Source organism: Rutidosis leptorrhynchoides, chromosome 2, assembly GCF_046630445.1.
Source record: "Rutidosis leptorrhynchoides isolate AG116_Rl617_1_P2 chromosome 2, CSIRO_AGI_Rlap_v1, whole genome shotgun sequence".
In the NCBI taxonomy this organism is placed as follows: Eukaryota; Viridiplantae; Streptophyta; class Magnoliopsida; order Asterales; family Asteraceae; genus Rutidosis; species Rutidosis leptorrhynchoides.
The window spans coordinates 588980658-589052746 of NC_092334.1; the positions used below are offsets into that span (position 1 = coordinate 588980658).

At 33.6% G+C, this 72089-nt stretch overlaps 1 protein-coding gene across 1 annotated transcript; it reads left to right on the forward strand.

The window, feature by feature from the left end:
- Window positions 1–27120: 27120 nt before the first annotated feature.
- On the forward strand, window positions 27121–28335 carry LOC139889898 (uncharacterized mitochondrial protein AtMg00810-like). Its single transcript, XM_071872810.1, has 3 exons — window positions 27121–27130; window positions 27854–28105; window positions 28226–28335. The coding sequence occupies exons 1-3, from the start codon at window positions 27121–27123 to the stop codon at window positions 28333–28335; spliced, it is 372 nt and encodes a 123-aa protein (XP_071728911.1).
- Window positions 28336–72089: the final 43754 nt, after the last annotated feature.

Sequence of the window (72089 nt, forward strand, 5' to 3'; positions counted from 1 at the left end):
AAACATGCGAGTAACTGTCAACAAAAATGTTGAGTGAATTATAGGTTTAATATTGCAAACAATATTTAATTTAAACAATAAAAATTTATGTTTGAAAACATAAAAACTCCTTTTTGAACCACCAAATTATATGCTAGAAAACATATAATAAAACATTATTCCATTTTCCGTGAGCCACCTGGTAACCACTTAACCATTTATATACCCTTGCCAAACACAATAAATAATATACACCGAACAAGTGTATCTACAACAAAATACGAAGTACTAAACATTCCGATAACAAATTGCTAGCGCGACTAGCTCGAAATGGGGTTGTCAAACCCGATAGATCTATCCATAGGATTCGCGTTCACCAGTAGAAACCAGTGATTACAGTTACCAGACTAGGGAATATTTTTGTTCAACTCACAATGAATAATTTAAACCAACTTCCACTTGTGTCCAAAATATAAATAAATTGCATGTATTCTCATCCCAAAAGATTTAAAATAGAAAAATGGGACTATAACTCACCTTAATAGCAACTGAAGAAATCTCACAAACAAGCGAACAGCAAATAAAGTAAAGTGATCAAGAAAGATCACAACGCCGACCTATAAATAAAGCAGGCCGATATAAATAACTAACTTAGGTCAAGTCTTAGTATGATAGCTATTGTACATGTTGCAAGTAGACATAGAATAACACTCGACAAGCATCGGTTTGACTGGAACAGCATACGGACACACACTTTCTATTTTTAGAAAGTTTCTATTTTTAGCAGGTTTCCATTTTTGGAAAGTTTTCTATTTTAGGAAAGTTTCTATTTTTGGAAAGTTTCTATTTTTGGAAAGTTTCTATTTTTGGAAAGTTTCCAAATTTAGAAAGTTCTATTTTTAGAAAGTTTTGAAGTTAGGAAAGTTTCCTTATTTAGAAAGTCAACAGAAGTCAACTGAAAGTCAAAGTCAACCGAAAGTCAACTGAAAGTCAACTCAAAAGTCAACCTTGGTCAAACATAGTCAACATTAATTTGAAAAGTGTAAGTTATAATAATAACATAGGTTATAATGTTTATTAAAGTCAAAAGTGTATAATTATGTCTTAACATAAGTTTAATTAAATAAAAATGAATTATTAAAGTTTAGATAAGTTTAAATGATATAATTAATATAACATAAGTATTTAATTAATTAATTAAATATTAGTCATAATATAAGTATTATTAATTAATAATAAATTTTAAATCATATCATAAGTATTATTAATTAATAATGAATTATTAATCATATCATAAATTTCTAATTATACTTATTAAATCATAAGTATTTAATAATTAAATAATAACTAAGTCTTATAATAATTAAATAATTATTTAATCCTTATTATAAGTCCTATAATACTAATAATCTCATAATATAAGTTTAATACTTATCATAAGTATTTTTCATTAATAATAAAAGTATTATTAATCATAAGTTTAATTAAAATGTTAATTAAATCATAAGTCATAATTAAATGATATAATAAATATATATCATAAGTCTTAAATAATAATAATTACTTCTTATATCATAAGTAATTAATCAATAATGAAAAATCATTATTTTTCTCATAAGTTTTAATATTTAACCATAAGTTTTAATCAAAAGTTCATCGGGTCGTATCTTGAGCCCCGGGTGTCGGTTTTCGGCGAGCCTTACATATATCTCCGCCTAAGCAAACCACCCGACACTTTGGTACACTCAAGAACACACCATGAACAGCCCACAAGTCGTGATATACAGTCAATACACTACTTGGAACTTCAATTCAATCAAAAACGTGTTTTAGACTTAACGGGTGATTCGTGGCTCGGATTGAGATGACCCGAACATGAAAGTTCGCCCCACCATCAGTCGTAACACACTAACACACCCTAAAGTCACCAAATATAGTCACAAAGTCGGACCAAACCTGGTTCATACCAAAATCACATTTCAATCTTAACAAAATACCACTTTGATCGTAACTAGGGCTCCGGGAATCGAAACGACATGAATCCGGAGTCTAAAATTAATGTCTTGATGAGAGGAACTCATTTATATACTTTATTTTATGATCAACATCAGTTACAATATCAGAAACACACGAAAAAGCTGCTGTTCCAATTTTATCAAACCGAAAAATATGCAATCGAGTAATTCTACGAATACAATCAACATTACAACAACTAATAATCATCATTCTAATAAAATATAATCAAAATACAGAAAAATAAAGAAAAATTAAAAATCTAGGGTTAGGGTTTATACCCTAATCAATAATCAAGTGATATAGACGCGTAGAGAACGATGAGAGGAATCCGTTTATGTTGAAAGCCCTAATTCTTAACCTTGATTTGATGATGAAATGGTGGTGATGATGATGAAAGGGGACGTTCATGGGAGGAGAGGGAGGAAGGAGGTGAAAAAAAAATAAGATGATTAGGTTAGAAATGAGAGTAAGTAGTGAAGTTTAGAGTAATGGTCACTAGTTTGCAAGTTTGACAAAATACTCCCCTCCTTAAGGGATTTTCGGCCAAAAACTGAATGGGGTGGGCCCCATAGTGGCCCAATTTGATAAATGACAAAATCCTAGTGGCCCGAACGCCCGAACGAAACCCGAAACGCGAAAACGCCGCTACGCGATTGATTTTTCGAAGAGATAATAAGTACGCGACGAATAAAATATATAAACACTATATATAATCATATGACATCAAAATATCATATTTAAAATAATTAGGACTTAAAAATTCCAAAAGTTCGATCGTTGGTTTGAAAACCGAAAAGATTCGCCGGATAGAAATCCGCGACTCGTAGGAACGTATAATTTAAAATATGAATACAAATATTCATATAACACATAATAATTAATATATTATTACAAAAATAATAATATAGGTCATAGAAATGACGTGGCACGAATAACAATTAACGGTCGTTAAATAGTTAACGGTAAAAGATAACGGAAAAAGTAGGGTCGTTACAGTATATTTGATCATGCATAAAATAGTCCAAAGGGTTCGGTCTATGCAAGATCAACAAACAAAGGGGATTTAAGAGTTCTTTTGTGTTTAACTCTCCAGTCCGGAGTACCGTGAGTAATCCTGATACGAGATGATGATCTCAGAAAGGGTGGTTAAGCATGACCCACCATCATTCGGGTTAGCCAGAATTGATGGCTCGGGGACGGTGTTAGGGTTTATGTTCTAAGAACGTTACCTGAAACCGTAAAGTGTGCGAAGTGATTATTCCGGTTACGTAGGTTAGATCAGATAGTTAATATCCTTAATGATGATTGTATGGTAAGAGGGTAGCACTTTTTGGAATAGTTTAGATGGTAAGCTTGATCGTTTTAGCTCGAGTTGTGTCTATTTATACGTGTGCGTTTTTGCCCTTAGTGCCACGTAAGTAGACAAAAGGATGTACTAGTGTCACTATGTTTTATTCTTGTCCTTTTATTCTATTAAGCTGCGAAAAAGGTACTGCCATTATCTCAGTGTTGTCCCCCAATGGCCTGCTGCCATTATCCAACCATTACACAGTGTCCGGATCGTGCCAACCTGCTACATTGTCCTTTGTGTTTCAGCACCAACATCGAATATCTCTTTGCTTTGCGTGTACAGTTTGGTGGCGCTATTTTTATCTTGCGCAACCAGTGTGTAATAAGCATCATTAAGATTTTACGCAACTGATGTGCAGTAATGCACATCATTAATATCTTGTGCAACTAATGTGCAGCAATGCGCATCATTAGTATTATAGTAAATAAACCCTTTTAAAATGTGTTATCTAAATTAATAGACCAATATTGAACTATTATAACTTTTTAATCATCTAACATCATCTTCATCTTCATCTATACTTATAAGAAGGAAATAATTTAAAAGAATTTTCAAGTCAATCCAATTTTGGCATAACCAAAAAGGTACCTGCAACAATTTACCCTATTTTGCCACTTAGTATGATTTATCATGCATTTAGAAATGACACTAACGTCACACAATCAATGTGTATATTACACTAAACCAAATTCAAGAGGCTCGCATTACAACTTATGCTTCTTACTACTTTTGTTACATAAGGATCCTTTTGACGATGGTAACATTCAAGACTATTTTCAACGATTTCCTGTCAGTGATGGAAGCTGCAATAACATTAATGAATCCATGATATCCTTTGCATTTTCAGCAAAGCCTATTCCTTCTTGGATTCCACTGTAATTCTAGGTTTCCGGTTGCTATTCGTGTACGTTTTGATTATTTCCATGCATTTGTATACCATGTTTAACTTTAAAGGTTATGTTTTTGGGCCTGTAAAAGTCAAGAGTGCGTCCACACTTGTAACTGAGCTTAGCCATCAATTTGTTGGCTGAACTTTATTTATTTTATTGATTATGTTTCCTGAAGAGAAAAAAAAAAGAAAAAAAACTTTATATTCTTTTTGCCTAAAATATCGCTAACAGTTGCTATTAAAATAAGATGTCTTCATCAATAAATGAAGGATCCAAAAAACTGATACAACAAACCGATGACCATAAGGATCGAAAACAGTAAACAAGCTAAACATACTTAAATCAAGCTAATTCTATCCGAGCCCAAAACTCTAAAGACCATACCAACAACTATGACAAAGAAACTAACCCGACAATGCAAATAGATACAATGATACAAGGAAAAAAAGAAACAAGTTCAATAAACTTGTAACGGCATACAAAAAAAAATGGTAGTGACTATGATTCGCCCTTACCATTCCGTTTATCCGGACGTGATGTCATCCCTCGATCTTGTCAATATTGACACCTTTGCTACTACACGACAGAACTTGATAAGTAATAATGTTCAATGAGCTACTTTTAATACGAACACCCTCGCAAGGTGGAATCTCCCCCCGGTCCATAAAATCTTGAAAAAACCCTTTTTCTTGAGGATCCCACATCAAGAACTTCCATATCAATATCTTAGGAACTACTAGCTTTATTAGCATCCAAAAAATTTGCTTCTTCTTCGTCTCTTAGTGACAACCCGTCAGCTTGATTTCTTCCCTTTTTGTTTTCTTTTTCTAACTTTTGGTAACTTGGAATCAACAACTTTCTCTACATTAACCGACTCAACCTCTTCACTTTCATCTCTTAAAACAAACTATCCGGAAGTAGTACTTAAAGCTTGTTTGTTATTTGGGCTGCAAGACTTAGTGGGCCTTCTATCCTTTGGGTTACAATTATTAACATATGGCAAAGTAGTAACAGGGAGATTAATCGCAATTGGTGCATCAACATTAGGGGAATTCACTTTCACGCTCACAATCTCTATCTCTCTCTCTCTCTCTCTCTATATATATATATATATATATATATATATATATATATATATATATATATATATATATATAGATTAAAAAAGTAATATTAGCAAAGCATATTTAATAAAAGCTGACATGTCAAAAATATAACCCTTGTAACCCTTGAATTTAAAAGTAGGAATGACTAATAACCATTGGATCAAGTTAAACAACAAAATTAGCTAATACTCCGTATATCTCAAAACACAAACCTATTTACACAAGTACCCTTCACTAGTTTACAAAATAATAATTGTTTCCGTGTTTTGATTTCGATTTCCTTCTGTAACATCTTTGTAATCCTAATCCAATTTGATTCCACAACCCTAAATCGATTTTCTGATAATCCATTCCAATGTATCGATCCAACTAAATGTAAGTCTTGATAAATAATGAACACATATCCATTATCTTCTTTACAGGTCCCAAAGATTATCTAACTTCAATACCAGAATATACGCATTCATACTTTTCCGAATCTGATTTCAATACCGAAGCTTTCATGATTAAACTGATTATGAAAATTATGGTACGTCAGAATTCATCTTCGATATCAAATTAGCATTTTTTTTTACTAAGTTAAATGTTCCTATCTTGGTTAAAAGGGAGTAATATAAATTCATGATTATAGTGGTCAGTTATTATATTTTCAAACATCTCCCTCTATGAATAGATTAGTGGTCAATAAATGTTCATTAACTATTTACCTATGTTTATCCTATATCTATTACTGTAACATTTATTAAACACCTAACTCACCTGCAGATGATCGATTGAACCGGAATCGGGAACAACGCCTCCGACAATTATAAAAGAAGGTTGTCAACATCTCTGGTGATGGTATGTTAGATATAATTTTCGTAATAGTTTGAGTATAGTTTAAGATTTATATCTAATAAATAGATAGATTGATCTTTGGTTTGTGGAAAATATTTTGAATTTCGAATTTAAAAGTTTAATGTAAGATTTTTACTACTTAATTTACAGATTTTTAAGCATTATCTGATATGGTCGTCGATGTGCATAATTATATAAATCAATGTCATTAATTATATATGAATGGTGCATGACCGATGCATTTGACCCAAATAACCAAGAGCTTCAAAAAATCAAGGTACATACAATAAATGAATATATTTGAGTTAATTATATTTGATGTTTAAATAGTTTTTGGCCACCTTCATTAATCCAACCATGTATAAAACCCATGTATATAAAAGACTATATTAGAATTACTTTACTACTAAACTGAAAAAAGGAGTAATGTCTTACAACTCTAAAAGAAGCAGGTTTCTAGGTGAGTATAACATAACTATTTTAATTAAATCCTTATTCTAAAGAAAGTGACATATTATTGTGAAGATAATATTGGAGAAGGATGGATCTGGAAAGAACTTTACAACTTCCATTACACATGATACTGGATCCAGGTCGTTTATCACTTGGTAGTTTCCGTCTGACAACTGTTGGTATATTTATTTCCCTTTTATTTGTTGATGTTGTGTCATTTTTTGGATGCTATATCGTTGTTGATTTGCTAGAACTTCTTCCAGGTTTACAATGAACAGTTGAATAAAGATGTGCAAATGGAGAATATGATGCAGAGGAGGCACTATTTTGCTCAAAACTTCGTATGATTACTTTGATGATCTTCCATGTGTCAATGTCAGTAGGCCTAAAAGACAACCATACATACCCCTAGAAATAACATTGGCAACCAAGTAGAAACATATATATGATCTATCTGTTAGAATGATGTAACAATAAAAAGGTCAAATTTGTAACATTCCGCGTTTTTCCGTTAAATTTAATTTTAACACCGTCTTTTTTTTTAAAACATAATCTTTCGTATTTAAATTCGTAGTTTCCGTTGACTAACGTTCATAATAATTCCGTCATTTAATTATAACATCTCTCGTTAACTTGCGTTTTAAAAATATTCGATCGGTTAAATCCCGCACCCGCTTTGAAACTCGAGGGATCGGAGTTGCCAAATGGGCAAACTAGTTGACTAGGTCAACTAGTCAACCCATTTCACCACCATTCAATCACCTCCATCTCTCTCTCTTTCTTTCTTTTTTTCTCTCAAGAACACAAACATAATTCATCATCTAAATTCGGATCGGGAAGCAAACTTCAAAACAAATTACATATTCGTGATCCTCTCATCATCCTCTTCGATTTGGTACCAATTTCATCCATTTTGGGTAACATTTCTAAAACACTAAATTTCTCTAAATTCGTTTTATATACTTGAAATTGTGTTAGTTAGTGTCTATGGCTCGTGTATAACATGAATATATGATTTGTTTGCTTGATTTGTTGATTTTGGTGTGACTAGCTTGAAAATGAAAATCGTATGCTTAATCTTTGATTTTGGATGATTAAATGTTGTTAGATTGTTAAAGTTCATGTTTTAAAAGTGTTACTAGCATCATTAGCTTCATGTTGATGTATAGATTGATCAAAGAAACTTCATAAACGCGATTATTGATTTTGTGAACTTTTGGTTAGGGTTTGATAGCCTTAAAGCGAACTTTTGATGCTTTGAATGCTTGTTAATGTTATTGATAAGTGCTTGGTTGTATTACATGCTTCATTACCTTCAAAACGGCATATCATATGTGTGAATTGGATTCCCGAAACTTAAAATGCAATTGATGAACTTGAAACTTTGAAAATGGACTTTTAAATGATCACTTGACGAGAAATCGGTTATGGAAAATGTTGTTTTTGTTTGATGAAACATGTTTAGTTGTGTTCCTTGTCAAAAGAGCTTTCCAACGGTATAAGATACGCTTTCTAATTGTTTACGGTTTGAGTTTTGCGTTTGTTTGAAATTTTACCAAGCCTTGAACAAGTGAAACAGGCCAGGGACCAGGCCACGGCCATTGTCGCGGCGCGACAGGCCTGGCCGCGGCGCGACATAAGCCGCGTCCAGATTCTGTTTCCCTTGACCTTTTTACTAAAAATGTTTGACATGTTCTAGACCTCCAATTTACATGCAACTTGTTTTAACATGCTTATATATGAATAACTAGCATAGAAAAATAGTTCGGGACCCGACCCGAACGTGTTGACTTTTTTGTTGACTTTGACCAAGTTTGACTTTTAGTCAAACTTAACCAAACTTTCATACAATCATTCTAACATGCTTTTATACTTGTTTCTTGTATGAAACTTGACAACGTGATTCACATGCTATACTTAATCGAGTCGTAACGAGCCATAGGACTAATTGAACACATTTCACCCGACCTTGTGTCGTAACCGGTTAATTGATACAACTTACTTGTTTAGGTCAAGGCTAAGCAACTTTCATGCACACGTTTACTTTGTGAAGTACATTTATACTCGTGCACTCGAGGTGAGATCATAGTCCCACCTTTTCAACAACTTTTTATACTTTTAAATTGTGGGCTGAGAAACATATACTTTGTTACATTTTGTACTACTTACTTTTATACTTTGAACACAAGTACAAGGAAAACAAACATTCCACAGCGAGTTAGAACAAAAATCCTCAATTCGATTATCATTAGTTACACTTGCAGGGTGTAAGCGAGAACTTATATTGTGTGGCCATACGGGTTTGACAAACCCTCATTACGGACGGTTCGCTACCGTCTACGGATGAAATATATTTTCGAGAAACAGTGTATGTTCTAACACTATTGTGATGGGGTTCTATGGAAGGAAACGTTAAGTCTTGATAATTGGGTGCTCGCGAACAATACTTTTGGAATGCAAACGATTATGATAATCAACGTTATGGGAATACTAAATCTTGTGGTTCAAAAACAACGTTTATTACAAACACCTATGATTTCACCAACGTTTTTTCATTGACAGTTTTCTATATGTTTCTCAGGTTCATACTTGGCTATTTGATACATGCTTCCGCATACACTCATACTTGCTTGGGGTCAAGCATACATGCTTACACTCTGATTATTTGCTTGGAGTCAAGATACATACATACATACGCTAGTGATAGCACCTTTGGATTCAAACTTTTGTTTACATACTTACGCTATTTATAGCAACTGTGTTTTTAAACTAATTATGTCGCAAGTTATTTCATTTATACTTTATGACTTTTGTAAACTTAGACTTGTTGTCGAACGGTTTTGTAAACTAAACTTGCAAGTCTTGTACCTTACAAATGAATGCGACATAATTTTGGTCAAACGAGTCTCATATAGGGACTACGACCACGCAACGGGACCTAAGTTAACGACGCCGTCAATAACGGTTTTGGTCGGGTCGTTACAAGTGGTATCAGAGCGTTGGTTGTAGGGAACTAGGACGTGCATTAGTGTGTCTAACAGAGTCGTTAGGACGCATTAGTGAGTCTAGACTACAACCGGATAGTTAGCATTTGCATTCTGACATACATTTGCTATAGATAGCACTTACTTGACTACTTGTGCATTATACTTGAATCATTCTTAGGCAAACTTTTTAATGGTACCCAACCTTCATCATACGAACTCGTATTCCGCCACTTTTTGGTAACACACGTAAATTCATGATTCATACACGTATGGATGACGACGACTTCATTAGTCACACTTGTTCGGGAACTCTGTCTCCCGAATTGTTATTTGCCACCGTTTCAACTTACTATCGGTTTCCCACTGGTGTTTCTTACTATCTACTTTTTGGTGTTACTACCATCACTACTCTAGGTGAGTATCGTCATCAACATTTAGGTTGCGTGCTACTCGTTATCATGACTCGTTACTCTTTTCATACCTAAATACATTATTGTTTGAATCGAACCGATTTGACGTTAACAATCATTTATACACTTCCCGCGGGGAAACGCTTCTTTAGAGTTGTAGAAACTCTTTCGATTTAATACGAGTCACGTTTGAGACGTCGTTACATTTTGTTCACTCTAGATTTTCGCGATTACACGAACTTGAATTTATAGAGTGATGTGGGAATGGAGGTATGAGTTAGCGTAATATAACGACACTCGATCAACGTGGTTATATTACGGTAAGACATACCAAAGTTCTAGTGACGCGTGATGGTGGTTAGACTCGATCAACCTAAACACCACCATGTGCCATGTACATGACTTCATCTATTCATGTTTGGACATCTGAAAACTCCGAGAATACTGATAACAACCATACCCGGGACACATCTTCGATTATTGTCGAACCATATTTATGCTTCCAAATGAATGGCAAATTCTTTCAATATCAGACGTATGTTACACGTGTATACTATTTTGTTTTCGCACAGTTTTATCGACGAACTACAACATGCTTGATATGCTCACATCGAGGCGGAAACTTCTCTCGCCTTACACTCGTAATCCTGGTTCAGGAAATTTTTCATTTTAAATTCTCAATGGAGGGAGACTCTCCACGTTATACTAGTATTCACCTCGAGGGTGAATAGTTCCGACGAACGTTTTTGGAAACTGATAAATCTTTCGCGACGCGAATTTTCTTGAGAAACTTGTCCTAACAAACTTGTCCAAATATACCTTACGGAATGTACTCCGTTTCGGACCGAGATCCTCGTTTCACTTCTAGATTTTGGAGTACCTTACAAAAAGCCTCGGGACCGCGTTTAGACATGAGTACCGCGTACCTTCCACAACCCGACGGACCGAACAAACATGCGATTTAAACCTTGGAAACCATAATACAAGTTTGTATTACCAACTTCAAATTTACTTGAGAAAAGTATTTTCCTTTAACCAAATCCTCGTACTACAATGATTTTCATTCGAGTTTTAACGTCACTCCTTTTGAAACCACATGTGACCGGAAACGTCATTCTCTTTTGTCGAACAAAGTAAACGATGATCAATTCACCGGGGCCGAGTTTATTCATGAGCAACCGAGAAAATTTATTCATATTCAGGTAAAACCCTACGCGACTCGTAATCACCAAGAGCTACGCCGATGTTAGACGTAAACATTTCGAATTCCATGGGAAATCGCGTCACGTTAAAAGTCGCACCTTGGAAAGGTTTAATCCGTTTCGGGAAACGTAGGAAGCTAAATCCGCGATATTTTGATCCTTTAAATTCTTGGGGCGTTTTGGACCCGTCGCTAGCCGTTTAGACTTTTCCGACTCATTTTGGGTCTCTGTTTATCCTACATTCGATGTATCAACTCAAAGACGTGTTTTGCGAAACGAGAACTTGCTATCTCCTTTGATGAACTCACTATCGACGATAAACTTCATTCCTAGGAGGGCCGGTCGAAACCATGAATCGTGAACCCAAACTCTAAGACGACGTGAAATCCCGACTGTCAAAGTTCGTTGAAATGCCCAAGGGAGTACCTTCACTTATTCGTAGAACCAACAACGCAAGATCTCGAGGAAGAAACGACAACTACTACTTCCAACTAAATTTCGGGACGAAATTTCTTTTGAGTTGTGGATAATGTAACATTCCGCGTTTTTCCGTTAAATTTAATTTTAACACCGTCTTTTTTTTTAAAACATAATCTTTCGTATTTAAATTCGTAGTTTCCGTTGACTAACGTTCATAATAATTCCGTCATTTAATTATAACATCTCTCGTTAACTTGCGTTTTAAAAATATTCGATCGGTTAAATCCCGCACCCGCTTTGAAACTCGAGGGACCGGAGTTGCCAAATGGGCAAACTAGTTGACTAGGTCAACTAGTCAACCCATTTCACCACCATTCAATCACCTCCATCTCTCTCTCTTTCTTTCTTTTTTTCTCTCAAGAACACAAACATAATTCATCATCTAAATTCGGATCGGGAAGCAAACTTCAAAACAAATTACATATTCGTGATCCTCTCATCATCCTCTTCGATTTGGTACCAATTTCATCCATTTTGGGTAACATTTCTAAAACACTAAATTTCTCTAAATTCGTTTTATATACTTGAAATTGTGTTAGTTAGTGTCTATGGCTCGTGTATAACATGAATATATGATTTGTTTGCTTGATTTGTTGATTTTGGTGTGACTAGCTTGAAAATGAAAATCGTATGCTTAATCTTTGATTTTGGATGATTAAATGTTGTTAGATTGTTAAAGTTCATGTTTTAAAAGTGTTACTAGCATCATTAGCTTCATGTTGATGTATAGATTGATCAAAGAAACTTCATAAACGCGATTATTGATTTTGTGAACTTTTGGTTAGGGTTTGATAGCCTTAAAGCGAACTTTTGATGCTTTGAATGCTTGTTAATGTTATTGATAAGTGCTTGGTTGTATTACATGCTTCATTACCTTCAAAACGGCATATCATATGTGTGAATTGGATTCCCGAAACTTAAAATGCAATTGATGAACTTGAAACTTTGAAAATGGACTTTTAAATGATCACTTGACGAGAAATCGGTTATGGAAAATGTTGTTTTTGTTTGATGAAACATGTTTAGTTGTGTTCCTTGTCAAAAGAGCTTTCCAACGGTATAAGATACGCTTTCTAATTGTTTACGGTTTGAGTTTTGCGTTTGTTTGAAATTTTACCAAGCCTTGAACAAGTGAAACAGGCCAGGGACCAGGCCACGGCCATTGTCGCGGCGCGACAGGCCTGGCCGCGGCGCGACATAAGCCGCGTCCAGATTCTGTTTCCCTTGACCTTTTTACTAAAAATGTTTGACATGTTCTAGACCTCCAATTTACATGCAACTTGTTTTAACATGCTTATATATGAATAACTAGCATAGAAAAATAGTTCGGGACCCGACCCGAACGTGTTGACTTTTTCGTTGACTTTGACCAAGTTTGACTTTTAGTCAAACTTAACCAAACTTTCATACAATCATTCTAACATGCTTTTATACTTGTTTCTTGTATGAAACTTGACAACGTGATTCACATGCTATACTTAATCGAGTCGTAACGAGCCATGGGACTAATTGAACACATTTCACCCGACCTTGTGTCGTAACCGGTTAATTGATACAACTTACTTGTTTAGGTCAAGGCTAAGCAACTTTCATGCACACGTTTACTTTGTGAAGTACATTTATACTCGTGCACTCGAGGTGAGATCATAGTCCCACCTTTTCAACAACTTTTTATACTTTTAAATTGTGGGCTGAGAAACATATACTTTGTTACATTTTGTACTACTTACTTTTATACTTTGAACACAAGTACAAGGAAAACAAACATTCCACAGCGAGTTAGAACAAAAATCCTCAATTCGATTATCATTAGTTACACTTGCAGGGTGTATGCGAGAACTTATATTGTGTGGCCATACGGGTTTGACAAACCCTCATTACGGACGGTTCGCTACCGTCTACGGATGAAATATTTTTTCGAGAAACAGTGTATGTTCTAACACTATTGTGATGGGGTTCTATGGAAGGAAACGTTAAGTCTTGATAATTGGGTGCTCGCGAACAATACTTTTGGAATGCAAACGATTATGATAATCAACGTTATGGGAATACTAAATCTTGTGGTTCAAAAACAACGTTTATTACAAACACCTATGATTTCACCAACGTTTTTTCGTTGACAGTTTTCTATATGTTTCTCAGGTTCATACTTGGCTATTTGATACATGCTTCCGCGTACACTCATACTTGCTTGGGGTCAAGCATACATGCTTACACTCTGATTATTTGCTTGGAGTCAAGATACATACATACATACGCTAGTGATAGCACCTTTGGATTCAAACTTTTGTTTACATACTTACGCTATTTATAGCAACTGTGTTTTTAAACTAATTATGTCGCAAGTTATTTCATTTATACTTTATGACTTTTGTAAACTTAGACTTGTTGTCGAACGGTTTTGTAAACTAAACTTGCAAGTCTTGTACCTTTCAAATGAATGCGACATAATTTTGGTCAAACGAGTCTCATATAGGGACTACGACCACGCAACGGGACCTAAGTTAACGACGCCGTCAATAACGGTTTTGGTCGGGTCGTTACAAAATTACCAAATTTGGTAATTTGACTTTTAGGATCAGAAAGTTAATTCATCACTTCCTTTTTGAGACAAGTTACAAGATCACTACTAACAGCCAAAGTAACAAGTCCAAGCTGTCCATCTAAAGGCTGGATTACTTCAAATGAAAAAGAGGGTTCAAAAGGTGTATTGGATCCATCCCAATTATAGAAATAGTTGTTATTAGGATTAGTGTATAAAACACAAGTTGTATGTTCATATGATTTCAGTTCAATTGTATCAAACACTTTGCATTCAACACAAGATCAAAATAATTACATTAAAACATGGTATCAGAGCTGAAGGTGTAGATCCAAGGATCATTACACTTCTTTTTGCTTAAATCACTTACCATTTTTCTGTTTTGAATGACCACCATGCCTAATGAAGGCGTCATCCACTTACCACCATCAGTTCAGTCAACCCACACAAGCCAAATCAATGACTTAACAAGTCAATTGGCAAATCTGTTAAAAATAATATGAATTACCAACAACCCAAAATCTCAGATACCTTAAAAATTAGTTTGAATCTGAATAGTACAAACTATTCTTTATGGTCAAGAATGATGAAGGTTTCCATTGGAAGTAAATACAAGGCCCTTATTGCTCATATAACCACAAACCCACCTGATATCAGCCATGAAACATATGAACAATGGGAACAAGAAGATCTTATTGTTTCTCATGGTTGATTCAAAACATTGAACCCAACCTTGCAAGCAATTTGACCTCTTTTCCCACTGCCAAACTCTTGTGGGATGGCCTAATCACCACCTAAAGCAGGGGTGGTGACGAATTACAAGTATACGATATCTATTTTAAAGCAACAGAAATGAAACAACATAATCTGCATCTTGAAGAACTATGGATCCGTATGCAAGGGATTTGGGGGGACCTTGAAATCAAAGATCCAAACCCCATTGAAAATCCAGCATACATCACAAGATACATGTAAGACCCAAATATTTATTGTACATAATGTATTTATGGTGTACGATGCATGTATGAAGTGTACGTGATGCTTGCCCGAACGCCGAAGGAAACTGGACGTTGTCTGAAGTGACAAGGTGTGTACGTATCTTTTCAACCCCAAATAAAGTTTGTGTTAGTGTTTCAAAGCCTTGCCATTGGAAAGAAAATCTTATTACATTTCCAACGATATTTGATTCATCGAAAACAGAGCTACGGTCAAAAAGTTATGGCCAAAACAAGTTTCTGAAAACTAACCTGCAGGTTGGAGCGGCGCTCCACCATTTGGCGCGGCGCTGTGATTGCTGCTGATGCAATTTTCAGCCTTTTTAAAAGGTTTAAATGAGGGGTACTTTGGTCTTTTCATTTAGGGTCGGTTTAGGGTCATCAAGACTGATCTAGAACTCCATTGGAGCTCATTTATCACCCACACAAACACTCTCATCCACATCTAGAGAGAGAGAAAGAGTTCTAGAGTGAGAGAGCTTGATTTGGAGAAGAAGGAGTCGAATTCTCGCCAAAGCTCGGGTTTTAAAGTTGTTCATCTCGCTCCTAGCTATGTTTTGGTAGTATTGGTAAGTTCTAACTCCGAATTTCATTTGTTAGATTTGATATTCAAGTTAGGGTTTGAGATTGTTAGTTGTAAAACTCATTTGGTTGATGAAAAGGGTTTATGAAAACTTGTTATTTTGATAGTTGGCGGGTTTTGGGTTGGTTAATGATTTAACCATGTTTAAGACTTGTAAATGGTGTATAATCACTAGTGTTAGTGATTATTGGTGTTTTAGAAACCATTAGGGTTCTTATGGTTGACAAATTTTGACTAGAGTCAAAATTAGGGTTTGTTGATGATTATGACTCAATTACCGATTTAATAAGGTTTATAAACTTAAAATGGATTAAGTTGAAGCATAGAACCGAGTTAAATATGTTTTGGTGTCAAAACTTGCTAATGGCGTGATATTGACTTCTTATGGGTCAAATTAGGGTTTAAGTGTCACTTTAGGCAAGATAAGTGTTTAACACCTATGATTGGGTTTGATTGGCATATTAGGACCATTCTCACTTGTGTTAGTGATTATTGGTTAGTTTGGGCGCGGTTTGTGCTCGGAAGTGCATTTGGGTCGAAATTGCACTAGTTGTCAATTTGGGTTGATTTGTATATCCACCCTTATTGTGTTACTTGTTATGTGATAAATGGATTAGGTACATTCCATCGGCGATTGTGGATTTCGGTATCATTCTTCAAGACGATAAGGTGAGTGTTAATATCCTATATGCATATGTATGTGTAGGATGGGTGCAGGTCGGGTGAAGGGGTTCTCGCTTATAGAGCTCGCTTCTCGTATAGGTGGAATTGTTGGACTTGTGTATAGGTCCAATTGGCACGGTTGTGCATTTTGGTTGACCACTTTGGCGAGGCGCACACTTTTTGTGTACGTTATCACATGGGCGTGTGATGTGGACTTATATAACCCCAATGACGAAGGGTTAATATAGTGAGTGGAATAATTATATGCGTAGGTATATAATGTATTTATTTGTTGTAGCGTGAGATGTGAAGTGTCGATGTGCTCAGACACCACATTTCACGTAGTGTCGATGTGCTAAGACACCACTCAAAGTAATGTGACGGGTGAAGTGTCGATGTGTTAAGACGCCACCCGGGGTGAAGTGTCGATGTGTTAAGACACCACCCGGAGTGAAGTATCGATGTGCTAAGATGCCACTCCAAGAGAATAACGGGTGAAGTGCCGATGTGTTAAGGCGCCACTCGAGGTGAAGTATCGACGTGTTAAGATGCCACCTCAAGTAAAATGAAGGGTGAAGTATCGAAGTGTTAAGACACCACTAGGGGTGAAGTGTCGACGTGTTAAGACGCCACCCGGGGTGAAGTATCGAAGTGTTAAGATGCCACCCGTGGGGTTAGTGTACGAAGTGTTAAGTGCACTAATGGTTGTTATGAACATCGATGACTTGTTTCGCGAAGTCATTCCCTTGCGAAGATTTGGTTAACCATGGTTATTGTGTTGTAAGCGTAAGCAAATTATGTTATTCGAGATATATATATATATATATATATATATATATATATATATATATATATATTGTATACATATAATGTTGTATTGTCATGATGTAGCTAACCCTCCGGGTATAGCTTATTGGCATTGTTCACATCGTTGTTGGTGAACTTATATTTTGTTGATGTATCTTTAGCTCGTTGCTTAGTGATCTTACGGTATGCTTAGACTAGCTTGCCTTTATGCTTGGATGCTCCGGTATACGGTATTTGGTTTTATGTGGCGTGTCCATTTTATGCATATATATGTATGTATTATATTCTAACTCACTAAGCGTTAGCTTACCCTCTCGTTGTTGACTTTTTTATAGATTGCATGGATGCGGAGGCTCGGGTAAGCGGGCACTAGTGGACTTGTGTAGTTGCTTTAGAAGGCTTTCTTTTGGATTGATTAGGATTGGGTAGCGTATCCCCAATCGCCATGCTCGGCCTTTATTTTGTATTACAAATCATGTGGTTGAAAACTTGTATTTTCGTATGAAAGTCGTAAAACGGCCAATGTGGGCCCGGTCTTCGTAAAACTAATTTTATTAATGGAACGTGTTAGTTCTACATATATTAATGTATGGTTAAAAGCGTTTTGTCTAAATACGTCAGGAAGTGGTCAAACATTTTCGCATTTCATGACTTTTTGGACAGGCCAGTTTGGCGCGCCGCGCGGCCATATGGCACGCCGCGCCATATGCAGTTCCAGCAAAAAAAAAATTAATTGATATTTCCGCGTGATCGTTTGTATTACGGGTTGGGTTGTTACAAGTGGTATCAGAGCATGGTCTAAGGGATTTAGGTGACTTGAGATAGGTGCCTAGACTTAGACTTTTGTGTGTGCTTAATTTGTTGCGGGACTTGTAGGATTACGGGTCGGAATGGGTTTAGTTAGTGCCTTGTTTATAGGTTGACTAATGTTTATATTAGTAATGCGGATATTATTAATACGCTATTGTGTTGTGATAATGATTCTTGTGTTGTGTTTTGTTTACGTTTACGGTTGCATATATCATCGAGCGAGGCGGTCGTTGTACTAACGAGTCGATACGGCGTGTATGCGTAATAAGGACTTGCAAACCTTATTACGGGTGCAAATCGTGTCTAACAAGTGATGTACGACGAGTGTTTAGCAAGATGGGGTGGTGTTGTGTGTGTGCTTTATACGTTCGTGATATAATCGCTTTATATTCCTCGGAATGGCGACGGGAAATGGGATCGAGACCAACGACGCGGACTTTAACGCTAGAGTTACGGCCTCCGTTGCGGAGCAAATGAGTGCGTTTCGAGAAGAAATGGATAGGAAGTATTTCGAACTTCAAAGTAGTGGTGAAATGGAGTGTTGTCTTAAGAGCTTCATAAGGACTAAACCCCCAATGTATGACGGGAAACCGGATCCTTTGGTGAGCACAACTTGGATCTCGGATGTCGAAGGGTGTTTTCGTACTATTGAATGCCCTCCCGAGAAGAGGACAAGACTCGCTACTAGTTTGTTGCGAGGTAGGGTGAAGGATTGGTTGGATGGTAAGATTGATCTTGTCGGTGGCGAAACGTTTATGACCTTGTCGTGGGACGAATTTAAGAAGGAATTCTTCGAGGAGTTCCGAATTTTAGCCAATTTTTTGGAAATGCGTAATGAGTTGCGAAATTTGCAACAAGGTTCTATGGACTTGAATACTCTCAAGACGACCTTTATGACGAAGGCTCTTTTTTGCCCGGAGTATTTGGGGAATGCTCATTTGTTGATGCAAGATTTCTATCGAACCTTAAATAATGACTTGAGGAGTAAGATTAGCAGAGTTCAGGCGAAATCGTTTGTGGAGTTATTCACCGCGGCTAGAGGTTTCGAGTCGTATTCGCGATCGAAGGTTGGTGAACCTTCAAGTGAGAGTAGGGTTGTTTCTTTTGGTGCTCCAAGTAAGAGGACTAAGGGTCCGAGTGTGAGCACGGGTGGTACACGGGCGGGTATATCGGATTCTAGTGCGTCTAGGTGTTACAATTGTGGCATGATGGGTCACAAGTCTTGGAAATGTCCGGTGCCAAAGGGTGATGGCACAGTATGTGTCAATTTCCAAGAAGAAGGACATCGTAAGTCCGAATGTCCCGAGTTAGCGGGGACGGGGGCGGCAAGGAGACGTTAAGGTACGCTTCATTTTAATAAATATGTCCTTTGATTATTTATTATGTGCCGTTTGAGTTGGAGTATGTTAAATGCATCGTGTTGTGCATGTTATCGTCATGGGTGACGTTCCTAATGGAAGTACCCTATGGTGATGTTTTGATTAATGGGCGAAGGGCGTAAGACTTAGTGCAACCAAGCATTCCTTAGTATTTGGAAATATTTCTACCAAGCCATGGAAATGGATTTTGGTGTTCGATTGTTAAGCGCGTGTTCGCTATAGTGTGGAAGTTGATGAACCATGAGCTTCGTCGGGTGGATTGAAACTCTTGAAATCGAGTGTTGATCTCAATGTATGTTGGTAAAGGAGTCTATGTGACGCGACATTAGGTGCCTTTTTATACCTACTAGCGTGGTGTTCGACTCCGATTTTGTTGCGGTTACATTGTACTTAGGGTACCGAAGTGAAACCCTTAGGTACATGAGTGATCGGGTGAAATTCGACAAGCTATAGCAATTAGATGATTGCGAGAGTAGAGTGGTGTAATTTGCGGTACACTTTTAGTTCGAAGTGTTTAAGGATTGGTTGAAATCCTTCGTATGCTCAAGGTGGGAGCAAGATATGGTGATGGGTCGTGTGAAACCGATTATTGGTAAAGTCTACCTTTGGTAGCATTGTACGAGTGGTGGATACGGAACGTAGTTCCAAGTGGGGGAGTTACACTCCCGCACGAGGAGATCCTTAGGGTGAGAATTTGGATAATGCTTATGGTAGATCCGACACTTGTGTTGGGACCTAGTTTGGTCGATTTTTGGTAGAGTACAATTTTGGTTAAATTCTACTTATGATTTTGGATTTGGAAATTATCACCGAGGTGGTAATGTGGTAAATCTCGTTGAGAGATAATGGACGTGTTTGGCGAGCAAGTTGAAATCCCTCGGTTAAGTGATGTGTGTGTCGGATTCTCTTTTAGAGAATTTTTATTTTGTGCCTATGTTCGATATAGGTGATTCTTGCTCGATTGTGTGAATGGTTAGTGGTATCCGTTAGGATTCACTATGGCGTAGCAGAGCGCGATGTTACGCTACTCGTTGTTCGTGGCCAAAAAGGGCGTTGATTGGTGAAGCATGACCTTCGGGGTCCGCTGACTTCATCATGGTATTGTTGATTGGTGAAGCATGACCTTCAGGGTCCGCTGACTTCATCATGGTATTGTTGATTGGTGAAGCATGACCTTCGGGGTCCGCTGACTTCATCATGGTATTGTTGATTGGTGAAGCATGACCTTCGGGGTCCGCTGACTTCATCATGGTATTGTTGATTGGTGAAGCATGACCTTCGGGGTCCGCTGACTTCATCATGGGAGTAGTGATATATCGGTGAAGCATGACCGTTGACGGGGTCCGCTGACTTCATCCGGTGTTGAGTGATCTATCGGTTGTTTTATACACCGATGGTGGGGTCGTGAGGACCATGTTGTGTGATTAGTGATGTGATAGCCGTGTTTCGCTCACATGTTGTTACGGGTGTGACAATAGTCGATTTTGTACACCTTAGGATTAGCGTTGCCATAGTCGTTTTGGGTGCTTTTGGTTTTAGCCGTTGCTTATGATGTTAGGATAGTGGCGTATTGGTTATATTGCGCACTACAAAGGATGTTTAGAGGTAAGTGTAATCCATAAGGATTCATGTGGTTCGATCATCAACGTTCAGATTGTTGACTTTAGGTTGAGACTTGGTCGCTTTTAGCGTTATCCTTGGTAAAGGTACGCTAAGGAATTGATATCTCGGTACGAGATTGGTTGAGTTTTTCCCGATATGGGAATTGAGCAGGTTTTAGTGCTCGGATTGTGGTTTTGATAAATCGCGGGTGAAAATTTTAGATGTTAAAGGTGATTCATTGGGAAGAATTGTCCAGGAAAGTTCGGATTGGGACTTATAATTGAGGACCGTTGAGCAGGTCCGGATTGGTTAAGTGGAGAAGATCACGAGGACGTGATCGAGTTTAAGTTGGGGAGAGTTGTAAGACCCAAATATTTATTGTACATAATGTATTTATGGTGTACGATGTGTGTATGAAGTGTACGTGTTGCTTGCCCGAACGCCGAAGGAAACTGGACGTTGTCTGAAGTGACAAGGTGTGTACGTATCTTTTCAACCCCAAATAAAGTTTGTGTTGGTGTTTCAAAGCCTTACCATTGGAAAGAAAATCTTATTACATTTCCAACGATATTTGATTCATCGAAAACAGAGCTACGGTCAAAAAGTTATGGTCAAAACAAGTTTCTGAAAACTGACCTGCAGGTTGGAGCGGCGCTCCACCATTTGGCGCGGCGCTCCGATTGCTGCTGATGCAATTTTCAGCCTTTTAGAAGGTTTAAATGAGGGGTACTTTGGTCTTTTCATTTAGGGTCGGTTTAGGGTCATCAACACTGATCTAGAACTCCATTGGAGCTCATTTCTCACCCACCCAAACACTCTCATCCACATCTAGAGAGAGAGAAAGAGTTCTAGAGTGAGAGAGCTTGATTTGGAGAAGGAGTCGAATTCTCGCCAAAGCTCGGGTTTTAAAGTTGTTCATCTCGCTCCTAGCTATTTTTTGGTAGTATTGGTAAGTTCTAACTCCGAATTTCATTTGTTAGATTTGATATTCAAGTTAGGGTTTGAGATTGTTAGTTGTAAAACCCATTTGGTTGATGAAGAGGATTTATGGAAACTTGCTATTTTGATATTTGGCGGGTTTTGGGTTGGTTAATGATTTAACCATGTTTAAGACTTGTAAATGGTGTATAATCACTAGTGTTAGTGATTATTGGTGTTTTGGAAACCATTAGGGTTCTTATGGTTGACTAATTTTGACTAGAGTCAAAATTAGGGTTTGTTGATGATTATGACTCAATTACCGATTTAATAAGGTTTATAAACTTAAAATGGATTAAGTTGAAGCATAGAACCGAGTTAAATATGTTTTGGTGTCAAAACTTGCTAATGGCGTGATATTGACTTCTTATGGGTCAAATTATGGTTTAAGTGTCATTTTGGGCAAGATAAGTGTTTAACACCTATGATTGGGTTTGATTGGCATATTAGGACCATTCTCACTTGTGTTAGTGATTATTGGTTAGTTTGGGCGCGGTTTGTGCTCGGAAGTGCATTTGGGTCGAAATTGCACTAGTTGTCAATTTGGGTTGATTTGTATATCCACCCTAATTGTGTTACTTGTTATGTGATAAATGGATTAGGTACATTCCATCGGCGATTGTGGATTTTGGTATCATTCTTCAAGACGATAAGGTGAGTGTTAATATCCTATATGCATATGTATGTGTAGGATGGGTGCGGGTCGGGTGAAGGGGTTCTCGCTTATAGAGCTCGCTTCTCGTATAGGTGGAATTGTTGGACTTGTGTATAGGTCAAATTGGCACGGTTGTGCGTTTTAGTTTACCACTTTTTGTGTACGTTATCACATAGGCGTGTGATGTGGACTTATATAACCCCAATGACGAAGGGTTAATATAGTGAGTGGAATAATTATATGCGTAGGTATATAATGTATTTATTTGTTGTAGTGTGAGATGTGAAGTGTCGATGTGCTAAGACACCACATTTCACGTGACGAGTGAAGTGTCGATGTGCTAAGACACCACTCAAAGTAATGTGACGGGTGAAGTGTCGATGTGTTAAGATGCCACCCGGGGTGAAGTGTCGATGTGTTAAGACACCACCCGGAGTGAAGTATCGATGTGCTAAGATGCCACTCCAAGAGAATAACGGGTGAAGTGCCGATGTGTTAAGGCGCCACTCGAGGTGAAGTATCGACGTGTTAAGATGCCACCTCAAGTAAAATGAAGAGTGAAGTGTCGAAGTGTTAAGACACCACTAGGGGTGAAGTGTCGACGTGTTAAGACGCCACCCGGGGTGAAGTATCGAAGTGTTAAGATGCCACCCGTGGGGTTAGTGTACGAAGTGTTAAGTGCACTAATGGTTGTTATGAACATCGATGACTTGTTTCGCGAAGTCATTCCCTTGCGAAGATTTGGTTAACCATGGTTATTGTGTTGTAAGCGTAAGCAAATATATATATATATATATATATATATATATATATATATATATATATATATATATATATATATATATATATATATATATATATATATATATATTGTATACATATAATGTTGTATTGTCATGTTGTAGCTAACCCTCCGGGTGTAGCTTATTGGCATTGTTCACATCGTTGTTGGTGAACTTATATTTTGTTGATGTATCTTTAGCTCGTTGCTTAGTGATCTTATGGTATGCTTAGACTAGCTTGCCTTTATGCTTGGATGCTCCGGTATGTGGTATTTGGTTTTGTGTGGCGTGTCCATTTTATGCATATATATGTATGTAGTATATTCTCACTCACTAAGCGTTAGCTTACCCTCTCGTTGTTGACTTTTTTATAGATTGCATGGATGCGGAGGCTCGGGTAAGCGGGGACTAGTGGACTTGTGTAGTTGCTTTAGAAGGCTTGCTTTTGGATTGATTAGGATTAGGTAGCGTATCCCCAATCGCCATGCTCGGCCTTTATTTTGTATTACAAATCATGTGGTTGAAAACTTGTATTTTCGTACGAAAGTCGTAAAACGGCCGATGTGGGCCCGCTCTTCGTAAAACTAATTTTATTAATGGAACGTGTTAGTTCTACATATATTAATGTATGGTTAAAAGCGTTTTGTCTAAATACGTCGGGAAGTGGTCAAACATTTTCGCATTTCATGACTTTTTGGACAGGCCAGTTTGGCGCGCCGCGCGGCCATATGGCGCGTCGCGCCATATGCTGTTCCAGCAACAAAAAAAAAATTGATATTTCCACGTGATCGTTTGTATTACGGGTTGGGTTGTTACAATACAACAAGATAAGAGCAGAACAAAAGTTATTTCAGTTCTTAAAAGCTCTCGACAAAAAACATGATACAATAAAAAGAGAGTTACTCCGGCTAAATCCATTACCAATGGCGGAAGAAGCGTACGCTGCTGTTAGAAAGGAGGCAGCTCATCGTCAAATTTTGGGGTTATCGTTGAGTGAAACTTCGACCAACCATGAAATTGCAACAGGGTTAGTTGCAAGTGAAGGCAAAGGAACCTCACATCATCTAACCCAGATGAATCGAAACAATCACCCACCAAGAATTGATAAATCAAAACTAAAGTGTGCTGAGTGTGGTAAATCAAGGCATACAAAAGAGCAGTGTTTCAGATTAAAAGGGTACCCAGATTAGTGGATAAAACTAGGCAAGGCAGCAACTGCAGTGGCTGCCGGAGAACCTACTACTACCACCACCGATTTAGGTTTCGGTGGCATCGTCACCAAAAAAGGTACTCCTTCTCTCTCTGACTCTTTTTCTAAATTAAATAAATCAAAGGATGATGGAAGGTATGCCTTCGATCCTACCACCACCATCAACACCGATATCAGGAATGGTGTTACAGAGAAAAATAGAAAGACAATATCTCTTTCTACCTCCTTTTATCAAATGAATCGTACTTGTGTATCAGATGGGGATAATAAAATAAGTCAGTTAAACCCTAACAGTAAAGCACGTGACCATGGGTGGGCTGAATTGTTTAAAAACGGGCTTGATATGGGTGCTGGGATGGGTATTGGGCCAAGCAAGCCTTGGATTAAAATTAAACAGCCGACTCCCACCAAATATGGACTAGACTTTTTTATAAGGCCTACTAAACCTACTGAGCACACGAAACATACTAATGAGCTTAAGGCATCGGACCAGGTCAAACGTAATGGATTAAAAATAAAACAATTACTATGCCTATTAAGCCCAAAACTAATATTCTGTGTCAAAATACGTACTCAGTTTAGCTAAAATACAAGATAGTGATGATTTTTCTAAAGCAAACGTTGCTTCAAATATATCAAAATCCACATCTTGGATATTTGATTGTGGAGCAATGGACACCATGACTTTTGATGAAAATCATATTATTTTAAAAATGGAACCTAGGAACAATAAAGTACAAACAGCGAACGGGGAAATTGTTCAAGTTAAAAGTGGTGGTACGATCGAAATATCACCAAATATTAAATTACCTAATTGTCTATATATGCTAGATTTATCTCATAAACTGTTATCGGTAAGTCATGTTACAAAAGAATTAAATTTTAAAGTCCTCATGTATCTGACTTTCTGCATCTTGCAAGACATCCAGACGAGACTGTTGATTGGACGTGGCACTTAAAAGGGAGGGCTATACTATGTTGACGAGGTTTCTCAAAAAGGTACCGTGTCACTTGCTCACGGAACACCTACGAGGGAAGTCTGGTTATGGCATAGGAGATTGTGTCACCCGTCAGCCGGATATTTACATGCTTTATTTCCCAGTTTATTTCTGTCTAATTTTAAGTTGAATTGTGAAACTTGTATTTTGGCCAAGAGCCACCGTAGTACATTCAAACCTAGTAATACTAGATAAGATGTACCCTTTGCCTTAATTCCTTCTGATGTGTGGGGTCCAGCACCTGTTAATGGGGAGGAAAATTACCGATATTTTGTTCTATTTATTGATGACCATACTCGAATGACTTGGATTTATTTTTTAACCCACAAATCAGAAGTATTTGAGAAATTCTTTCAATTTTATAAAATGGTAAAAACTCTTAATAAAAACATACAAATTCTAAGATCTGATAATGGAGGGGAGTTTGTTAATTCATCAATGAATCTTTTTTTTTTTTAAATAACGGGATTATTCATCAAACCTCATGTGTTGATACCCCCGAACAAAATGGAGTATCTGAACGGAAAAATTGACTACTTTTAGAAATGAAAAGAGCTTTGTTAATAGAATCTAAGGTTTCGAAAAGTTTTTGGCCCGAAGCTCTTGCTTCCGCTACCTACCTGATTAACCGTCTACCTACTACAGTTTTGAGCACAAAAACTCCGAAAGATACACTTTCTCAATTTCATAACCTTCCGACTTCATTTAGTATTGAATCTCGGATATTTGGGTGTTCTGTCTTTGTCCACATTCCAAAAAATGAACGCACCAAACTCGATCCATGTGCGGAAAAATGTGTTATGGTTGGTTATGGAATACACCATAAAGGATACCAGTGTTATAGCTCTAAACGACGTCATGTTTTTACTACGATGAATTGTGACTTTATCGAAACCGAAATCTTTTACAATACCCAACTCACGAGTGATGGAGAAAAAGAGGATAATGACACTCTAAGTTGGATACAATGGACACCAAATCCCGACAATATCCAAATTCACATACCAAATTCCGATAACACCCAAACAACAACACAAAATCCCAGTCCCGAATCACAAAATCCCGGTCCCGAATCACCAAAATCTGATCCCGAATCACCAAACATTGAACCTAATGAAATCTCCTTAAATAATGAAGAAGGGGAACAAAACATTTCAACTTATGATACACCACTTGATAATAATTCAAATTTCATTGAAACCACCGAAAGGTATGTGTTGCCAAAAAGGATCAATAGAGGTGTTCCACCAAAAAGATACTCCCCGAAAAAGGAAGATCAAAGATCAAGGTATCCTATTGCTAATATAGCACAAGGAAGTCTATCGAGTGAAGCATAAAAATTCAATTCTGCGTTATATTCTGAAGAAATTCCAACAACCGTTGATCAAGCTATGAAATCTAAAAAATGGAGAAAGGTTATGGAAGAGGAAATAGGAGCACTTAAGAAAAATGAAACCTGGGAAAAATATGTTATACCTCAAGGAAAAAAAAACCTGTAGGATGCCGATGGGTATTTACAATAAAACGCAAATCAAATGGCACCATCGAGCAATATAAAGCTCATCTAGTTGCCAAAGGATATACTCAAACCTATGGGATAGATTATTCCAAGACGTTTTCCCTTCTTGCAAAAATTGATACTATCAGAGCTCTATTCTCAATTACTGCAAATGAAGAATGGCCACTACACCAATTTGATGTGAACAATGTTTTTCTTCATGGAAAATTAAAAGAAGAAGTTTATATGGAAGCTCCACCAGGATTTGCGAGAAACTTCAATGATAGGGAAGTTTGTCGGCTTAAAAAATCTTTATATGGGCTAAAACAGTCCCTACGGGCTTGATTTGGGAGATTTACATTATTTATGAAAAAATATGATTTCAAACAAAGTAACTCGGATCATACTCTTTTTCTAAAACAAAAGGGAAATTGAAACACATACTTAATCATTTATGTTGATGATATGATAATAACGGGAAATGATAAAGAGGAAATTTATAACTTAAAATTAAGCTTATTTAAAGAATTTGAAATGAAAGACTTAGGCAAACTTAAATACTTCTTGGGGATTGAAGTATTAGGATCCCAACAGGGAATATTTAGTTGTTAAAAACAATATATTCTTGATCTTCTTGCAGAAACAGGGATGATTGATTGCAAACCAGCCGAGACTCCAATGATTCCAAATCAAAAACTTTTTATGGAAGATGATGTTGAGCTAGTAGATAAAGGGCAATACCAAAGAATAGTGGGAAAACTCATTTATCTTGCTCACACTCGACCAAACATAGCACATGCGGAAGGAGTTGTAAGCCAATTTATGCATCAATCACAGGTTCATCATTTGGAAGCTGCAATGGGGATTATCCGATATCTAAAGAAGACATCAGGTCATGGAGTCGTATTTAGAAGAAATGGGCACCTAGAAACATAAATATATAAAGATGCAAGTTGGACTGGGGAAAAAGGAGATAGAAAGTCAACTTATTGTTTCTTTTCAATTGTCGTAGGAAACTTAGTGGCATGGAGAAGAACGAAACAAAAAGTTGTTTCTTTATCGAGTGCTGAATCGGAATTTAGAGAAATAGCAAAGGGAGTAGTCGAAGCACTATGGATTTGAAAACTCTTAACAGAAATTGAATTCCCTCCAAAGGAAGCCATTCAAATCTTATACAACAACGAAGCCGCCATTGCCATCTCAGAAAATCCGGTTCAACACGACAGGACGAAGCATGTTGAAATCGACAGACACTTTATTAGAGAAAAATTAGATGCTAAAATTATCTCTCTTCCATCGATTAGATTAGAAGACCAACTAGCTGATATTCTCACCAAGTCAGTCAATGGAAGATTATTCAGTGAAGTTCTTGGCAAGTTGAATATTGGAAACCCCACTATTCAACTTGAGGTGGAGTGTTAGAATGATGTAACAACAAAGAGGTCAAATTACCAAATTTGGTAATTTAACTTTTAGGATCAGAAAGTTAATTCATCACTTCCTTTTTAAGACAAGTCACAAGATCGCTACTAACAGCCAAAGTAACGGGTCCAAGCTGTCCATCTACAGGCTGCATTACTTCAAATGAAAAAGGGGGTTCCAAAAGGTGTATTGGATCCATCCTAATTATAGAAATAGCTGTTATTAGGATTAGTGTATAAAACACAAGTTGTATGTTCATATGATTTCAATTCAATTTTATCAAACACTTTGCATTCAATACAAGATCAAAATCATTACATTAAAACACTATCCTCTGTAATTATTGACTTCTTCATCTAGATCCCTTGTAACTTTGTTCCTTGGTCTCCTTAGAACGCTATATGAAGTCCCTCACTAATCTGCAGCGAGGATTTATTGTCGAAGTATTGAGGCAGACACCTCAATAGTGAATGCGGGTTTTAAATGAATATGATTTTTTGTTTATATATTTATATTTTTTTGCTTTGTTTTTGAGAACAATAATAAGTCATACAATACAAATTTACTTAAAACATAATATAAAACTTTATTTTATGTATTTTAAAAGGCATTGAAGCTGAACAACCATAATAGTGAGCCTATGTTGAAATCCTGTGTGATTATAATATGTGGAATTTAATAAAAACATAATATAAAATTTAATATCCCTCTTTTATGTGACTATTAAAATTATTTTGATACGATGGAAATGAAGACTTTTGGACCTCACAAAGATCGATAAACTGGTGGTTGTTATCTTCATCGATGATTTATTAAGTTATGTTTTATCCGGCGAAATCGCCAGTTATAACCTAGTAGGAGTAATAACAGAGGGAGTAACTACTTTAGAGGAAGTAACCACATGGACAAAATCACCAACAAGGGGAGTACCTGTCACGACCCTACTTTTTCCGTTATCTTTTACTGTTTATTATTTAACGCCCGTTAATTGTTATTCGTGACACGTCATTTCTATGACTTATAATATTATTTTAGTAATAATATTCCTTATTATGTGTTATACGAATATTTGTATTCGTATTTAATATTGTACGTTTCTACGTGTCGTGGATTTCTATCCGGCGAATCTTTTCGGTTTTCAGACCAACGGTCAGACTTTTGAGATTTTTAAATCCACTTTATTTTAAATATGATATTTTTATATCATATGATTATATAAGGTATTTCTATATTTTATTTTTCGCGTGTGCGCAATTCCTCCGAAGATTTAATCGCGTAACGGTGTTTTCGCGTTTCGGGCTTCGTTCAGGCATTCGGGCCACAAAATTTTCTTCTAATCATCAAAATGGGCTAAGGAGCCCACTCCTTGGGTATGTTTTGGCTGAAATCCCATGGGGAGGGGGTTAGGTTGTCAACTTTCCAAACTTGTGAATTTAATCCCATTTTACACTACTAAACCTAAACCTAATCCACATTCCATTTTATTTTCTCCCTACCCTCTTTCTCTCCTCCTTTGTACCATCCACCACCATCAACATAATCATCATCATCTTCAACAAATTACACTTGAAGATTTAGGGCTTACATTGTTTCCGGATTCACCGTATCGTGCTCTACGCAACCATACTCTTTGATTCTCGATTAGGGTATAAATCCTAACCCTAACTTTTTGGTTTTTATTCAATTTTACTGATTTTGATGTTATTATGATAGTATAGTACTTGTGTATTGTTGTATTGATGATTGTATGCGTAGAATTGCTCGTTTGTGTATGTTTTCGGTTTGATTAAATTGGGTGTGATGACCCAGAAAATTTCGCATTAATAGATTAATTACAGGATAGAATGTGTCCGACACGATAAGCGAACCTATTATGTTGAGTCTTAAAACTTTTTGAACTAGTTTACACGTTCAAGGAACCTTTGATCATTCTCGACGATGCACGAACAATTATATGTAAATCGATATATATATATATATATATATATATATATATATATATATATATATATATATATATATATATATATATATATATATATTAAATTGAAAACGTTAACAAAGTATTAAGTGTATGATACTGTACATTAAACTTAATTGTTTCAATATATGTTTACTATATTAAAAGATAATGTTAAACGATTGATATTTAAATAAAGTTAACTAGAACGTTTATGAAGTTAAAAAGTAAACGTTAGTACATAAATGATTTATGTTTAAGCTTTAAGTGTAAACGTTATGTGATATAACAACTTCTGGTAATTAAATGATTTTAATTATATATATATATATATATATATATATATATATATATATATATATATATATATATATATATATATATATATATATCATAAGTTGTACAAATTAATATATTTCTAAATGAAAATATATGTATATTTTACAATGTTATTAAATATAATATTAACTTAGATATAAAACATCTTGATTTAAAAATACTATTAATTATATTGTAGTAAATAATAAGAAGACGATTCAAAGAAGCAAATGACCAAAATATTAAAATGTATAAGTTACATTTCAAATAAGATAATTTATTGGAAAATAAGTCTAATTATTGATAAAGGTACTTATCGCGAACCGTAAAATACAAGATATTAAAGCATACGGAAAGATGTTCGAGAAACCGGAACCGAGACATAAACCGGGCTTAAGTGTACGAGATAACGGAGCAAAAATTGTAAGTCAACTATGCACAAGAATATAATATATATATCTATATATATATATATATATATATATATATATATATATATATATATATATATATACATATATATATATATACATATATATATACATATATATATATATACATATATATATATATATAATTATATAAATTATAGATATATTATATATAATTAATTAATTATGTCGACAAGCTAGTGAACAAAAATGTGTGAGCTGGAAACGCGCACCTTCACGATCGCGGAGCTGTAAGGCACAAAAACTCCACGATCGCAGAGATGTAAAAATCAAAAAATGCCTATAAAAGGCACGAGCCTTCTGCCGAATTCAACACATCTTTTTCTGAATCCATTCTCAATCTGTCTCAATATATTTATATTTATAATTTTAATTTTAATTTTAATTTAAGTTTAATAATAATAAAGTATATACGAGGGTGTTTTAGTTCGGGTTTCAAACCGTTTTAAACTAAGGAAATATTGGGTATTATTCGGGGTATTTTTCGTGAATCCAAGACCAACCATACAGTCATCCACTATCTTTACGTCTACGCAATTTGCCTACAATATTGAATCTCAATATTGAACTGTGAGTTTATAGATCCCTTTTTAAATTATTTAAATATTTTTGGGCTTAGAATATATGCAATTTATTTTAAACGCAATGGATACAAGTACATACTTAATTATACACTGAGTTAAATCGAAAATCCCTTAGCTTTGGTAACTAGTAGCTGCCAGTACATAGGATGTGGACTGGTGGGCGCGAATAATGGTATATGGATCCATAGGGCTTGACATCCCCGTCCGAGCTAGAGCGCTAGCCTTTTAACGGACGTATATTATTTGATTTTACGACACGTTGGTTTGCGTGTATTAAAACGAATAGGGTAATTATTATTATAACGTTAAGTTTAGTTACCAGGGTGCTCTGTTATGTAGAATCTATTGATAAACTTGTGATGAAATCTTGTAGTCCATCTTTATATACTTATGACTCGAGCAATTAAAACTATAACTCACCAACATTCGAGTTGACCTTTTTAGCATGTTTTATTCTCAGGTCCTTAGACTGCTTCTGCTGTGATGTGCTTGTTGCCTGCATGGAGTTTCTCATGCTTTGTATAAAGTTTATTGCATTCTAAACAAAACTACGTTGTGTAATAAATAATTGGACTGTGATGTCAACCTGTAAAATAAAGACTTATGTATATTGGGAATTTGCTTATACCTAAGCACTCGCCACATGCTTATGACTTTCTATGTTTAAAAAGTCACTTATTTTAATGAATGAAATATTTTATCAAAACGTATCATATAGAGGTTAAAACCTCACTGTGGAATCAATGATTAACGTGCCGCGTCAATAGCGATTTTGACGGGTCGTTACAGTTGGTATCCGAGCTTGAGGTCATAGGGAACCAGAATTTGCATTAGTGTGTTTAACTGGTAGTTGTTAGGATGCATTAGTGAGTCTGGACTATAATCATATCAGTTTTTTACCGATTTTTGCTTATCATTTTGTCAAAAACACTATATGGGATATATTTATATGCTAATATAATTGTTGTTTCAATTATGTGATAGATGACTTCTTCTAATCCTATCATTTTGTATGACTCGGAATTGGACACTGAATCTATTCTCTCCACAACTAAAAAGGGCGTTCCAATACCTATTAAAGAAGAAATTGTGGTAGCCGGGGAATTTCAACTCCCGGTAAACCCAGAAGAGGTCCCAGCTACACCCAGCCCTAGTTTCCAGGAGCCACAGTATTGTTTCGATGGTACCGTGATCCCTGGAATAAACGAGGGCGACCATTTCTTAACGAACGTGGACATTGGGTCAGATACACTGCAGACGGGCGGGTTGTGCCTATTACGCTTGGCAGATATCGGATCATGACCACCGGATGGACATATTCTTCCACACATGATGTGTGACGACCCGAAAATTTTCGACCAAATTTAAACTTAATCTTAATATAATTTCAACACGATAAGCAAAGTCTGTTATGTTGAGTCTCAAAAATTTTGAAATTTAATTCATGTAATCAATTACCCTTTTGACCGTTCCTGACGATTCACGAACAATTAATTGTAAATAGATATATATATATATATATATATATATATATATATATATATATATATATATATATATATATATATATATATATATATATATATATAATAATTCAAAATATAATTTGAAGTATTATATGTTGTTGTTATTAAAAATTAATAAAATAAAAATAGGATATTATAATAATTATTATTTAAAACATATCTATATATATAAATAAAGTATGAGAATATATATTTTGTGATTTCGAATCTATTTAGTAAACAACAGTAACACTCAATCGCCATTCGATGAATATTATACAAATTAAATTCAAACTTATATTATTTTAAAATAAACGGTGATCCGAAAATGAGTTATATAAATTATAAGCTTATTTAAAATATATTTAGAAACTATTTGTTGGATTTTAAAACTTTTTATATTTTACTTAGGGTTGGGAGTGAATAATTAATGTAATTTTTATTTAATAGTTAGTGACTGTATTCTATACCATAATGACCAAAATAAATAAAGACATTTATTTTAAAATTTTAGGATTTTTCTGAAGACTTTTATCCGCCACTAATCATCAACGGAGTACGATTTAATATCTCATGTAAACTGTCGGTAGAAATTGACAAAAGGAGATGAATGATATTTTCTTCCTTACACGTTTTTAATACGAATTATTATTATATTATTATAATATAATAATTAGTACAGATTTCATGTTATTATATATGCACTTGCACAATTGAATTAGAACACTCCAACACTACCACTACTTCCTGTCTCATTTTATTTGATAGTACTCATCACACCACTTTATGTATATATATTTACATTTAATCCAACCACAAGAAAACACTTCATTTATTATTTTCTTCTTTGGTCTTCAATGACCACCACTAAAACCAACTCCTACCTTATGTTCCTATTTCTATCTTTATTTATTAACCCACAACAATTGTGATTAATTATATTGCAACTTCAAAATGGAACCATCATCCTTGCTTCTACTTATGATTGTTCGATGTACGCAAGACTTCACTATCCTTCATCGTTGCCACTCCCACCATTGAACCATCACCCTCTCTTATTTCTATGGCCATAAACCAACACCAATCACCACCACCTTTATCCCCATATTTGTTCTACTACTACTCCACCACCATCACCGATCACCAAAACTCACAAACCTCATTGTCGAGATCACTAGCTGCTAGTTCTATTTATTGTTCGAACCCCAATCAAACTGCACCATTGGTTTCTGTTTGGCAGCCCAACCATCGCAAACCACCACGTTACCATGGCTGCTGCTCATTCTCGTATTATGCTTCGGTCATCCCAAACCCGAACAATACCTCTTTTGTTTATTCAAACAACACATACAAGTTTATGTTTCCTATTCTAAATTTTTGCTCAATATTTTCAACTGGAACAACCATCATCAAATGACTTCCCTGATCACCTTTTAGGATGCTATGGTTTACGTTTCTATTTTAGGTTCGGTTCAAAAAACAACCCACCACCAATAAATCACCTTAGATAAACCATCACTAACAACTATCCATTCGATTGTTACTCTTCATCACCCCTTTTATTGCTTCGATTTCCTTCTGTATTTCTTCCGATCATCACCAACACACCCATGAACTAATAAGAACTAAAACCGCTACTATAAAGGTTTCTGTTTTCGTTTTCTGTTGAACCCACCTTCGCAAACCACCCCAAATTCACCATTTATCTACCTTGGTTGCTACTGTTTATGCGAAAAAGATGGGACCAGATGATGATAAGGTGATGTCACTGTGATGTTAGTAGTAATGATAAAAGTCACGATGTTAAATGATAATGATAATCGAATGATGACCGATGATGATGGTATGATGATGATGAAGTTGATGATAAAGGATGAGGATGACATGATCATGATGATGATCGTGATGAATAAAATGATGATGTTTATGATGTGATGATGATGATGATGAGATGACGATGTATGAAAGGGATGATGATTCACGATTATGTTTATGTTGACGGTCAAAATAAAAGATGATGATAATGGACTGTATTTGTTTTGGGCTGCTATTAAACACCAACCACACTTCAATTTGTTATCGGGCTGTTTACATGTTTTAATTGTTGTTGGGCCGAAACAAGCCCAATTCAATTGAAGAAGAAAGGGAAAACCGAAAATACAGGTTTTGTACAATTAAAACGTGAAATAAGTCAAGAAACACAGAATGGAGGAATGGTTGTGTTTGTTGTCGGGTGAGTGAGAGGTCGCGGATTCGAGCCCGGTCTGAGGCAATTTTTTATAGACAAAGCTTTAAGGGTATACACAATTACTTTTATTTCTATTATTATCATTATTATTATTATTAATTATTATGATTATTATTATGATTATTATTATGATTATGCTTATTAATGTTATCATTATTTTTAATTTATAATAGTATTAGTATCATTTTTAAACATTAGTATTATTAATCTATTTATAATTAATATTATTAAACTTTTCATTTAAAAACTGTTATTTTCATTATTATAAGATTTATTAATAAAAATATCATTAATATTATTATTATGAGAATCAGTAATATTATTATCATTATTATTAATTCTAGTATTATCATTATTATTATTTTAATCACTACTAATATTATTGTAGTATTTTATAATTACTATTCTTAACAAACAAATAATATATATATATATATATATATATATATATATATATATATATATATATATATATATATATATATATATATATATATATATATATATACATATATATATATACATATATATATATATATATATATATATATATATAATATTAAATACATATGACATAACAAAATTTATATTTTTAAAATTAATATATATCAATAATGAAATATAAAAGTTACTAATATAAAAATTATATCACTAATAATAATATATATATTTGTTCGTGAATCCAAGGCCAATTATAAGATTATACGTTTTAATATATACACAAATGATATAGGTTCGTGAATCCAAGGCCAACCCTGCATTGTTCAGTTCCGTCGTATGCATATTTTACTACAAAATATCGTATCGTGAGTTTCATTTGCTCTCTTTTTAAATGCTTTTGCAATATATATTTTTGGGACTAAGAATACATGCGCTGCTTTTATAAATGTTTTACGAAATAGACACAAGTAATCGAAACTACATTCTATGGTTAGATTATCGAATCGAATATGCCCCTTTTTAGTCTGGTAATCTAAGAATTAGGGAACAGACAACCTAATTGACGTGAATCCTAAAGATAGATCTATCGGGCCCAACGAGCCCCATCCAAAGTACCGGATGCTTTAGTACTTCGAATTTATCATGTCCGAAGGTTGTCCCAGAATGATGAGGATATTCTATATGCATCTTGTTAAGGTCGATTACCAGGTGTTCAATCCATATGAATGAGTTTTATCTGTATGCAGTTTACGAAATGCCTGATATGAGATGATGTTTATGAGAAATGGAAATATGAAATCTTGTGGTCTATTAAAATTATGGAAATGATTGATTATGATAAACTAATGAACTTACCAACCTTTTGGTTGACACTTTAAAGCATGTTTATTCTCAGGTATGAAAGAAATCTTCCGCTGTGCATTTGCTCATTTTAGAGATATTACTTGGAGTCATTCATGACATATTTCAAAAGACGTTGCATTCGAGTCGTTGAGTTCATCAAGATTAATATTAAGTCATTCATAGTTTGGATATATTATGAAATGGTATGCATGCCTGTCAACTTTCGTTGTAATGAAAGTTTGGTCTTTTAAAAACGAATGCAGTGTTTGTAAAACTTATCATATAGAGGTCAAGTACCTCACAATGTAACCAAATGTAATGTATTCGTCCAGATAGATTAGGACGGGTCGTTAAAGTTGGTATCAGAGAGGTGGTCTTAGTGAACAAGGTTTTCATTAGTGTGTCTAACTGATAGTCGTTAAGATGCATTAGTGAGTCTGGACTTAGACCTTAGTTGCATGTCAAAAAAAATTTCTTATCATATCGTGTCGAAAATTACCTGCTTATCATCCTTAGGAAATTACCTGCTTATCATTATTAGTCTAGACATATTTTACTGCATTAATTGCATGAATAGTGTATAGACAAAAATTCATATCTTAGCGTATCTGCTAATTCATATCTTAGCGTATCTGTTACTGTAAACTTTGCCTGACATATTCTGCAAATTCCTCCGTAATCTACGAAATCTTTTGTTCTATATATATAGATATTCTATATAATTAGAATACCATCCGATAGCAGGAAATCATTTCATATCGAAAAAAAATTCTTTATTCAATAGTACGAAATGGAACTCGCCACTAGTTCAAGTCCCCCCGGATTCCGATATGGAGTTTCACTCAAGCTCCGAAAGCAGTGTGACTGAAATGGATCAACCAATTACCCATCATCTATTCTGGATGAATTGAGGATGGGTTCGTAGTCTACTAAATCATTGGAGACAAGAAGAATGTGATCCCTTTCATCCACCACATTTCCCTCTTGGTGAAGAACCTGAAGCACTTACCGGTGAACCTGTTAGAAACACCATTTTCTCTCTCATTTCCAGAGTATCTCGTCACGGTTATATACTATCTCAGATTTTAGATCTTATTCATCTGCTTGTTCCGACCGACAATCATCCCGGAATAATACAAGAAGTCAATGAACTTCATGCTCGAGTAATCAATTTGGAGAACATGGTGCAAAACTTACCAGCTTCAACATCACCAGCACCAACAGTACCACCAACATCAACACCGGTACCAACAACCCAAGTTTCAACATCACACGCCTCAACATCTCATTATGTATCTCGAGCATAATTATCGTTCTACGAATCATTCTACATCATTTATCTTCCTTCTACATGACGATTATATAATTTCTAATGTTTTAGAGATTATGTATTTAGGTTCTAACGATAAATTAAATGAGATTAATATCATATTAACTCATTAAATCCATGATTGCATCTGAAGAAAATATATATGTATATATGTTTTCAAAAAGATTGTAATTAAAAATTCTTTTGTACAAACTGTTAATTGTGAAAATATTTTAACGGGTAGGTAATACCCGAGGAATATTTAGATTTTACATTAATAAGTTACACTGTACATTCTTCAAATCCAATTCAACAAGTCATTTACTATCCTACTTACATCTACTGATATACGTATCCGTTCATCGCAGAATAACCATTTTCATTCAATTTTATATTTGAATGTTGACTTATCAGAATCCAACAAGTGGCATAATGAAGAAAACATTGGACAAAATAAAATTTGTTAGAAACAAACAAATTAACTATGAGAAATTCTGATAAGAATCCACGCTAACAAAATCCTAGCTAACTGTTCCTAGCTAACTGTTAATTCCATATTACATTTTATTTATCGCAATTTTAATTCTCGCAATTTTATTTTTCGTCATTTAATTTATGTTATTTATTTTACACACTTTAAATATCGGGACACGTATACAATGTTTTGACATATCATATTGACGTCATCTATATATATTATTTGGAATAACCGTAAGTCACTCTATATCGTGGTAATGTTCGAGTTAGCATATAAAGGGTCGAGGTTGATTCTAAATAATATATATACTTTAAGTTGTGATCGAGTCTGAGACATGTATATAATATGTCACGACACGTATTAATTAATTCGAATATTATATATTAAACTATATATGAATTGTTGAACTACTAATTGTGGACTACTAACTGTGGACTAATAACATTGGACAATTAAAATGAATTAAAATATTAATTATAACATATGAAACTAAACATTTCTTCAAGTTTGCCACATGATTTCATCTTAAACCTCATTTGTATCTTGACGATTACAATCTGCGTTCAAACCTTTCATAATTCTTGAAAATACCTCAATTGAGAGGATGAACCAACCGCACTTCATCTACGGAAGGAAAGATTTATGCATATGGTTATGCACCTGAAAAACTCTCGGAACCTGAGTAAACGTTACACGTAGCTGTGCAAATTCCTTTAGTGTTATTATTACCGAAAATAACTTTGCAACTCCTGTTCGAGATAGCCAGTTTTGTCACAGCTTCATCAAGTTAACTTCGACTTTTCATTCGAAACAACCTTATTATAACCTTAATATATATGCGTGCTCTTTTATTGTTACCGGGGAACCTTTTATATTCCACCATATTACCAGCAGACGTATCAGCAATCTCGTTGATCTTTGGCTTAAATCTCTCCGACAAATCGCTATATTTATCTATTAAGGTCTTATCATGAACTCATCGGCATCTTGAAACGATTGTTTCCATACCCAAATACCGAGAAGCATTAATCATTAATTCTCGAATTTCGCAGCGTTCCTACGTCAATAGTTATACATCTATATATAACGTATATCTTCTGGACTGATGAATTTCAATTCGGAATCTCTGAATTCTTGAAAAGCACTCTAGCTTACGAATCAGATCTCCGAGTTCTGAAAAAGCTGATGAAGCAGCGAAAACTGATGACTGCCTTAACAGTCAAAAGTTTGATGATAAAGAATGGAGTGTTGAAAAAGCTCAGAAATTTTGATACTGAAAAACGAATTGAGCAAACCATGAAGGAGACTCAGAACAAATCACAAGGACTAAACTTGTACATAAAGAATTTAGATGATTCTGTTTCTGATGAAATCTTTAGCAAATACCTTAATCTGTAATTGTTCTAAATCATTGTAAATGAAATTCTTCATCACATTTTGATTGTAGAATTAAAAGATAATATCGTATCTTTCATTATAAATATCCTCAATATTTCTGAAGATATCTTCATAAATATTCTCGTCCGATATTAATTATCTCTCCGCGCTATCTGTGTTATATCATAAAAGGAAACTGTTTAGTTTCTATATTCTGTAAACCTTTGAATTTAAAATATGAATGTCTTTGAAGTAGTGTTGGGAATTGAAGCATGAGTTAGTATAATATAATGACACTTGATCAACGTGATTATATTACAGTAAGTCATGCTGAGTTTCTAATGAAACATGATGATTCACAGACTATAACATCATTATGTACCATGTTACACGACTCTTACATTCTATCTAATCTCCAAACATATTCAGAACATACTTTCCCGATAGTTCTATCTTTTCTTTTAAATTCTGGTAATTTAACCAATCAAGATCGTGCCATTACAATCTTTTTCTTAGAACGTTAGTCATGTTCATTCGAAACATCATATCTACGAATTATGGACCATTATTCGTTTGACTTAAAGTCGGGAAGAGAGAATAAAAGTATGGAACTCCAAAATATATAGGAAATGAAGAGAATGGATTTATAGTGAAATATCAGACAGAGCAATCTAGACAGATCACCGCATTTAACCAAAAGGGATTCTAATTAACTTAATTATCGAAGAACCAAATCTTATTACGAAGATTTCCTTTAAATCCCTAGAATTTCGGAAATCAACCAAGACTACGTCACCGGTTAAGATGAACTTGCATTTACTCATCTCACTCTCTTGTGATAGCTTCACTCGTACTCTTCACAAAAACAAATTGTTTTATCTATATTACTCAATGATGATAAAACTCTAATTTTCAGCTCGTATGTGTGATGAAAACATACTTATTGTCTGCCAGGACCATCCTAATCAAATTTTGGGACGAAATTTCTTTAACGGGTAGGTACTGTGACGACCCGGAAATTTCCGACCAAATTTAAACTTAAGCTTAATATGATTTCGACACGATAAGCAAAGTCTGTTATGTTGCGTCTCAAAAATTTTGAAATTTATTTCATGTAATCAATTACCCTTTTGACCGTTCCCGACGATTCACGAACAATTAATTGTAAATAGATATGTGTGTGTATATATATATAAATAATAATTCGAAATATAATTTGAAGTATTATATGTTGTTTTTATTAAAAATTAATAAAATAAAAATAGAATATTATAATAATTATTATTTACAACATATCTATATATATAAATAAAGTATGAGAATATATATTTTGTGATTTCGAATCTATTTAGTAAACGACAGTAACACTCAATCGCCATTCGATGAATATTACACAAGTTAAATTCAAACTTATATTATTTTAAAATAAATGGTGATCCGAAAATGAGTTATATAAATTATAGGCTTATTTAAAATATATTTAGAAACTATTTGTTGGATTTTAAAACTTTTTATATTTTACTTAGGGTTGAGAGTGAATAATTAATGTAATTTTTATTTAATAGTTAGTGACTGAATTCTATACCATAATTACCAAAATAAATAAAGACATTTAATTTAAAATTTTAGGATTTTTCTGAAGACTTTTATCCGCCATTAATCATCAACGGAGTACGATTTAATATCCCATGTAAACTGTCGGTAGAAATTGACAAAAGGAGATGAATGATATTTTCTTCCTTACACGTTGTTAATACGAATTATTATTATATTATTATAATATAATAATTAGTACAGATTTCATGTTATTATATATGCACTTGCACAATTAAATTAGAACACTCGAACACTACCACTACTTCCTGTCTCATTTTATTTGATAGTACTCATCACACCACTTTATGTATATATATATTTACGTTTAATCCAACCACAAGAAAACACTTCATTTATTATTTTCTTCTTTGGTCTTCAATGACCACCACTAAAACCATCTTCTACCTTATGTTCCTATTTCTATCTTTATTTATTAACCCACAACAATTGTGATTAATTATATTGCAACTTCAAAATGGAACCATCATCCTTGCTTCTACTTATGATTGTTCGATGTACGCAAGACTTCACCATCCTCCATCGTTGCCACTCCCACCATTGAACCATCACCCTCTCCTATTTCTATGGCCATAAACCAACACTAATCACCACCACCTTTATCACCATCTTTGTTCTACTACTACTCCACCACCATCACCGATCACCAAAACTCACAAACCTCATTGTCGAGATCACTAGCTGCTAGTTCTATTTATTGTTCGAACCCCATCAAACTGCACCATTGGTTTCTATTTGGCAGCCCAACCATCGCAAACCACCACGCTACCATGGCTGCTGCTCATTCTCGTATTATGCTTCGGTCATCCCAAACCCGAACAATACCTCTTTTATTTATTCAAACAACACGTACAAGTTTATGTTTCCTATTCTAAATTTCTACTCAATATTTTCAACTGGAACAACCATCATCAAACGACTTCCCTGATCACCTTTTGGGATGCTACGGTTTACGTTTCTATTTTAGGTTCGGTTCAACACACAACCCACCATCAATAAATCACCTTAGATAAACCATCACTAACAACTAGCCATTCGATTGTTACTCTTCATCACCCCTTTTATTGCTTCGGTTTCCTTCTGTATTTCTTCCGATCATCACAAACACACCCATGAACTAATAAGAACTAAAACCGCTACTACAAAGGTTTCTGTTTTCGTTTTCTGTTGAACCCACCTTCGCAAACCACCCCAAATTCACCATTTATCTACCTTGGTTGCTACTGTTTATGCGAAAAGGATAGGACCAGATGATGATAAGGTGATGTCACTGTGATGTTAGTAGTAATGATAAAAGTCACGATGTTAAATGATAATGATAATCGAATGATGACCGATGATGATGGTATGATGATGATGAAGTCGATGATAAAGGATGAGGATGACATGATCATGATGATGATCGTGATGAATAAAATGATGATTTTTATGATGTGATGATGATGATGAGATGACGATGTATGAAAGGTATGATGATTCACGATTATGTTTATGTTGAAGGTTAAAATAAAAGATGATGATAATGGACTGTATTTGTTTTGGGATGCTATTAAACACCAACCACACTTCAATTTGTTATCGGGCAGTTTACAAGTTTTAATTGTTGTTGGGCCGAAACAAGCCCAGTTCAATTGAAGAAGAAAGGGAAAACCGAAAATACAGGTTTTGTACAATTAAAACGTGAAATAAGTCAAGAAACACGGAATGGAGGAATGGTTGTGTTTGTTGTCGGGTGAGTGAGAGGTCGCGGGTTCGAGCCCGGTCTGAGGCAATTTTTTTATAGACAAAGCTTTAAGGGTATACACAATTACTTTTATTTCTATTATTATCATTATTATTATTAATTATTATGATTATTATTATGATTACGCTTATTAATGTTATCATTATTTTTAATTAATAATAGTATTAGTATCATTTTTAAACATTAGTATTATTAATCTATTTATAATTAATATTATTAAATGTTCATTTAAAAACTGTTATTTTCATTATTATAAGATTTATTAATAAAAATATCATTAATATTATTATTATGAGAATCAGTAATATTATTATCATTATTATTAATACTAGTATTATCATTATTATTATTTTAATTACTACTAATATTATTGTAGTATTTTATAATTACTATTCTTAACAAACAAATGATATATATATATATATATATATATATATATATATATATATATATATATATATATATATATATATATATATATATATATTTAATACATATGACATAACAAAATTTATATTTTTAAAATTAATATATATCAATAATGAAATATAAAAGTTACTAATATAAAAATTATATCACTAATAATAATATATATATATTTGTTCGATTACGATTATACGTTTTGATATATACACAAATGATATAGGTTCGTGAATCCAAGGCCAACCCTGCATTGTTCAGTTCAGTCGTATGCATATTTTACTACAAAATATCGTATCGTGAGTTTCATTTGCTCCCTTTTTAAATGCTTTAGGAATATATATTTTTGGGACTGAGAATACATACGCTGCTTTTATAAATGTTTTACGAAATAGACACAAGTAATCAAAACTACATTCTATGGTTGGATTATCGAATCGAATATGCCCCTTTTTAGTCTGGTAATCTAAGAATTAGGGAACAGACACCCTAATTGACGCGAATCCTAAAGATAGATCTATCGGGCCCAACGAGCCCCATCCAAAGTACCGGATGCTTTAGTACTTCAAATTTATCATGTTCGAAGGTTATCCCGGAATGATGGGGATATTCCATATGCATCTTGTTAAGGTTGATTACCAGGTGTTCAATCCATATGAATGATTTTTATCTCTATGCAGTTTGCAAAATGCCTGATATGAGATGATGCTTATGAGAAATGGAAATATGAAATCTTGTGGTCTATTAAAATTATGGAAATGATTGATTATGATAAACTAATGAACTCACCAACCTTTTGGTTAACACTTTAAAGCATGTTTTTCTCATGTATGAAAGAAATCTTCCGCTGTGCATTTGCTCATTTTAGAGATATTACTTGGAGTCATTCACGACATATTTCAAAAAACGTTGCATTCAAGTCGTTGAGTTCATCAAGATTAATATTAAGTCATTCATAGTTTGGATATATTATGAAATGGTATGCATGCCTGTCAACTTTCGTTGTAATGAAAGTTTGGTCTTTTAAAAACGAATGCAGTGTTTGTAAAACTTATCATATAGAGGTCAAGTACCTCGCGATGTAACCAAATGTAATGTATTCGTCCAGATAGATTAGGACGGGTCTTTAAATGATGCACCTGCACCATCCTCGGAAGACTCAGATAGTTCATCAGATGAGATCAGTAAGGAGGAGGAGGAAGTAAAGGAGATTACTAAAAAAGAATTTAACAAGGGAAATGAACCTGTAGTCACCAACCCATAATTTCTAAATCCAAAAATTAATAAGGAAATTTTTGCACAAAGTGCTCCAGACATTGCTACCCCTAGCCACCCTTGTCTTACCAAATCTACTGAGGTATCAAGTACCTCAGAACCCCTACGAAAATATAAACGTACCTCTCGAATAAACGTTATTCCAGTACCTGATAACAAGAAGTCTCGCCATTTTTAAAAACCATTTCCGCTACGACATCACTTCACGCAGTGTATAATATTAATTAGTGTGCTTTGCTTTATCTTACATATGTTTTATGTAAAATAAACTTATGTGAATAAGTGGTATTGTATCGTTGTACGATAATGCACTGAAGAATAAAGCGTGAAATGATAATGCATTAGTTTTTCATAATAGAATATTATTTGAACGGTAGTAGTTAATTGTTGTACTAAGCTATTAAGTATGAACTTTAACGGGTGGGTAATACCCTAGAAATAATTATAAAATGATAATAAGAAGAAAATGCTTTTATAATAATTGGTTCATATTATTAATATGCTATGATTAACTATTGACTGCTTATTATATCTATAATATTCTATATGATTAAATTATCTATGTTGTGTTTATTGAAGAAACATGTCTCAAATGTCGGATGCTGAGTTTGAGGAACTAGTCGAGAAACGTGTGAATGAAAGAATTGCTGCAGCCGAGGCAGCAAAAGCAACAGCCGTAAACACAAACTCACGAAACGAATGCTCATACAAAACTTTTCAAGCATGCAAACCACAGACGTTTAGTGGAACTGAGAGACCAGTCGGTCTAACCCGATGGTTTGAAAAGATGGAGTCCGTTTTCAAAATCAGTAATTGTGCGAATGGAGACAAGTCAAAGTATGCTTTGTGCACGTTGCAAGACGGTGCACTTACTTGGTGGAACAATTATGCTAAAGCAGAAGGAGTAGATACGGCATATGATATCTCTTGGGAAGAATTGAAAAAGATGCTTATCGAGGAGTACTGTCCTCGAAATGAGATCAGAAAAATGGAATCCGAGTTACGTAATCTGAAGGTTGTCGATGCGAAACTCAAAAACTATGAAAAGCGTTTCATGGAACTAGCCTTGTTGTGTCCTGAATTAGTGCCAAATGAGAAACGAAAGATAGAGATGTATATTGACGGTTTGTCGATCAATATCAAAGGAAATGTTACATCATCCAAACCAAATACAATGCAGGAAGCCATGAGAATGGCACACCAACTCATGGACCAGATCACGAAGAGTTCCATTAAGGCACCAATTACCGAAGTCAAGACAACTGAAGGAAAGAGGAAATGGGAAGACTATTAGGGTAAGAGTACTCACCTGAAGAGGCGAGAGACTTTTAAAGGTAAACAAGATGAGGCAACTGCTAGTCCAAACTATAAGGGACCCCATCCATTTTGCAAAAGATGTTACACCCATCATTCAGGTTATTGCCAGGTGGTCTGTGATAAGTGTAATAGGAAAGGGCATGTGGCGAAAGATTGTTATGCCACTGTTTCTGAAGTAAAGACAAAACCGACCGATGTCAAGAAATGTTTTGGATGCGGGAAGCCTGGTCACTTTATAAATCAATGCCCTGATAAGGAGAAGAACAAAGAACCTGCACATGGGAGGGCATTTAATGTTAGTGCTAGTGAAGCACGTGAGGATCCTGATCTTGTCACGGGTACGTATACCATTAATAACCTATTAGCCTACATTATATTTAATACGGGTGCTGATAGAAGTTATATGAGTAGAAACTTTTGCACTAGGCTAAACTGTCCATTGTTACCTCTAGATGACAAACATACTGTAGAGTTAGCTAATGGTAAGCTAATAAAAGTTGATAAAATTTGTCGTAGTTGTAAGATAAACTTTGGTGGTGAAACATTCAAAATCGATTTGATACCCGTAGAATTAGGAAGTTTTGACGTAATCGTTGGCATGGATTGGATGTCTAAAATAAGAGCGGAAGTTGTTTGCGCTGAGAAAGCAATCCGCATCCCTCGTAAGGATGAAACATCATTAATGATTTATGGGGAGAAGATAAACTCGAAGCTGAACCTCATCAGCTGTATGAAGGCCCGGAAACTTATAAGAAAAGGTTGTTATGCTATTCTGGCACAGGTGACGAAGATCAATACCGAAGGAAGAAGCATTGATGACATGCCGATTGTAAGAGAATATCCCGATGTATTTCTAGAAGAATTATAATGTTATGCGAGGTGTATATAAAATAGTTTATATTTTACTAGGAAAAACTATTAAATACGATACAATTTTACACAAGATATTTAATTATTTATAGAATGGATATACTTAAACCTTGCTACAACACTTATAGGCAGTGTACCTAATCGTACAGTAGTGTAGTTTTTAGTAAGTCCGGTTCGTTCCACAGGGAAATCTTTAAACAAAGCTCAACGCTATATTAGTTTACTTTTATAAAAATACAAATATATATATAAGTAATATTATTATTATAAAGGGGGGTTTTTACCGTTTAATGACCGGTTTGTCGATTTTAAAACTTTAGTCGCAGTTAAAACCTAATGTAAAATATAAAATAAATACAAGACTTAAATTAAAGCGTAAAGTAAATAACGATAATGAAATTGCGAATAATAAAAATGCGATAAAATAAAATTGCGATAATTAAAAAGTACGATAATTAAAAGTGCGATTAAATAACAATAAATAAAAGTGCGATAATTAGAAGTGCAATTAAATATAAAATAAAGGAAATTAAATATGAAATAAAAGAATTATGCTTATTTAAACTTCCGTAATCATGATGTTTGACGTGTTGATTTTAGTTTTATGCCCATGGGTTAATTGTCCTTTGTCCTGGATTATTTAATATGTCCGTCTGGTTTTTGTCCATAACAGTCCATCAGTCATAAATATAAATTGCAAGTGTCCTTGTCAAATTATTATTATACCCGAAGTTAAATATTCCAACTAATTGGGGATTATAATTGTAACAAGGTTTTAATACTTTGTTTAATGAATACACCAGGTTATCGACTGCGTGTAAACCAAGGTTTTACTACTTTGTTAACAATTACACCAATTACCCTTGAATGTAATTTCACCCCTGTTTTAATTATTCTAGTGGCTATTAATCCATTCCCGTGTCCGGTTAAATGAACGATTATTCGTACATATAAATACCCCGCCCATCGTGTCCGATCGAGTGTATATGGTAATTTATAGGGACGCCCAATTGTAAATCTTTATATTAACATTAACAAACTTTCATTTAATTAAACAAATATAAAGCCCATTAATAGCCCATAGTCTAATTTCCACAAGTGTCGTTCTTTTGTCCAAACCCCAATTATGGTACAAAGCCCAATTACCCAATTTTAGTAATTAGCCCAACATCATGATTACTTCGTTTTAAATAAGCATAATAATAACTTAGCTACGAGACATTAATATAAAAAGGTTGAACATAACTTACAATGATTAAAAATAGCGTAGCGTTACACGGACAGAATTTCAACTTACACCCTTACAACATTCGCTAACATACCCTTATTATTAGAATTATAATTAAAATTAAAATTAAAATATAAATTATATATATATATATATCGTATAGATAGAGAGATGAGAGAAATAGAATATGAAATTTTGATCAGAATTCGGTTTGCTTTATAGGGATTTGTGATTTTTGGGGCTCCGCGACTCGCGGCAAAATGCTCTTCAAACTCCGCGAGTCACGGAGAATGTATTTACAGCTCACACCCTTGGAGTTTCTCTGCCGACGGTTTTATAATATATATATATAATATATATATAATTAATATAATTAATTATATATTATATTATATTTATATTCATAGTTAACTTGTAATTTTTAGTCCGTTGCGTCGAGCGTTAAGAGTTGACTCTGGTCCCGGTTCCGGATTTTCGAACGTCCTTGCGTACAATTTTATATTTTGTATTTTGTGTTTTGAATCTTGTACTCTTGTAATTTCGAGACGTTTCTTATCAATAATTGGAACCTCTTTGATTGTCTTTTGTACTTTTGAGCTTTTTGGTCGTTTGCGTCTTCAATTCGTCGAATCTGTCTTTTGTCTTCACCTTTTATTATTTAAACGAATATCACTTGTAAATAGAACAATTGCAACTAAAAGCTTGTCTTTCTTGAGGAATAATGCTATGAAATATATGTTCGTTTTTAGCATTATCAAATATTCCCACACTTGAGCGTTGCTTGTCCTCAAGCAATATCGTCTTGAAACACTAGAATCACTTCTTTATTCTTCACACTTTGTACATCAGTGATTTCTATACGGCGGTATAAACAATGGTAGTAATGATATGGTTAACAGTCCCACATGACTATAAAAATTTAGATCCATTAAGGAAATTGGATCTTTATGAAAACATTTGATCTTTTGAAAATTAAATCTAGTTTTTACCCTAGATAAGTTTTCCGGGATAACCCTTTACCGGTGTTTGCAAAATATTTTTGTGGGTTTGGTGGGTTTCAGATTTGAAAATTTTAGCTCAAAACTTGCGGTTTTGTGTCACCCACTTGCTAACCTTGTATTAGGAAAGCAACACGTCCAGTTTACTTGTCCCGTATATTACCTTTCGGCAAACTACCGTCCGGTTGTAAAGGAAAGCGTTGAACAAGCAACTGTTAAGGCAATGTCCCGTGACATGCTTTTGATTATGGTTTATAACGTGTCGGACGCAATTACTATCCTTGGTAGGAGCAATAGTAAAGCTCACCCTTATAATTTTTCGGTCTGGCACAAGGTCCTGTCTTTGACCACTATGCAACCACCGTTCTTACGGTTGACACCCGATTTAGTTCAGGTGACCTAATGAATTCCAGGTGAATTCCTAGGATTTTACGTTCAATGGTAATGAACGCATTGAAAATAGGGTTTTCAGAAAACAAATCGGTTTGTAATTTTGATCAAAATATTTTCTCGTTTAAGCTCGAGTTTAGATATCATCGAATTCCATGAGTTTGTAATTCTCAATCTTTAAGGTCAATCTCTAGGATTGAGTAATATCAGTCTTAAAAGCTGATTTTTAATCTTTAAGGAGATTATCCTTTCTGGGGATCTGATTCATTAGTCTTATCCAGCTAATTTGCATGGTGCCCCCCCATTGTACGAGATAAATCCTTCTCATGGTTAGGATAAATCTGACCACTTGGCGACCCTGTTTAATGCTGAGGTCCGTGGATTTTCTGCTGATTTTAGTGATGACTTTTCTAGATTTTTCGTCAACCTACAGCTGGTCTGGACGACAACTTCATGACCTAAATCAAGAAGCGCGTGTCTTTTTCGGAAGACTTTACTTCCTTTTAATGATGGAATTGATTCATCGTGTAGATCCATCTCTTCTTTTCTTTCATCGGGTAAAACAGTTTAGTTTAGTCCAAAGCAAAAGTATTTTCAGTTATTTGTTACAGATATATGTGACATATGTTTAAAATAACTTGGTAAATTTTCCCACACTTGGCTTTTATTTTCCTTTTTATCGTCCTCTATTCCATTTTAAATGAATTTTAACATTTTAGTTTGTTTCTCAATTTATGTCCTTTCCGAGGTAACAATAATTTCGGTGTTAAAACCTAGTTTTATCGTTCATAAATATGTATAAACATGATTTTGAATTCATTTAATTGAAAATTTTGAAAAATTTTACTAGAATTGGGTAGTCAGTATATAAGACTAGGGCTGTTCTTTTTTATCAGAGAGCACTAGATTCTAATACAACTACTGCTTTACTAGTATTTTTAATGGTAACCAAGTGTTTAATATAAAAATTTTAAAATCCGAAAGAATTTAATCCCTTCCCACACTTAAGATCTTGCAATGCCCTCATTTGCAAGAAATCAGTAACAATTTAAATTATTGAGGGTGATTTGTGTGAAAATGATTAAATTTTTACCAAAGTTTCCAAATATATTGGCGTTTGTTTGCTGAATGATAAATGGTGCACATCATTTGTTCATTCCGTCTTGTTGTTATTTCACATATATTTTGCATCTTGTCGTCAAAATTAGTTGCTTTTGCTGAACTTAATGCCAGTCTTTGAAAATGCGTTGTTTTACCCTGTTGTGTACATAAGATAAACTGCAAACATATATACATATTTTTGAAGTTTGGTATATTACCCCACATTCAAAAATTATTAAAATCTAAGAATAAAAGTTAGATAATTATAAAAATGATTACAATATTAACAAAAATATTAAATGTATCAATAATTACAAATTACAAAATAAAAAATAATAATAAGTAAACTAAGGATGATATTGGTACCAATAGGGGTTCCAGGCATAACCATAAGTGCTATAGAATGCTTCGGCAGGGTCATACGTAGGATATGGTGGCTGCATCTCTATAGACCAAGGAGGGAAGATGGGTTTCGGTGTAGGAATATAGTTTCTACCTATATGTTGGCAATGAGCTATGATCTGGTTCTGATGAACTTGCCAATCTTCAAATGCTCTCTGTCTAGCATTTTCGTATTCCTGAGAAGCTATAAACCTATGCATTTCTTGCATCTCATTCCCCCCTCCTACATTACCTTGTTGCTGGTTTCTCTCTACCTGTGGATGTCTACCATGGTATCGTACTGCAGCATTATTTTGCCTCTTCAAAACTTTCGCACCATGGTATACATTTAAACCTATAGTGTCGCGGGGTTCCGGTTCTTCTAGTAATAATCCCCCCCGACTTATATCCACACCGAGATATTCACCAATCAAAGTAATAAAAATACCACCTCCTATTATGCTATGTGGTCGCATCCCCCGAACCATAGCTGATAAATAATAACCCACACAATATGGTATACTTACAGCGCTCTGTGGGTCTCGAATACACATATGGTAAAACAAATCTTGTTCATTTACTTTTTCTTTGTTCTTACCCCTTTGTGTAATCGAATTAGCTAAAAACCTATGTATCACTCTTAATTCGGCTCTATCTATATCCAAATAAGAGTAGTTTCCCCCTTTGAAACGGTGATGGCTTGTCATTTGACTCCACACACCGTGTGTATCAAAATTCTCATCTATCTTTCTACCGTTTAGTATCAATCCTCTACAATCGGCAGACGCTAACTCCTCAGGCGTATATATACGTAAAGCCTGAGCCATGTCCAGTAAAGACATGTGGCGCATCGAACCGCCTAACAAAAATCTAATAAAAGAACGATCGGTTAAACTAGCTACCCGATCATTTAACTCTATACTACATAACAATTCTTCACACCATACTTTATATACAGGTCTACGTATGGTGAATAAACATATCCAGTCATTAAAAGAAGAATTACCATACCTCTGTACAAGTAATTCCCTAATTGGCCCGGCCAATTCTACAGCTTCTAAGGGTCCCCATTCTATGACCCTCGGTACCTCAACAACCTTAGAGTGAAGAGTATGCAAACCCCGTTGATATTTTGGATAATCTATCCAAAGTCTGTCAAATCTCAGGTTCGGGTGCAACTCTTCCAAATGCATATCGGAAAAGGTCATGACTGGATGAGGTACATCCTGCTTGTAGTAGTTATCCACCTCATGTTGTTCCAAATTCTCAGCAGGAGCATTGCGGGCTTGGGATGAAGATTCACCCCTTTCATTCTGCAAAACACATCAAACACAATTTTTGTGCATCCAAATATGCATTAGTGTCAGCAAAATCATCAATCAAAATAATTATAATGACATTATCAATTTATATCAAACTTAAGCTTATTTTCACATTTTTATCAAATCTACACTTTTTCAAATAAGCATATACGAAAATTTTCGCCAAGTTCATAAGCATTCAACTCAAATAACATGTCAAAATAATCATTACTAGCAATTAAACAAGTCTCAAATGGCGTTATCTTTCAAAAATCAAGTTCATGAATTTTAGACTTGAAAAAGTCCACTTTAATTCTCAAAATCATGTTTAGGCTCAAAGTTTGGATCATTTAACTACCTAGACATGTTACACTACTCAATTTAGCAACAATTCATGACAAAAATCGGCCATAACCTGTTTATATCAAAAAGCCCCAAATTTGCTCAAGAACACAAACCCTAGATTATTCAAAATTTGAAGTTTAAGGCTTCTAATCATGTTAAACAGCATCAATCTAGGTTATACAAGCATAATACATAAACAATTTAAGCTTAATTACACTAAAAAGCATCAAAATCAAATTGGGGAAAAAATAGCTCAAGAACATCAAATTTCGGATTAAATGGTGTTTAGGTGTAGAAATTTACCATTTTTCTTGAGTAATTCTTAGATAGCATCCTTCTCAACATGATTTTAGCAAAAAATTTGATGATTAACGGTTAAAAATTGGGATTTTTGGGGTGTTTTTGGGTGTATTTTCGGGGTTTTCTCGCAGTTTAATTCGCTGTGTTTTTGTGGTTGAGTGAACTAATCGTTCAGCTCTTTATATTTTTTTTTCTGATTTTCGGTCCCTCCGCGAGTCGCGGAGATTTAAGCACCAAACTCCGCGAGTCGCGGAGTTTGGTATTTTTTTTTTTTTTTTTTTTTTATAATCATTAACTTATTAAAACAATTAAGTAATTAATTTTAAAATTTTGTTTCCCTTGTTATTTAGGACGAGGTCGTTTCGGATCGATGTCCTAGTCCGTCCCTCGACAAAATTTTAAAATTTGTCTTTTTGTAGCGATTGTTTTAAAAGCTAAGATTTTTGGGTTTTTTAATGTTTTTGGCATACTTTAAATCAATAAGATTAAAAATAATGATAATAAAAGTTCTCGTCCCTCCCTCGGGTAAAGCAATTTCGGTTCAAAGACCTAGTCTTCAACTTACGACGAATTTTAAAAATCATATTCTTAACTTAATGAGATAAAGTAAATTTTTGTTTTTAAATTCACAAAACTTAAATATGAAATTCAAAATTAATATTAAAAATTCACACCAAACTTAAAATTTGAAATGCATAAAATTAAAAATTAATATTTTAAAAATTAAAAATTCATACCAAACTTAATTTAAAAATTTATAAATTCATATCAAACTTATATTAATTTTTCAAATATTTACAATTTTAAATATATTGTTTTTACAAAGTTTACAATATTAATTTAAGATTTAAATATTAATTTTAAAAACATGGTAAAAATAAAATTAAAAATCTTTTTGTCTTTTTATCCCACTTTAATCAATCAAATATTATCAAAAATATGCGCCCCTCTTTTCGGTAAAGTAATTTCGGTTCCAAGACCTAATTTAACTCATGACGAATTTTTGAAATATTTTGGGTTGATTGATTAAAGATATTTATACCTTAAGAATAAACGTTAAATTTCGCAGTGATTTAATAAATTTTTGAATGATATCAATAATTTCGGTCGCCAAACCTAATTTTATTCAATACCAATTTAATACTTTTTAGCGAACAAATTAGCGTTTATTATCAAAAGGTTAAAAATAAAAATAAAAATAAAAACTGTACAGACATACCTGTGAAATAGATTTCTTAGTTATATGATCTATTCCATTCATAAGATAGTCGGTTTAATTGGTTTTCCATGGCTGCATAGGCGTAACCCCGAGCATTCAGTGTCTTTTCTTCTAAACATATGAACGGTCCGTCTCTGCATAAAGTAACAAATTCGGTATTTGAATAGGTTTGATTATTTGAACATTTACCTCCATGTGACCATTTTCCGCATTTGTGACATCTTTCTAGGTGTCGTGCTCTTCTTTTCGCTGCGGATTTTGATTTTCCTTTACCAAATTGTAACTTATTATCTTCGCATCTGGATTCTTTTCTAACTCCGTCCATTCTTTCTCTGATTACTGATACTAATTCGCTCGGTAGTATGTCATTATTACGTTTAGTGATCAAAGCGTGTAGCATTAGACCATGGTTTAGTTCACAGGCAGTCTTCATTTCGTAGAAACCTAAAAAAAATAAAAATTCAGAATGGGGGGAGAAGACTAGTTCTTTAGGGTCTGCTAGGGAAAGACCATACGTGTTCCATTTTCGAGAACTACACGAAAACAGACAATCTAACTCTAACAGAAATACATATTATCCTTTAAAGACTTGATTCTCCCCACACTTAGTTAGCTGTGGTGTCGAAATTGTGATTAACTTCGTTGTCGACTTCCATCGGACCATGTATGTAATGTTTAACTCTGTGACCATTAACTTTAAATTCAATCCCATTTGAATTTATTAATTCTATCGTTCCGTATGGGAAAACTCTTTTGATTATGAATGGTCCAGACCATCTTGATTTCAATTTTCCAGGAAATAGCTTGAATCGTGAATTGAAAAGAAGAACTCTGTCTCCTTCTTTAAATTCCTTTGAACTTCTGATTCTTTTATCATGCCATTTCTTCGTTCTTTCTTTATAGATTAACGAATTTTCGTATGCTTCATGTCTTAATTCTTCTAATTCGTTTAGTTGACTTAATCGTAGACGTCCGGCTTCATGTAAATCAAGATTACATGTCTTCAAAGCCCAAAATGCTTTGTGTTCAATTTCTACTGGAAGATGACATGCTTTTCCATAAACAAGTCTAAAAGGTGTGGTTCCAATTGGAGTTTTGTAGGCTGTTCTAAAAGCCCAGAGTGCATCCTCCAATTTAATGGACCATTCCTTCGAATTTGATCCTACGGTTTTCTCTAGAATACGTTTTAAAGCTCGGTTGGTATTTTCAACTTGTCCACTTGTTTGTGGATGATATGCGGTGGAGATTTTATGAGTTACTCCATATCTTTTAAGAACTTTCTCAAGTTGATTATTACAGAAATGAGTACCCCGATCACTTATTAAAGCTTTCGGTGTTCCAAACCTTGCAAAAAGACGTTTTAAAAAGTTGACTACAACTCGTGCATCGTTAGTTGGGAGAGCTTGTGCTTCCGCCCATTTAGATACATAATCAATGGCTACGAGTATATATAGATTATTATGAGATTTTGGAAATGGACCCATAAAGTCAATACCCCAAATGTCAAATACTTCACATACTTGGATGACATTTTGTGGCATTTCATCACGTTGACTTATTTTTCCGGCCCTTTGACATGCATCACAGGATTTGCAAAGAAGGTGTGCGTCTTTGTAAATTGTAGGCCAATAGAATCCAGCTTCATAAACTTTTCTTGCTGTTAGTTGAGGCCCATAATGCCCTCCTGTTGGTCCTGTGTGATAATGGTTTAAAATTTTACTAGCTTCATCTCCAAATACACATCGGCGTATTATTCCATCGGGACAACTTTTAAACAGATGTGGATCTTCCCAGAAATAGTGTTTTATATCACTGAAGAATTTCTTTCGTCTTTGGTACGATAATCCTTTTTCAAGGAATCCACAAACTAAGTAGTTTGCATAGTCTGCAAACCATGGGATTTCTTTATAATCTATCTTCAATAGATATTCATCAGGAAAGTTGTCTTGTATGGCTGATTCATTCAGAACTTCTAATTCGAGATTTTCAAGACGAGAAAGATGATCAGCGGCGAGATTTTCTGCTCCTCTTTTATCTCGGATTTCAATATCAAACTCTTGTAAGAGTAAGATCCAACGGATTAATCTTGGTTTAGCATCTTGTTTTGAAAATAGGTATCTAAGAGCAGAATGGTCGGTATAGACCACCGTTTTTGCTAGAACGAGATATGATCGAAATTTGTCAAAAGCAAAGACAATAGCAAGGAGTTCTTTTTCAGTAGTTGTATAGTTCGTTTGTGCTCCTTGTAACGTCTTACTAGCATAATATATAGGTTGAAATCGTTTTTCAATCCTTTGTCCTAAAATGGCTCCCATTGCAAAATCACTTGCATCGCACATTAGTTCAAATGGTAGATTCCAATTTGGTGTTATCATGATTGGTGCATTAGTGAGTTTTTCTTTAAGAATATTAAAAGATTTGATACACTCATCTGAAAAGATGAATGGCGCATCCTTTTCTAGGAGTTTATTCATAGGAGTGGCAATTTTAGAAAAATCTTTTATAAAACGTCGGTAAAAACCGGCATGCCCTAGAAAACTCCTAACTCCTCTAACATTGGTGGGATGTGGAAGTTTAGCAATTACATCTACTTTAGCTCTATCCACTTCAATCCCTTCTTTTAAAATTTTATGTCCAAGAACGATGCCTTCTTTAACCATGAAATGGCATTTCTCCCAATTAAGTACTAGATTTGATTTTTCGCATCTAATTAGCATTCGTTCCAGATTAACTAGACATGATTTAAATGTATCACCGAAGACTGAAAAGTCATCCATGAATACTTCCATGCATTCTTCTATCATGTCATGAAAAATCGCCATCATACACCTTTGAAAGGTTGCAGGGGCGTTACAAAGTCCAAATGGCATTCTTTTGTAAGCAAAAGTACCATAAGGGCACGTAAATGTTGTTTTCTCTTGATCCTCGGGTGCTATTGGAATTTGAAAATATCCGGAAAATCCATCTAGAAAACAATAGTAACTATTTCCGGCTAATCTTTCCAACATTTGATCTATGAAAGGTAAGGGAAAGTGATCTTTTCTGGTGGCGTCATTTAATTTTCTATAATCAATACATACACGCCATCCTGTTACAGTCCTAGTAGGAATAAGCTCATTTTTCTCATTTGTGATGACAGTCATGCCACCCTTCTTAGGTACGCATTGAACTGGGCTTACCCATGGACTATCAGAAATTGGATATATCAAACCTGCATCTAGCAGTTTAATAATCTCTTTCTTAACTACATCTTGCATATTAGGATTTAGTCTTCGTTGGCGTTGCACATACGTTTTATGACCTTCTTCCATAAGGATTTTATGTGTGCAATACGAAGGACTTATTCCTTTAATATCATGAATCTTCCATGCAATGGCTGGTTTATGAGCTTTCAACACAGAAATGAGTTGTGATTTCTCATTTTCAGTAAGAGAAGACGATATTATTACAGGTAATTCAGATTCACCATGTAAATAAGCGTATTCCAAATGGTTTGGAAGTGGCTTTAACTCTAATTTCGGAGGTTCTTCTATCGATGATTTATATCGATATCTGTCTTCTTCTTTTAGCATTTGAATTTCTTCTGTTGTTGGTTCATATCCGTTAGCTATAAGTGTAGCTAACATTTCAGCTTCATCAATTGGTTCATTACCTTCTCCTAAAGAACATTCTCCTGTCCCTTGTAATTCTGGAAATTCTTCTAATAATTCTGCATGTGCATCTATAGTTTGAATATAATAACATGTATCATCTGCAGATTGTGGTTGTTGCATTGCTCTATCAACTGAAAAGGTAACACTCTCATCCTCTATACTTAGGGTCAGTTTCTTACCGAACACGTCTATCATTGCTTTAGCCGTGTTTAAGAATGGTCTTCCTAATATGAGAGGAACTTGAGAATCTTCTTCCATGTCCAAAACAACAAAATCTACTGGAAATACTAAAGTACCAACTTTAACTAGCATGTTCTCCATTATCCCTCTAGGATATTTTATTGATCTATCGGCTAGTTGTATGCTTATTCTGGTTGGTTTCAATTCTCCAAGGTCTAGTTTAGCGTATAGTGAATACGGCATTAGATTTATACTAGCACCTAAGTCTGCCAATGCTTCTATTGAACTAAGACTACCCAGAAAACATGGAATTGTGAAACTTCCTGGATCAGATAATTTTTCTGGTATCTTATTCAACAGCACTGCTGAACAATTAGCATTCATAGTAACAGCCGAGAGTTCTTCCATTTTCTTTCTATTTGAGATTAGATCTTTCAAGAATTTAGCATATCTTGGCATTCCTGAAATTACATCAATGAAAGGAAGATTTACATTTATCTGTTTAAACATATCCAAGAATTTGGATTGCTCGGCTTCAAGTTTTTCTTTCTTCATTTTACTCGGATAAGGAAGTGGTGGTTGGTATGGTTTAACATAAGTTTTATCCTTAACTGTGTTATCTTCATTAACTTTTTCAACTACCGGTTCTTTTTCCTTATCTTGATCAGGTTGTGGTTCTTGTGGAGTAGGAATAGTTTCATCAGAAGTTACAGGTATTTCAGGTGGTTTAAGTGTTGTACCACTTCTTGTGGTAATGGCTTTAGCTGTTTCATTCCGGGGGTTAGCGTTTGTATCACTAGGTAGACTTCCCGGTTTTCTTTCACCTATTAACCTTGCTAGGTTACTTACTTCTTGTTCCAGATTTTGAATAGAAGCTTGTTGATTTCTAAATGCTTGAGCATTTTGTTCATTAGTTTGTTTTTGAGATGTGAAAAACTGTGTTTGAGTTTCAACTAGCTTCGTCATCATATCTTCTAAATTCGGCTTTTTATCATCGGTTTGTTGTGGTGGTTTGTTTTGAAAATTTGGTCTTTGCTGATTGTAATTATTATTGGATACTTGTTGATTGCTAGGACCTTGTTGGTTGTTGTATGGAATATTTCGGTTATAATTTTGGTTTTGATTGTAAATCGGTCTTGGCGGTTGATAATTATTCTGATAATTATTTCCAGGCCTTTGGTTTATGTATGAAATATTCTCTCTTTGTTCCATTGTTAATTCAATACTGAGACAATCTTTTGTCAAATGTGGTCCTCCACACTGCTCACAACTAATTCGTATAGCATGAATATCTTTAGTCATCTTTTCTATTCGTCTCTCGAAAGCATCTATCTTTGCGGAAATAGAATCTAAGTCATGACTAGAATCGGCTCTAGCTGCTTTAGATGATCTAATGATATCTTTTTCTTGGTGCCACTCATGTGAGTGGGAAGCAGTATTATCAATAATTTTGTAAGCATCAGTTTCGGTTTTCTTCATAATAGAACCACCAACTGCTATATCTATGTCTTTCCTTGTAGTGATGTCGCATCCTTGGTAGAATATTTGTACTATTTGACAGGTGTCTAAACCATGTTGCGGACATCCTCTTAATAACTTTCCATATCTTGTCCACGCCTCATATAGAGTTTCATTTGGTTTCTGTGTGAACGTAACAATTTCTGCTTGAAGTCTTACGGCTTTAGATGCAGGAAAGAATTGTTTAAGAAATTTGTCAATTAAAACATCCCATGTATCAATCGCCCCTTCAGGTAACGATTCCAACCAATCTTTGGCTTCTCCCTTTAAAGTCCAGGGAAATAACATGAGATATATCTGTTCATCCTCCACTTCTCGGATTTTAAATAGTGTGCAGATCCTATTAAAGGTACGTAGATGTTCATTTGGATCTTCCTTCGGCGCACCACTAAATTGGCATTGATTAGTCACCATGTGTAGAATTTGTCCTTTGATTTCATAATCTGGCGCATTAATGTCTGGATGAGTAATTGCGTGACCTTGGCCAGTGCGTTTAGCTCTCATTCGGTCTTCCATACTTAAAGGTTCCAGATTCTCCATAATTGAATTTGTTGAATCGGTATCACTAGATGATTCTGATTTAATGGTTCGTTCCTCAATAATCTCTGTTTGAATGATTGGTGGTTCCGGAGGAAAGTTTAATGGTTCAGGATCTACGAACCGTTCCTGAATATTCTCTGGATTCTCAATTGTGAGGTTGGGTTCAAAAAATGGATTATCGGAAATTTGAACTGAAGTACTTGGTTGACTGGATGACGATTCTAAAGAAAAATCAACGGCGGTTATATTTGTTAAACGATGTCTTGATCGAGTTACAGGTGGTGAACGTACAAAAGGTGGTGAACGTCTTGCTCGGTGCATTCACTGAATATCCTATTAGTTTTTTAAAAAGGAAAGAAAAATTATAATAAGTTATCCAATCAATAGACTTTTCCGATTTTGCCCACGTTTCGAATAGCCAAAAGATGCAGCAGAGGGGCAGGATTCGTTTGGTCTCAATATAATTGAGGACTGTTTGGCTCCAATAACCCGGTCCACGTACAAATCCAACTATTACTACGAACCAGAAAATTTTGATGTCTATCAATTTAACCACTCAAAATAAATTTTCGTAATTTTAAGAAATTTAGATAAGAAGTAGAATAAAAATCTATATCCTAAAACTAGAATAGCGAGAAATAAGAGAGAAAAAGAGTTCGTCGCAAAAGGTCGAAAAAGAAAAAAAATGGTTGAAAAATAAAAGGTGACGGAAAAAAAGGTCGAAAAAGAAAAAAAATGGTTGAAAAATAAAAGGTGACGGAAAAATAAAAGAAACTTATAAAAACTTAAAAATACTTAACTAACCTAACCTTATTACTACAACTAACTTAAAATTATAATCGCAAATTGATATTACTAATTGGAATGATAATTGATACATAGTAAAAGGTCTAAAAATATTAAAGCTTACAGGAAAAACTAAATCCCAAATGGAAATAACTTAAAAAGAAACTAAAACTTAAAAAGGCGTCGCAAAATTCTAAAGCACCTAAATCTTAGTCTAAAGAAAAAGCACTTAAGGAATTCTACGGCAAAGCCTAAAAATCTAGGAGTAAAAATAACTATAGCAAAAACTAAGTTTAAAATTAAATATGAGCTAAAAAATACAAATATTACGCTACAACGATTAAAAAGGGACAAAATATAAAAATATACAAAAAGTTGTAAAAAGTACAATTTTTATAAAAATATTATTTTTATATTATTTATTTAATAAAACTACTAATTTTACAATTTAATAAAACTAATTAATACTAAATACATAAATTAAATAAAAAGTAAAAATAAAAATAAAACTAATAATAATAATAATAATAATTAGGTTTAAATAATAATTATAATTAATAATAACCCGTAATTAATGCAGGTTTAGGGCTTCCTGTCGCCTGTCAGAAAGGCTCCGCGAGTCGCGGCAATTAAAGCTTTAAACCCCGCGAGTCGCGGGGTTCAGAAATTCAGTTGACAGGTTTGAATTTTTACGCGTTTTTCTTTATTTATTTTTTTTTTTTTCTGTTTTCTGTTTTTAAATAAATAAAAGATTTTAAAATAAAACTTATATTTTTATAAACTAAAATAAAAATAAAGAAACTTATAAAACTTAAATATTTAACAAAATCTTAAAAATACATATATTTTTGTTTTTCTTTTTATATTTTTGAATAATTAAAACGTATTTTTACAAAAACGAATTTTTAATAAAAGTAAACTAAAAATCTTTTTTTTTTTATATTAGCGTTGCGCTTCCGGCTTTTAAGATAATCCCCGGCAGCGGCGCCAAAAATACTTGATGTTATGCGAGGTGTATATAAAATAGTTTATATTTTACTAGGAAAAACTATTAAATACGATACAATTTTACACAAGATATTTATTTATTTATAGAATGGATATACTTAAACCTTGCTACAACACTTATAGGCAGTGTACCTAATCGTACAGTAGTGTAGTTTTTAGTAAGTCCGGTTCGTTCCACAGGGAAATCTTTAAACAAAGCTCAACGCTATATTAGTTTACTTTTATAAAAATACAAATATATATATAAGTAATATTATTATTATAAAGGGGGGTTTTTACCGTTTAATGACCGGTTTGTCGATTTTAAAACTTTAGTCGCAGTTAAAACCTAATGTAAAATATAAAATAAATACAAGACTTAAATTAAAGCGTAAAGTAAATAACGATAATGAAATTGCGAATAATAAAAATGCGATAAAATAAAATTGCGATAATTAAAAAGTACGATAATTAAAAGTGCGATTAAATAACAATAAATAAAAGTGCGATAATTAGAAGTGCAATTAAATATAAAATAAAGGAAATTAAATATGAAATAAAAGAATTATGCTTATTTAAACTTCCGTAATCATGATGTTTGACGTGTTGATTTTAGTTTTATGCCCATGGGTTAATTGTCCTTTGTCCTGGATTATTTAATATGTCCGTCTGGTTTTTGTCCATAACAGTCCATCAGTCATAAATATAAATTGCAAGTGTCCTTGTCAAATTATTATTATACCCGAAGTTAAATATTCCAACTAATTGGGGATTCGAATTGTAACAAGGTTTTAATACTTTGTTTAATGAATACACCAGGTTATCGACTGCGTGTAAACCAAGGTTTTACTACTTTGTTAACAATTACACCAATTACCCTTGAATGTAATTTCACCCCTGTTTTAATTATTCTAGTGGCTATTAATCCATTCCCGTGTCCGGTTAAATGAACGATTATTCGTACATATAAATACCCCGCCCATCGTGTCCGATCGAGTGTATATGGTAATTTATAGGGACGCCCAATTGTAAATCTTTATATTAACATTAACAAACTTTCATTTAATTAAACAAATATAAAGCCCATTAATAGCCCATAGTCTAATTTCCACAAGTGTCGTTCTTTTGTCCAAACCCCAATTATGGTACAAAGCCCAATTACCCAATTTTAGTAATTAGCCCAACATCATGATTACTTCGTTTTAAATAAGCATAATAATAACTTAGCTACGAGACATTAATATAAAAAGGTTGAACATAACTTACAATGATTAAAAATAGCGTAGCGTTACACGGACAGAATTTCGACTTACACCCTTACAACATTCGCTAACATACCCTTATTATTAGAATTATAATTAAAATTAAAATTAAAATATAAATTATATATATATATATATATATCGTATAGATAGAGAGATGAGAGAAATAGAATATGAAATTTTGATCAGAATTCGGTTTGCTTTATAGGGATTTGTGATTTTTGGGGCTCCGCGACTCGCGGCAAAATGCTCTTCAAACTCCGCGAGTCGCGGAGAATGTATTTACAGCTCACACCCTTGGAGTTTCTCTGCCGAAGGTTTTATAATATATATATATAATATATATATAATTAATATAATTAATTATATATTATATTATATTTATATTCATAGTTAACTTGTAATTTTTAGTCCGTTGCGTCGAGCGTTAAGAGTTGACTCTGGTCCCGGTTCTGGATTTTCGAACGTCCTTGCGTACAATTTTATATTTTGTATTTTGTGTTTTGAATCTTGTACTCTTGTAATTTCGAGACGTTTCTTATCAATAATTGGAACCTCTTTGATTGTCTTTTGTACTTTTGAGCTTTTTGGTCGTTTGCGTCTTCAATTCGTCGAATCTGTCTTTTGTCTTCACTTTTTATTATTTAAACGAATACCACTTGTAAATAGAACAATTGCAACTAAAAGCTTGTCTTTCTTGAGGAATAATGCTATGAAATATATGTTCGTTTTTAGCATTATCAAATTACCAGGGATACCTCCACACAGATGTGTAGAATTCCATATTGATCTCGTGCCAGGAACTGCACCTGTAGCCCGATCCCCATATAGACTTGCACCTTCCGAGATGCAAGAATTGCAAAGCTAATTACAAGAATTATCGGACAGTGGATTTATTCGCCCAAGTTTTTCACCTTGGGGTGATCCTATTCTGTTCGTCAAGAAGAAGGATGGATCTATGAGAATGTGCACAGATTACCGAGAATTAAATAAATTAACAATCAAGAATCGGTACCCATTACCGAGGATTGATGATTTGTTTGATTAATTGAAAGGATCAAGTATTTATTCTAAGATTGATCTACGCTCCGGATATCATCAGGTGAGAGTGAAGGAAGAAGATGTTCCTAAAACCGCATTCAGAACCCGTTACGGTCACTATGAGTTTTTAGTCATGCCTTTTGGATTGACTAATGCTCCAGCAGTATTCATGGATCTAATGAATCGCATATGCAGACCGTATTTAGACAAATTTGTCATTGTTTTTATCGACGACATATTGATTTACTCGAAGAACAAGGAAGAACATGAGCAACACTTAAGATTGGTACTAGAGGTACTCAAGAAAGAAGAACTGTAAGCAAAATTTTCTAAGTGTGATTTCTGGTTACAAGAAGTACAGTTTATGGGCCATGTTGTCAGTAAACATGGAATTAAAGTTGACCCTGCCAAGATCGAAGCCATTAGTAAATGGGAAACACCGAAGACTCCAACACAAATCAGCCAATTTTTAGGTCTTGCTGGTTACTACCGAAGATTCATTCAAGATTTATATAAAATAGCCAAACCCTTAACTGCGTTGACTCAAAAGGGAAATAAGTATGATTGGTCCACGGAACAGGAATCTGCATTCCAGTTATTAAAGAAGAAGTTAACGTCTGCACCCATTTTGTCATTACCAGAAAGAAATGATGATTTCGTGATCTATTGTGATGCTTCATGTGAAGACCCGTCCTAATCCATCCGGACGAAGTCCATATCGATTATAAACGATTCACAACAGTTGATTACATCGCGAGATACTTGACCTCTATATGATACATTTTACAAACATTGCATTCGTTTTTGAAAAGACAAACTTTCATTACATCGAAAGTTGACAGGCATGCATACCATTTCATAATATATCCAACTATAATTGACTTGATAATAATCTTGATGAACTCGACGACTCGAATGCAACGTCTTTTGAAATATGCCATGAATGACTCCAAGTAATATCTATAAAATGAGCAAATACACAGCGGAAGATTTCTTTCGTACCTGAGAATAAACATGCTTTAAAGTGTCAACCAAAAGGTTGGTGAGTTCATTAGTTTAACTTAAACAATCGTTTCCATCATTTTAATAGACCACAAGATTTCAGATTTCCATTTCTCATAAACATACGTCCCATGCATAGAGACAAAAATATCATTCATATGGATTGAACACCTGGTAACCGACATTAACAATATGCATATATAAGAATATCCCCATCATTCCGGGATCCTCCTTCGGACATGATATAAATTTCGAAGTACTAAAACATCCGGTACTTTGGATGGGGCTTGTTGGGCCCGATAGATCTATCTTTAGGATTCGCGTCAATTAGGGTGTCTGTTCCCTAATTCTTAGATTACCAGACTTAATAAAAAGGGGCATATTCGACTTCAATAATCCAACCATAAAATGTAGTTTCACGTACTTGTGTCAATTTCGTAAAACAGTTATAAAAGTTGCGCATGTATTCTCAGCCCAAAAATATAAAGGGTAAAAAGGCAAATGAAACTCACGATACTGTATTTTGTAGTAAAAATACATATGACGTCATTGAACAATGCAGGGTTGGCCTCGGATTCACGAACCTATATCAATTGTGTATATATTAATACGTATAATGTAAGTTACAAAATTTCATTTATTAATATGTATTATTTATATATTATAGTTTTGTAGAATTTATTCTAACCTTTATTTTAAAACGTATACTTATATTATATTTTAAGTTATATTTTATATATATATCGATTTTATGTATATATATCTATAATGATTTACGTTTATATAAATAGTGACATTAATATATTTATATACATATATTTGTGGTTAGTATTGTATTTATGAAATTTTATTAGTTTGTTATGTGAATTATTAATACAATCCTAGTATATACCATAAGTATATATATAGTGTACAAAAGATTTATTTGTTAAAATAATAATTTAGATAATAATGATTTACTAATAATAATAATAATTTTATTAATAATGATAATACTAATAGCAAAAAAAATGAAAATGATAACTGTTAATGATACTAATAATAATAACTCTAAAATAATATTAATACTAATACCATACTTATGTTAATAATAAGGGTTCTAATATTTATAAAATGATAAATGATAATCATAATAATACTAGTAAATATTAATGATGATACTGATAAATATGATATTATTAATTGTAAATGTACTGATGATACTATTATTTATAAACCGGTACAAATTCTAATATTGATGATAATAATATATTTTTATTTCCTTCATAATAATAATAATAATGATAATCATAATCATAATCCTAATGATGATAAAATACTAAAATGATAAGTTTATTACTAATAATAATATTATTAATACCTATCATAATAATAATAGTAATGTCTATAATACTTTCAAATATGATAACAAGTATGATACTAATAATAACAATAACAATAACAATCAAAACAATCACAATAATAATAATAATACTAATAATAATTAATATATAATAACAATAATAAAATTAGAAAAGAAAACTACCTCACATGAAAAGAGTTTCAAAAAAAAAAAAGAAACTACCGTCCTCTGGACTCGATCTCGTGACCACATGCTCACACGCAAACACTCTCGACCATCCCACCAATTCTGATTCTCTGTACTAATATCGAATTTAAATTTTATATATAAACTATTTTTCTTCTATTCCTCTTCTTCTCCACAAGTCTCATGGATTCAACAAAACATCAATAACCAAAAAAAAAAAAAAAAAAAAATCAGGGTTCCTTTTAAAGCTTCAAAACATTACAGAAAAAAAAATAATTTGGGTTCTAAAATAAAAAAAATAAAAACACTAAAGGCCTACTGCAGCGTCGGTTCTTGGAACAAAACAAAAAAAATTGATTTCGTAATAGATAACATTATAGATAATGTTTATAACACGAAATAGTTTTCTAAACATGTATAAAAACTACTGGAATCGTCAATTTGATCAGAAACATATACACGAACGCGAATTTGTCTCAAGAACAATTGTTGACTTTTTTTAAACTAAACTTTGACTTCAAAATTCAAGATCGATATAAAGATTTGAGAGTTGAGATTTTGCAGATAGATTCAAAGAAAGATTTCTAACCTTTCTGCATTTTTAGATTTTGAAACTTTATTCGAAATTGAATTAAGAGAAAAAAAAATTGGAGCGTGCAGAGAAGAAGAAAAAAAATATATCGCTGTGCTCTTTAATCCCATTGGATTTCCTTTTTATTTGATTTGCAATTATACATAATCATTTTGTAATAATAGAGATCGGTTGATAAAAAATGGAGAAAATGTCAACACAGGTTCACGAGTTTGGAGCAGGAAAGAAACAAAAAAAAAAAATAATAATAGAGATAAAGGATACAGAGGTCAAGCGTATAATATAGATCCCTACTGTTTTTTTAATTAATAATAATAATATATAATAACAATACTATTAATATCTAATAATATTAATAAAATTAATAATAATGATAAATATAATATTAATGATAATAATAATTGTAAAAATGATAATAATAATAATAATAATAATAATAATATCATACTAATTATGATAATATTAATATTTTATCGATAATAATAATATTAGTAATAATAATCTAATTTATACATCCAATTTCATCTTTATATGATATAAAGTGATATTATGAATACAAATATTGATATTTGACGATACAAATAACATTACTACAACAACTATATTTGTATTTAAATTTAATTTATTAATATCATCTATTATTATGTAATATTTAATAATTATGTAATATGTATTGTAACATATACTGAATATTATATATTTATGCATTTTAATATAAATATATTATAATATTTATTTACATACTAATTATATTATACTTATGTATGTAATTATGAAAAATATAAATGTTTTATATATGTAAGTATTATATATATTTATTAAAATAGTACATTATTTCATCATAGATATATTATAAATTTCTACATATACATAATATAATAATTATGTATAAAATCATATATATATATAGTTATATTTATGTATATATGTATACTACCATATATATAAAATCATGTTTTAAATGTTGAGTAGATGATTAATTATGTATATTAAATAATTAACTACAAAGTATAACATTGTACATTTAATATTTTGATAACGTTGGTAAAATATGTTTGAATCATTTATATACAATATACTATATATATTCAAAATGAAAATCTTTAGTTATTAAATGTTATCTTTTATAATAACAAAATTACTTAATAGTTCATTAATACTAATATAATTAGTTTTATATATAATTATTTATATTTACATTCTTAGTTACAATTAAAGGTTCGTGAATCGTCGGAAATAGTTAAAGGTCAAATGTTATCATGAAATAGTTTAAACATAATGAGACTCGGTTTAATAGACTTTGCTTATCGAGTCGAATCATATAAGATTATGTTTAAATTTGGTCGGAAATTCCCGGGTCATCACAGTACCTACCCGTTAAAGAAATTTCGTCCCGAAATTTGAGTGAGGTCGTCATAGCTAACAATAAATATGTTTTCCTGACGAATATGAGTTGATAACTTGAGTTTTATCATCATTGAGTAATATGGATAAAAATAATTCAATTATTCGAAGAGTGCGAATGAAGCTATTCACAAAAGGATGAAATGAGAAACAAAGATTTGTTTTTAACTTTTGACGTAGTCAGGTTTGAATTTAGAAAATAAGGCGCGTCTTAACTTTTGACATTGCCTTGGTTGAATTCCGGAATTTAAGGGATTTAAAGAAAATCTTGAAGATCTATAAAATCTGATTCTTCGGGATTTATGGAAATTAAGATCTCTTTAATTAAATACGGTGATCTGCCCCGATTACTACGTCTGATATTTCCAGTATAAATTAAGCTCTTCCTTTCCATTATTCTCACCATTCTTATACTTTCTTTCTTAGTTCATACATCCAAAAGATTCTGAAAATGATTAATCCAGTTCTGATCCTTGTCCTCATCCTTACTATCGCAACAATCATTCTCCTTTTCCAACTTCCACCAGAGGAATCTGCTTTCTTCTACTTCGCCCTCGGGATTATAATGTTTTTAATTCTCCCGTGTCTTTATGTTGCGATAAACATTGATATACACGGTTTGTAATTTATGTGTTGTTATCGGACTTTATATTCTCCCTTATATTTCAAAGCTCTATGCTTTTGTTTTCTCTTCCCGACTTCAAGTCAAGCGAATAATGGTCCAGAATTTATAGATATAGAGTTTCGAATGATTATAATGTTCTAAGCATGAAGGAACGTGATAGCACGATTTGATTTTCAAATTTATCAACATCACGGAAGATAGAACCATCAAGAATACATTTTCTTGATTTGTTACGGAGTTAAGTAGGATGAAAGAGTTATGTAACATGGCACATGATGACGTTATGATCTGTGAATCATCACGTTTCATTTAGAAACTCAGCATGACTTACTGTAATATAATCACGTTGATCAAGTGTCATTATATTATACTAACTCATGCATCAGTTCCCATCATTACTACAATAACATTCATATTTTAAGCTTGAAAATTTACAGAATATAGAAACTAACAGTTTCTATATGATGTAATACTGATAGCACGAAAAGATTAATGATTTCAGATAAGAATAGTTATAAAAATATCTCCAGAAATATGGAGGATATTTATAATGAAAGGTACGATAATATCTCAGAATATCTAAAGATCAGAGGATGATAGAAACTATTGTCTGCAAGGGTTTAGAGTAAGGAGCAAGTTATTCACTATAGACTTTAGCAGACATTGAATTATTTGGATTCTTTGAAGTCAAACTTATTCTTTGTGATTTATCCACGGCTTTCTTCATAGTTTCGCATAATCTGCTTTTCGGTACTATATTTTCTATTGAATGTTTCCAATATATTGATACACAGGAAGCACGAAGAGGTATATAATTTCGGACGAGAATATTTATGAAAATATCCTCAGAAATATCAAAGATATTGATGATGATATTTTGGAATTTCTAAGTTCGACGGTTGATGGAGAAAGATTTTCCGCAAGATTTTAACATGACTTCGGAGCAAGATATTCTCTAAAGATTTCAACGGATCCAGGATTACCTGAATCCTTTGAATATAGGATTTGGTCCTTGTATTTGTCCTTGGTCTCCTTCATGGGTAACTCAATCTGTTTTTCAATACCCAATTTTCTATCGAGCGTTCCTAACACTCCTTTCTTTATCATCAAACTTTTGTCCGTTTAGACCATCTACAATTTTTCTGTTTCCTCTGCATTTAATGCTATGATATCTGAATCATCGGTTATTAATCCGAGGTGGTTTCAGGAGAATTGTGTTTTTAGATGATTAAACGCTGATGGTAATATGATGGAATATGAAAGGTTACCTGGTAACAATAAAAGAGCACGCGTATATATAAACGTTATAATAAGGTTGTTTCGTACGAAAAGTCGAAGTTGACTTGTTGGAGTTGTGACAAAATTGGCTAATTTTGAAAAGGGATCGCAAAGTTGTTTTTGTTAATAAATGCCAAAGGATCTGACGCGGCTACGTGTTGAACTTTTACTCAATTGCCGAGAGTTTCTCAGGTGCATAACTATATGCATAAATCTTTCCTTCCGTAGATGAAGTGCGGTTGATTCATCCTATCGATTGAGGTGTTTTCAAGAATCATGAAAGGTTTGAACGCAGAATGTAATCGTGAAGATACAAATGAGGTTTAAGACGAAATCAAGTGGCAAACTTGAAGAATTGTTTAGTTTCATATGTTATATTCAATATTTTAATTCATTTTAATTGTCCAATGTTATTAGTCCACAGTCGATAGTCCACAGTTGACAGTGCAATCATTCATATATAGTTTAATATATAATATTTGAATTAATTAATACGTATCGTGACCCGTGTACATGTCTCAGACTCGATCACAACTCAAAGTATATATATTATTATAGAATCAACCTCAACCCTGTATAGAGAACTCGATCATTACTGCATATAGAGTGTCTATGGTGATTCCAAATAATATATATAGATGTGTCGATATGATATGTCAAAACCTTGTATACGTGTCCCGATATTTAAAGTGCGTAAAATAAATAACAGAAATTAAATGACGATAAATAAAGTGCGTAAAGTAAATAACAGAAATTAAATGACAATAAATAAAATTGCGAGAATATAAATTGCGATAAAATAAATTGCGATAAATAAATTGCGATAAATAAAATGTAATACGGAATTAACAGTTAGCTAGGAACAGTTAGCTAGGATTTTGTTAGCGTGGTTTCTTAATAAAATTTAATATTGTTAATTAGTCTGTTTCTAATCAATTTTTATTGTGTCCATTATTTCTTCATTATGCCACTTGTTGGATTCTGATAGGTCAAAATTCAAATATGAAATTGAATTTGAATGAAAATAGTTATTCTTTGGT

Excerpts from the sequence above, each read along its gene's own strand:
- LOC139889898 (XM_071872810.1), top strand. Across the intron at positions 28,106-28,225 it reads ATATCTAAAGAAGACATCAG|GAAACTTAGTGGCATGGAGA; the intron begins GTCATGGAGTCG and ends CAATTGTCGTAG.